Below are 72,089 nucleotides of genomic sequence, written 5' to 3'. Positions count from 1 at the left end.
AGCTTGGTGAAGGAAGTTCCAAGACCCTAGGAGATGAAGCATCTTCAAGCAATCCCGCCAACATCGAGAACCTTACCAAGGAGCTCAACACTCTTCATCGAGCTCATGCCAAAGATCAAAGAGGAGCTGGTAGAAATGCAAAGGGGCATCACCATGACCATGGAGCCATAGAATGAAGCCTAGACACGAGAGGATGTGGCCAATGAACGCGTCCATGAGTTGGAGTTCTATGTAGAAGACCTGGAGATGGACAATGCCATTCTTCATGAGAATGTCCACATGCTGTATGCTCAACTTCATCCTCCTCATGGGGATGGTGAAGTTACAGATGAAGAAATGATTGTAGATCCAAGAGAAGTCGAGAATGAAGAAGAGGAGGAGGATCCTAAGGAGTTAGTGTACTTCTCAGATGAAGATGAGGTTTCGTCCAGTATGGACATGGACGCCGATGACTGAGAGCTTGGAGTAGTAATAGTTCCTTTACTGCTTACCTAGTAAACTAGGGTTGTCTTGTGGGATACAAGACATGTAATTTAAATAAGTGACCCTTTGTAGCATGAAACCTTTTAACTGCTTTCAATAAATAAGAATGTAAATAAACATGTCTCTCTAACAGATGCCTCATCCTATCACCCGAGCTGGTGCAAGTGGCTCGCATGACAATGATGATACCCCAAATCCTCCACCAATGCCTCCGACTATGGCAGATGCCATAGCCGCACTCGTCAATGCAACAACAGAGAATGCTAGGTTGTTAAGGGAATTGGCTCAGAACCAAAAGACACCACACCCTAATCATGGCCACCGTAATAATGGAAATGACGAGTCAACCTATGTTGATTTTACTGACACATGTCCACCTGTGTTTTCTAAGGCAGAAGAGCCTTGAGAAGCTGACGATTGGCTTAGGACAATAGAGCAAAAGTTTAAGCTAATTCACTGTACCGAGATTCAGAAACCAAGGTTTGCGGCACAGCAACTCCGAGGAGCTGTTGGTGCCTGGTGGGCAAATTTGGTAGCTGTACAGCCCGCTGGTCACCAAATCACCTAGATGGAGTTTAAGGATGCCTTCAGGGCACACTATATTCCAGATGGTGTGATGACCATGAAGTTAGAAGAGTTTTTGGCTCTTAAGCAAGGGGAGCACTGGTGATGCACTATGTTGGGCGCTTCAATCACCTGTCACAGTATGCTATAGAGTATGTGAATACTGACAGGAAGAAGAAGAATCATTTCCTAAGAGGTCTGAACACTAAACTTCAGACAATGATGGTAACTTGCGGCAACTCAACTTATCATGAGACAGTCAATATTGCTATCGCTTCAGAGGAGAATTACCGCCGACACAAGGAGGTGAAGAAAAAGAGAATATCTGCTTCCGGATCGTCGAGTGGAAAGTGTCAAAAGATAGTCTACCATCCTCAGAATCATGGCTGTACGCCATTCCACTCACAACAAAGCCAAAGCAGGCAGCAAATCTTTATTCGCCCTGCAACTAATACGCCTTATCCTCATCAAGCACCGCAGCAGCAAAATAATACAAATAATGCAAACCACACTGCTACTCCCCATAATCACAATTATCCATGTTATAATTGTGGTAAACCCGGACACTTTTCCCAAGAATGTCCATATCCCAGGAAGAATAATCCTGATGCACCTAAAGCCCCTGTTACTCAAGATTAGAATCAGTACAAGGGCAATGCTCAGAATAGTCAGAAGGGTCAGGCTGAGAAGAAAACTAGAAGGGTCTTCTATACTCAGGTGGAATCTATTCCAGAAGGAGAACCAGTAATGATGGGTATGTTTCCCATTGCTAAACATCCTGCAATTACCTTATTTGATTCTGGTGCATCCCATACATTCATCAATCATACATTTGTTGTGAAGCATGGGATAACTATTGGGGAAACGAAAGAACCATATCATATACAGTCGCCCGGGGGATGAATCTGTACAAGGGAGGTAGTTCAGCATGTACCTATTGATTTGGGAGGATATGAGTTCCCTACCAATATACTGATATTAAAGGATCAAGATATAGATGTGATCCTTGGTATGAACTGGTTAACCCAACATAGGGCTATCATAGATGTCCTGCGTAGAACCATAAGGATAAATGCACCTGACAGCAAAACCCAACTTCTCATCCAACTTCCCTTTCCTAAGAGTACAGTTGAAATAGTCTGTGCAACTACTGTTGAAGAAGCCGAGAAAATTTCAGTGGTATGTGAATTTACGGATGTCTTTCTCGATGATCTGCAAGGTCTGCCACCAGACCGAGATGTAGAGTTTAGAATTGATCTAAAACTAGGAACGACACCTGTGTCCAGAAGAGCATATAGGATGCCACCCAAAGAACTAGCAGAATTAAAGATCCAACTACTAGAGTTGTTAGACAAGGGTTTTATTCAACCCAGTTCATCACCTTGGGGATGTCCTGCTATCTTTGTGAAGAAAAAGGACCAAACCTTAAGGTTATGTATTGACTATCGGCCATTAAATGAAGTCACCATAAAGAACAAATACCCCTTACCTCGAATTGATTTGCTTTTTGACCAACTTGCGGGAGCTAAGGTGTTCTCGAAGATAGACTTGAGATCAAGCTATCACTAGATTAAGAACAGACAAGAAGATGTGCCAAAGATAGCGTTTACTACCCGATATGGTCTATATGAGTATCTAGTCATGTCTTTTGGGCTGACCAATGCTCCAGCTCATTTCATGTACCTGATGAACTCAGTTTTTATGTCCGAGTTAGATAAGTTTGTAGTGGTGTTCATTCATGACATTCTTATCTATTCTAAGAGCAAAGAGGAACATGCGGAACATCTCCGCATTGTTCTACAACGATTAAGAGACCACCAATTATATGCCAAATTCAGTAAATGTGCATTCTGGTTAGAGGAGGTACAATTTCTAGGTCATGTGTTATTTGCTGAAGGTATAGCTATTGATCCGAGCAAGGTAGAAGAAGTCCTTAATTGGAAAGCACCTACCACTGTTCATCAAGTTCATAGTTTTCTGGGGTTGGCAGGGTATTATCGTCGGTTCATCCCTGACTTCTCTAGAATTGCAAAGCCGATTATTGGACTGCTAAAAAATCAAACTAAGTTTGTATGGTCGACAAAATGTGAGAAGGCCTTTCAAACATTAAAGAAGTTGCTGACAACTGCACCAGTATTAGCACAACCTGATATCGAGAGGCCGTTTGATATCTATTGTGATGCATCTAGAATTGGTATTGGCTGTGTTCTTATGCAAGAAGGCAGAGTCATAGCATATGCTTCCAGACAACTCAAGAAGCATGAAGAACATTATCCCACCCATGATCTTGAATTAGCCACTGTTGTTCATGCACTCAAGGTTTGGCGACATTATTTATTAGGCAATATCTGTCATATCTATACGAATCACAAAAGTTTGAAATATATCTTTACTCAGTCAGAGTTGAATATGAGGCAAAGAAGATGGTTAGAACTTATCAAAGATTATGACTTAGAAGTATATTATCATCCGAGCAAGGCTAATGTGGTTGCTGATGCCCTGAGTCGCAAGAGTCATTGCCATTGTCTGACTGTGAAACCTATGCAATGAACATTGTGTCAAGAGATGGAGCATCTGAATTTACAAATCATAGAACAAGGTTCCCTGTCCAATATTGCAGTTGAATCCACTATCAAAGATCAGATCATTGCTGCTCAACAGAAAAGTAAGGGTATAGCCCATATCAAAGATAAAGTCAGATCTGGAAACCCAACATGTTTTAGTATTGATGAATCCGATGTCGTATGGCTCAAAGATAGATTGGTAGTACCCAAAAGTCCGAAGCTGCAAAAGCAGATTCTTGATGAAGCTCATTCTACAAGATATTCCATTCATCCGGGTAGCAACAAAATATATCATGATCTGAGAAAGAGATATTGATGGACCAAAATGAAAATAGAAATAGCTCAATATGTGGCCAAATGTGATACTTGTCAGAGAGTCAAAGCAGTTCACATGAAGACTGCAGGTCCACTACATTCATTATCAGTTCCATCTTGGAAGTGGGAAGATATATGTATGGACTTCATCGTGGGATTGCCTAGGACATCTGTAGGCCACAATTCAATATGGGTTATTATTGATCGCCTAACCAAGATAGCTCATTTCTTACCAGTCAGAGATAAATATCGAGCGGAACAGTATGCAAAGCTTTATCTTGATAGAATCTTCAGTCTGCATGGGGCACCCAAGACCATTGTCTCTGACAGAGGGTCATTGTTTGTATCCAAGTTTTGGAAAAGTCTACATGAGTCTTTGGGAACCAAACTTATCCATAGTTCTACTTATCATCCGCAAACAGATGGACAGACTAAAAGGGTAAATCAAATTCTTAAAGATATGTTAAGAGCATGTGTTCTTTCCTATGGTGCTAAATGGGATGAATGCCTTCCCTTAGTTGAATTCTCATATAACAATAGCCATCAAGAGAGCATTAAAATGGCACCATTTGAAGCATTGTTTGGCCGTAGATGCCAGACACCTTTAAATTGGTCAGAAGCTGGAGAACATTGGTTCTTTAGACCAGATGTGGTCAAGGAAGCCGAAGAGAAAGTTAAACTCATACAAGCTAATATGAAGGTAGCTCAATCCCGACAGAAAAGCTATGCTGATAAGAGGAGACGACCGCTAGAATTCAAAGTGGGGGATCATGTCTACCTCAAGGTATTGCCGATGAAAGGAGTTCATCATTTTGGGATTTGGGGAAAGTTGGCGCCCCGTTATGTCAGTCCTTTTCAAATCCAACACGATGTGGACCGGTCGCCTATCGCGCCAAGCTACCAGATCACATGTCAGCTGTGCATGATATCTTCCATGTATCCCAGTTAAAGAAGTGTCTTCAAGTACCTAACCAAGTGATAGACTTAGGTGATGTAGAACTAGAATCTGATTTGACTTATACTGAGTACCCCATTAGAGTCTTAGATCAGAAAGATCGAGTCACTCGAAGATGTACAATCAAGTTCTACAAAGTACAATGGAATCAACATACTGAAGATGAAGCTACTTGGGAGTCTGAGGATTACTTAGAAGAAAACTTTCCTAACTTCTTTGCTTCTATCTAGTTGCAATACCTAGTCTATGTTGTAACTTGTCTCTTTTGTTAAAAGAATGGAAAACCCCTCACTAGCTTTTTGAATAAAGTTATGATGTGTTAGTTTGACACATTTCCTTTTCCAGTACTTAGCCTTAGGTTTTAAATCTCGGGACGAGATTTCTTTAAGGGGGAAGGGTTGTAACACCTCTGGTGTTTGACCTAGTACTAAAACTTGACATGTCATCATATGCATTGCAAAGCATTCATAAAGTAGAAAATTTTGAATGCATTCACTAAATAAGATTTATTTCATAAGTTGTTATTTTATGTGATGTGATTCAAAACTCTAAATAAAGATCATGACCACAAGGGTCAAATTTCATGTGATCATGTGAGACCATGTGTCAATTGACTCAAATAACCCTAATGGGCCATGTTACTGGTCAAAAATCAAAGTTAAGTAAAAAGGTAAACAAATCAAATTTGAATTCAAATTCAAACCATAAAAGTCCTTTTTGCCCCTTTTGTCTAATTCAAAATCCATTTAGAATTTGGGGGTGTGACAAAAACCAAAGTTGAAGCTTATTTTATAAGGACCAACTTTGGTATTCAAAGTTTTTAAAGTTTACATATAAAATTTGGAGTAATTTTGAAATGATTCAAATGCTCAAATGCACCCCAAATTCAAATTTCAAAATGGAGGCAGCATTTGAAAATGTTCATTAAAGCAAAGTTGTAGAGTTTGAAAAGTTGAGCAACTTTCATTTTTGGAGATTTTCAACTTCTTTAGAAAAATTGTGAGTAATTTTCAAAATAAACGCAGTGGCAATTCTATAAATAATTCAAAAATTAAAACAAAGCCGAGCGCCACCTCCCTGCTTGTCACCGGTGCCACGCAGCCGCTTGCCGCCGATCGTTTTTCACCGCTTTCTCACGCGGAGACACGCTGCCGTCTCCGTGGCGACCTCATTCGGGAGCTGTCGAAGCCAGACGTGTCCTTCTCCTCTATAAATAGGAGCATCGCCGACGTCGTTTTCCTTTCTGCCCGTCTGCTCGCCGTCGGTGACCTTGCCGCGCTCGCAAAATTCGTCCTCGTCGTAGCACCTCGTGCCAATTGCGTTTGCCAGCAGCTCTGCCTTGCCCTGCCGCTCCTTCCAGGCCTGCTCGCCTCGCCTCTAGTAGTCCAGTTCCCACCCACGGCGTCTTCTTCTTCGGAGCTGACCGGAGCACCACCACCATCGACCTCACCATGGCCACGCCATTCCAGCCCGTCTCTGCCTTCACCAAGCACACCGTCGTGTTTGTGGTGAGCTCCTGAGCATGATGCTTGCTTCGCTTTAGCCTCTACTGCATCATAGCCGTAGTTACGTCATGCGCCGTCGTGCCCACACTGCCATGGCCGGCGTGGAGCTCTCTTCGGTGCGCCTGCTGCCTTTTTGAGGGCTGGGATAGATTCACGGGGTAGTATTGGTCATGCAGTGCGGTCTGCCTCGCCGGAGCCTCAGCGCCGGCATGTTTTGGGCAACCGGTGATGGCAGCGCCGCCGTTCCTCTGTTTGTGTCACTGACGAACGGGCCCAAGCTGTCAGTGAGAGAAGAGGGAGAGAACAGTGAGTTTTGATATTTTCTAAATTTTGAATAGTGCTGAAACTTTGGAAATTTATAGGAAAATATTTATAGCTCCAACAATCCTAAAAATTTGTGTGTAGCTTCTGTACATGTTCTATTATGGTTTAAAATTATGAAACTTGAAATTTGAATAAATTTTTAATGTTCAAAAATTTAGTCAATTAATTGATAAATGCAATTTTCATGATTTTTGTAGGCCACTGTATAATTCCAAAAATTATGAAATTTGTTTTGGTACACTAATTTGTCATGAGGAAGCTTACATAAAATTTTGAGGTCATTTGGAATAAGTTCATTTTTGGGCTTATTTCCAAATTAATTCAAAAATGAATAAAAGTAAACCCTAAGTGTTAGGTTAGAGTTTGATCTTGTTTTGGTCATGTTTTGTGATCAATAGGGTTTCAAGATCAATTTGGTCAAGTCACTTGTGTGGTCCTTGATGGTAGAATTGCAAGTTGGTTTTGTTGGCTTGCAACTGTACCGTGAAGGAAAGTTGTATTCAAGGTGTTATTACATTTCATGCACCATGAAAGCATCATGTTTACATTATCATCATGTTGAAGCATATGTTATTATTTCGTGTAGAATCTGAGAGTGAAACGATTCTAGTTGAGCAAGTTATGGAAGAATCATCGATTGTCACGGGATTTGATAATTGTGGTACTGATCCGGAACCCAAGATCGTCAACAAAGGCAAGCCCCGATTTATGCATTAAACCATTACCTTATTTACTTTGAAAAGCTTATCACCTATGTTACCTATTGCATTAAGTTGATTTATTCAAATGTTACCTACTTGATGCATTGCCTACCTTGTTAATTGTTTACCATCCTTGAAGATGATTTCATTTACAAAGGCGTAGTATGCTTAGTATGCTTTATGGTAGGCTTTTAAAGTAAAAGTTTCAATACAATCAAAGATGGCATACTGGCCAAAGAAAGAAAGAAGGTAGAATGAACTAGAGACTAGTCGTGTGACTTATCTTGAATGTTGGGTAATGTTGCCGACTATGTCGCTTAAAGGCCACTCATTGTGGATCTTCTGAACGAGACACTTTGTAGTACTGGTCACATACCCCGGTAAGCCTACTTCGGCTAATCCGATACTAAGATGAATGCCCACACACTGGGAGTGGAGAGATGGTGGGAGTAGCGTGTACCCTCATGGCTGGAATGTGGCCGGATTTGAGGTGTGCTGTGCTCTCGGGTGGCGTGGAGACGGCTTAGTATAGGAGGAACCGGTAGCGAGGTTGATATATGCAAGATTAAGTTCTACATATGTCGTGTGATAAGGAATCCCTAGCTAGGACTTGAATCAATTTGAATTGTCGATGCTCCATGGATATGGAGACTCATTTCATTACAGAAGCAATGTAGGACTGGTGAATTACTAAAACTTGAGAAAAGGAATGGGATGAGAAGGAATGGAACATGGGATATGAACATTTAGCTTGAGATAATGAACTAAGAAGACTTAGGGGTAAAACTTGAAAATAGGATCAAGAATAGTAAGCTTTTGGCAAAGAACTTTTGAATCTTGCTACATCCTTACCTTGCCCCAACACCTGCATCTTTAAAGTCTTTCACCCCCTGTTACATCGGGTCAGTCTTGTTGAGTACTTTTGTACTCAGGGTTTGTTAACCCTTGTTGTAGGTGAGTCACATGCGCAGGCTTATTTTGGTCCCTGCTGCATGTCTGTGTTTGAAGTCGATGACGATGAGGCATGATGAATGGCCTTTGGACAAGGCACTAGTTTGTATATTAAATAATGTTAATGTAATATTATCCTGCTACTATGGTTGTATGACACTTATGGTATTGTAAGTTTGAAACAACTAGTTTGTGAACTATGTTATCGTAAGACTTTCGCTATCTTTTACTCTAAAGTATATATTTGAATAAACTATTGTAATCTGCAATGACTGTGATTAGGATCCTGTTCGAAAAAGATTCATGGATGATTCGGGTTTCCTGAGGACATCCGACAGACCTATTAAGTTGTTGTGAACTTGTGTATGCTATCAGAGGTCTATTGAGACAACGATAGATGCATGTGGGCCTGATTTCTTAGGAGGTTCTGCCACAGGAGGAGCTCTCAGTGCCCCTCTCCTGGTTGCCTTGCCCTCAGTGCAGAGCGGAGGCAGATGGAATGGAATGAAGTGTCTAGTGATCGAACCAGGATCCTCCCCCCTCTAGGTCCAACCTTATCCCTTATATAATGAGATAGGTCGGGTACAAGGTGGTTTGGGGTTTCTAGTCTATGGTCTATGTGCACCAGAGTCTAGAAGGGGCTTGCAGCGGTGCGCCATGGACCGTCAAGGTGCCTTGGAGCCAAAGAAACCTAGGCATCATCCAGCTGCTCTGTTCTGACACTCTATGTATCAGGGTGTGTCGGCTTGGACCGGCCTCCCCGAGTCAGACCTTCTAGAGTCTTCTTGGTGGTGAAGGAGGTTGGCTCTAGGGGCTGACGTGCGAGCTTAGAAGCCCTTGAGCCCTTGAAGGTTGTAGGAAGCTTTGTCTTCTTATGTCATGCCCTAGACGTGACCCTATCGGAGGAGCTATTGGCAGGGACACACCTAGGGAGCGACATCGGGGAGCCCCAGGCATCGATAGCCTGGGGCTTGTCTTCTTATGCCCAGGCCTTGGTAGGCATCGTTAGTCGGGCAGGAGCAAATGGCTGAGCCTAGAGGTGCTGTATATCTAGAGCCTAGGCTCAAGGAAGCCTTGAGCCCTAGGCGGAAGCAGCAATTGAACTAGGCTTGGCCAGGTCTCTTTGCTAAAGGGTGTGCGCGAGCATGCCCGATGGGCATAGCCCCTGAGCCCCCAAGTGATCCTAAAGGGGTTGGTTTGGGGGTCTTCTTCATTTGTGAAAGTGCATTTGCCCCCTATGTGGGTTTTGGTGTATTGATGACATCCAAATTAGGGATTAATGTGATCTAAATGAGATATGTCACAGCTATTAGTCCCGTGAAAGAATCAAAGAGTTGATAAAGATGAAATGGTATCCCTCAATTCTTGAAGTTGTAAGGGCGGAAGAACTCAAAATGATCTCCAAAGGTTTTAATTTTGATTTTGAGTTTAGGATCCACCGCACTATAAAGAGGGATGCAAATTTAGCTGGTTTGAGGAAGATAGAGTGCTAAAGCATAATAATTAAATAAAAATTGGGACACTCAAGCACTTCACGAACACATAGAATAATTTTTCTATGTCTGTGGACATCGGAAGTCCCAACGTATGTCGGAACTCCCGATGGTCGGAAGTCCCAACCTATGCCGGGAGTCCTGGCACCCTTGCTTCTGACTGGCTAGCTGTCTGTGCTCGTCGAGAGTCCCTACGATCGTTGGAAGTCCCGACCATCGGAAGTCCCGACATTTGTTGGGAGTTCCAACACTGACTTGACCCAAGCCGGGAGTCCCAGCATCAGTGGTGCTGACTGCTAGTTCAACTGTGCATGTCGGAAGTCCCGATGTTTGCTGAGAGTTCCGACACTGACTTGTACCCGTGGACTTCTGACCCATTGTGAACAGTGTTCTCTGTTAACGTTAGAAGTCCCGGGATCTGCGTCGGGACTCCCGACGTAGATCTGAACGGTTGAATTTTCACTTGGAGTATAAATACTCCTCTCTTCACTTCTAACCGTTATGGACTTATTTCACAGTTGACTCACTTCGTGCTAAACAGCTCCCAAGCAACTAAAGCTCCCCTCTCCTTCCCCCTTAGCTCCAATCTTCGATTCCCTTAGGGTTTGGAGTGAAAGGAGAGTGGATTAAGTGAGAGCATCACTTTAGAAAGCTTGAGCACTTGATTTCTTCGTCAAGCCGGTTGATTTTGCGTCTATTACTCTTGGGGCTTTGCCCCAAGCTGGCTAGGCATTGCCCAAGAGCTTCCATCTTGTGGAAGAGCCTTGGGAAGTTTGTATCACCCTTCAATTTCTTAGTGGAAAGCTCAAGTGACCTTTGTGGTCGCTTTGAGAGAGGCAAGGAGGTGGAAAAGACTCCGACCTTAGTGGTCACCTCAACAACGAGGACGTAGGAGCTCCTTTGTGGGGTTGCCAAACCTTGGGATAAATCCTTTTGTCCCACGTGCTTGTTGTTGTTGTGATTGCTTGAGATTACTTGTATGTGGTTGTCTCTTTGTCTCCAAAATCTCCATTTTAGGGTTTGGACTCGATCTATGGTTTGGAGGCATTACGACGTCAAGGGAGTGACCCAACATCTTCACCAAACCACTAGGAAGTGAGGTTGTAAGATTATTTATCCACAAAGTTAAATTTGGCACTGATTTTGTAGTTCACGTAGGTGTCGGAACTGCTGACGTTTGCATTGGAACTTCTGACAACGTCGGGAGTTCCAACCCAAACGTCAGGACTTCCAATAGTGGCTGACAGATTTGAACTTAGCATTTGCAGTAAATTTTTAGATACGCCTATTCACCCCCCCTCTAGGCATTGTTAGATCCTTTCAATTGGTATCAAAGCAAGGTCTTCTCTTTGTGTTTCACCATGTGAGAAGAAACAATGTCGGAGACCTACAAGATGCAAGCCGTTGCTATCGAAATGGCCAAGAAAATAGCTAAAGAGTTGATGAGTGCTCAAGCCAAGCTCTTTCAAGATGAAATGAAAAGGATGCAAGAAGAGATGAGCAAGTTGAAGGACGAATTGAGCAAGAAGGTTGATGATGCAATAAGTGGCAAGAATGATACTAGTGACAAGAATGAAGCAAACAAAGATGCCGCTAGTGATATTGGAGCCAGTGAGCATGCTCATGGAAAAAGAATATATTCACACATGAGTTTTTACTATAGACAAATCATGAAAGGTTCAACACTACATACTCCGTCCATCAATACTTTGATGGAACAAGATACACCGATTGGTCTTACAAGATGAAGATGCATCTAATAGCCACAAGACTTTGGGAAGTTGTGGATGTTGGTGTGATGATTCCTACCGATGAAGATAGAGAGATAACTCTAGAAGAAGTGCACAACCTCCATCAAAATGCACAAGCCATAGCATTGCTTGTGTCAAGCCTAGCTCCGGATGAGTTTAGAAAAGTAAATGGAATGGAAAGTGCAAAACAAATTTGGGATAATTTGAAAGTATCATTTGAAGGAGATAAAAGTGTGAGAAAAGGTAATATAGAGTTACTTCATGGTGAATTGGAAAGATTTGTATTCTTGCAAAATGAAACAACACAATCCATGTTTGATAGGCTCATGGCATTGGTCAACCGCATAAGAGCTCTTGGTAGCAACGAATGGGATGACAACAAAGTTGCTAGAAAGATGTTGAGAACCTATAGAGCCAAGAACAACATGCTAGCGTCCGTGATCATGGAAAGGCTCGGTTATGATGAGATGACACCTCAAGAAGTTCTCTCAAAGCTCAAGCATCATGAGTGTCTAGATGAAGATGCAATCAATGCTCACAATCAAAATCCTAATGCAATGGGATTCAACAAGAGTGCCACCCTTAAAGCAACTCAACAACATGAAGGTTCAAGTCAAGAAAAGAAGAAGAAAGTGAAGGATGATTCCTCAAGTGGTGAAGAAGATTCTGATGCGAAGGTTGCATTTGTGATTAGAAATCTTTGAAAGTTTATGAAGAAGAAAAGCAACCGCAAGACCTATGGTGATGGTAAGAGAAGGTTCAAAAAGAGATTTTGCTATAGATGTGGTCAAATCGGTCACTTCATAGCCGATTGTCCTAATGAGAAAAAGAAGCACAAGCATGACAAGGATGATGACAAGAAGAACAAAGGCAAGAAGAGAGGTGAAGCTCATCTTGGCTACAATAGGTATGATGGAAAGGCAAATGGAAGGAACATGATCAATGGTGTGCCTTGTCTAAAGTTCAACAAGGGCGTTGCTCTTGATGAGCTAATATGCAAGTCCAACAATAAGGTCTACATTCCAAAGATCCAGCCTACAAATACCAAGACAATCAAGACAAAGCAATCCGATGTCCTCAAGCCACAAGCACCACTTCCACGGTGCTATGCTAGTGACTATATGTGTTGTTGGGGCAAGGATGGCAGGATTGTGGTTAAGTATGTTGGTGCCCAAAAGAGAAGGGAAATTATGAGGAGTGTTTGGGTGCCCAAGTTTTATGTGACTAACCCCCTAGGACCCAAATCTTTTTGGGTACCTAAAACAAAAGCTTAATTTGTTTTTGTAGGAATATTCCTCCAGTGGAACAAGTTGGGTGTTGGATAGTGGATGCACCAATCATATGACCGGAGAGAAGGACATGTTCACATCATTCCAACCAAGTCATGATCAAAGTGGAAATATTGTGTTTGGTGACAATGGAAAAGGTGAAGTACTCGGTTTGGGTAAAATTGCAATATCAAATGATAATTCCATTTCCAATGTCTTACTTGTGAATTCATTGAGATACAATTTGTTGTCCGTTTCACAACTTTGTGAGATGGGTTACAATTGTCTCTTTACGGATAAGGGTGTGGAAGTCTATAGAAGGGAGGATTCCTCTATTGCATTTATAGGTCATTTAAAGGGGAAACTCTATCTAGTTGATTTCACATCAAATAGAGTAAATCCCAAGACTTGTTTAATGGCAAAATCTAGCATGGGTTGGTTATGGCATCGCCGACTTGCCCATGTTGGGATGAGGAACTTGGCCAAACTTCAAAAAGGCGAACACATCCTTGGACTAACAAATGTTTCTTTTGAGAAAGATAGGATTTGTAGCGCATGCCAAGCGGGAAAATAAGTTGGAGCTAAATATCCCATCAAGAATGTTGTGACAACCGAAAGTCCATTGAAGTTGCTTCACATGGACATATTTGGACCCGTCGCTTATATAAGCATTGGTGGTAACAAATATGGTTTTGTAATTGTTGATGATTATTCTCGTTTCACTTGGGTATTCTTTTTGCATGAAAAGAGTGAAGTCCAAGGAATCTTCAAGAAGTTTGCAAAAAGAGCCCAAAATGAGTTTGATGTCAAAATCAAGAGAGTTAGAAGTGACAATAGGACGGAGTTCAAGAACACCAACATTGAAGAGTTTCTTGATGAAGGAATCAAGCATGAGTTTTTGGTTCCATACACTCCACAACAAAATGGTGTTGTGGAGAGGAAGAACCGAACGCTCATAGAAGCTACAAGAGCAATGTTGGATGAGTACAAGACTCCAACCAACTATTGGGCGGAAGCGGTCAACACGGCATGTCATGCCATCAACCGCTTATATCTTTACAAGAAAAGAGAAAAGACCGCCTATGAACTTCTAACCGGTAAAAAGCCTAAGGTGCACTACTTTAGAGTTTTTGGATCCAAGTGTTTCATACTTAACAAGAAATCCAAAAGTTCTAAGTTTGCACCAAAGGTTGATGAAGGTTTCATGCTTGGTTATGGTACTAACGAACATGGATATCGTGTTTTCAATAAAACCACCGGTTTGATTGAAATCGCGGTAGACGTGACTTTTGATGAAACCGACGGCTCTCAAAAAGAGCAAGTCAATGTTGAGAATGTAGGTAATGAGGAAGCCCCACATGAAGCAATCAAGAAGCTTGCTATTGGTGAAGTAAAGCCCATTAAAGACGAAGATGAAGACCATGTTGTGCATGATGATCTTGATCCAACCATTCATCATGTTTCATCAAATGAACATGGTGAAGCTTCCGCAACAAGAGATAGTCAAGATGGGAGATCAAAAGAAGCACAAGGTCATTCTCATGAAGATGGTGTCAACAATGAGCGAGCTCAACCACAACTCAACAATGAAGAAAGTAGTGAGGTCAACCCTCCACAAGCTCATGATTGTGATCTTCCAATCGATCATGACCATGATGATGATGATGATGATGGCCCTATCCAAAGATCAACTCAAGTGCCGCATCCTAGAGTGCATCAATCCATTCAACGGGATCATCCCGTTGATAACATATTGGGGAGCATTCGACGAGGGGTAACTACACGTTCCCGTTTAGCAAGTTTTTGTGAATATTACTCGTTTGTTTCTCCTTTGGAACCTCGTAGGGTGGAAGAGGCACTTGATGATCCGGATTGGATGATAGCCATGCAAGAGGAGTTGAATAACTTCACTCGGAATGAAGTCTGGTCCTTGGTGGAAAGACCCAAGCAAAATGTGATTGAAACCAATTGGGTTTTCCGCAACAAGCAAGATGAGCATGGTGTGGTAACAAGGAACAAGGCAAGGTTGGTGGCTCAAGGATTCACTCAAATTGAAGGCTTGGATTTTGGGGAGACCTATGCACCGGTGGCTAGGCTAGAATCAATTCACATTCTACTTGCCTATGCCACCCATCATGATTTCAAGTTATATCAAATGGACGTGAAGAGTGCATTTCTCAATGGCCCCCTATCCGAGTTGGTGTATGTAGAGCAACCATCGGGCTTTGAAGACCCCAAGTATCCAAACCACGTCTACAAGCTCGACAAGGTGCTCTATGGGCTCAAACAAGCCCCTAGAGCTTGGTATGATTGTTTAAAGGATTTCCTACTCAAACAAGGTTTTGAGATAGGAAAGGCTGATGCTACTTTGTTTACTCGCAAAGTCAATAATGATATCTTTGTTTGCCAAATATATGTCGATGACATAATATTTGGTAGTACTAATGTGGCTTTTTGTGAGGAATTTAGTAGGATAATGACAAATAGATTCGAGATGTCCATGATAGGAGAGTTGAAGTTTTTCCTTGGATTTCAAATCAAGCAACTCAAGGATGGTACGTTCATAAGTCAAACCAAGTACACCAACGACATGTTGAACAAGTTTAACTTGGACAAGGCCAAGCCCATCAAGACACCCATGCCAACCAATGGGCATCTTGATCTTGATCAAGGAGGAAAGGACGTCGATCAAAAGGTATATCGCTCCATGATAGGATCACTACTTTACCTTTGTGCATCTAGGCCTAATATTATGCTTAGTGTGTGCATGTGTGCAAGATTTCAAGCTAATCCGAAAGAATGTCATTTGATGGCCGTTAAGAGAATTTTTCGGTATTTAGTGCACACTCCTAATCTTGGCTTGTGGTATCCTAAGGGCTCCACTTTTGAGTTACTTGGCTATTCCGATTTGGATTATGCCGGTTGCAAAGTAACTTGAAAGAGTACTACAGAACTTGACAATTTATTGGTCGTTCCTTGGTGTTGTGGAGCTCTAAGAAGCAAAATTCCGTTGCTTTGTCCACCGCCAAAGCCGAGTATGTGGCGGTCGGCGCTTGTTGTGCCCAACTACTTTGGATGAAGCAAACACTAAAAGACTTTGGATGTGAGTTAACCAAGATTCCACTTTTGTGTGACAACAAGAGTGCCATTAAGATGGCAAACAACCCCGTAAACCACTCTCGAACCAAGCACATAGACATCCGGCATCATTTCTTGAGAGACCACGAAGCCAAAGGAGATATCGCCATTCATCATGTGAGCACCGAAAAACAATTAGCCGATATCTTCACAAACCCCTAGATGAGTCAAGATTTTGTGCTTTGAGGAGTGAACTAAATATCATTGATTCTCGTAACATGGCTTGATCCCTTGCACACACATTTTGTTTGATCTAGTTAGGAGAAAAGAATTTAGAAAACATTGTGTGCCACTTTCAAAATCTATTTTGTAATTTTTCATAAGTGACTATTGCTTTGTGTTGGTTGAATGAAATCTAGTCACCTATGAAAATACTAGTCTCCAACATATTTTTGCCCCACATGGTAGAGCGAGTGTAGGTTAAGGTGTTTTTCTATTTCCCTACATTGGAAGTCCTGACATTCATCGGAAGTCCCAATGGCCGAAAGTCCTAGCGTATGACGGGAGTTCCGACGCAGATCTGACTACGCCGCGTTCGTTGCTTGGCTCATTTATAACCGCCCAGGTCTATTTTTTTACATCAGTTATTTCTTCCTCCCTCCTCCCCTCCCGACACTGCCTTGGCTCCTCCTCGTGCCGCCCCATCGTGCCCTCCCCCTCCACCGCCACCCTACCTCATGCTCCGGCCTCCATTCTCCTTTCTTGCACCGCCGAAGGCCTTGTCGGTAGTGCCGACCGCCCTCCCCCCTTTCCACCGCCCGTGCCCTCGTTTTCTTCAGATCGTAGTGGCCTTGCGGTTGGTGTGGAGGAGATTCCATTGGTCGAGGAGATTGCGCTTGTGGATTGGTTCATCGACTACATTTCCATTCATCTTCGTCTCCTCCGTTCTCGATCCAAGGTACTACCGTGGCGTCGAACCCTAACTTCAATGTACCTTGTGTTTTGACTCCATTCTTCTTCTCTCTCTACTCCTCTATCTTCCTTACTTGAATGAGTGCTGGGATTTGAAGCCCCATGAATGGGATGGTCACCGTGTGCGTCGGAAGTCTCGGTGACCGTCGAGAGTTCCGACCATCGGGAGTTCTGACCGTCAGGAGTTCCGAACGTCGGAAGTCCCAACGTAAGCCGGAACTCCCGGCTGTCGAAAGTCCCGACTTTGGCTAGGACTACTGACCCTATGGTGACCACTCCATTCCTGTTTCTTCACTTCTCGATGTTCGTTCACCTCTCCTTGTATTGTTTCTTAGTTCCACTTTGTGTTCTTCGTAGTCATGGAAGGTGGTAGGAGTCCCTCGCACCATCGGGAAAAGTGTTCCAAGAAGACTCAAGATCATGCCGCTGTTCCCAAGCCACCTGGCCACACCAAGGCATCTTATTCGTGTGGTGGTGCTGGTGGTTCCCGTGCTGCCCGTGGCCATGGCGTCCAAGGGTCATCGGATGCCGTTCTGCCTCCTGCTCCGGCCTTTGTTGGGGATATGCTGATCGTAGATGAAGCAGAGGAAGCTCTTGATCATGTCAGACGCACCATTGCTACTCCACTACTTCACACTTCGACTCGTGGTCCAGCAGGTGTGTCTCAGCTCGTTCCATTCACTGGTGTGTCGCCGATCATGAGGGAGCCCACCATGGCTCCCAATCCTACTGGTGGTTGGACTCCTCCTCTTCTAGTGGATTATTGTCACCGGGTTAAGGACATCAGGTACAATTAGAATAGGGACCTTTATGCTGAGGATGAGAAGGACCTACGACTTGAGTATCATTTCTGGCATCCCTTCCATTATGACTTTTATGATTCCATTCTTTATTGGAAGTTCTTGAAGAAGAAGGAGCCACTAGTCCTACAGATGAAGTGCATTGATGCATACTCTCTTGGCAAGTACAAAGAACCCAAGTTGGAGCAGATGGTTCAGCATATCAACTCAATGGGGCTGTCTTACCTGTTAGAGTTTAGGAAGCATTGGAACAACGAGCTAATCTGTCAGTTTTATGCTTCTTATCATCATGAGAGAGACCCCACCGGTGTTGTTGACATTATTCATTGGACAACTGAAGGCAAGCATTATAAAGTGGACTTCATCACTTTCTCTCACCTTCTCAGTTTGAATCACAGTGACCGCATTGCTACTGAGTTGACTGAGTATGAGGATCTCGCTATGGAGGAGTACCAACACATGTATCTTGATGGACACAGGGCTGATAGACAGACAGTGTTTCTAAAGCCCTACTATTATGTTCTGGACAACATCTTGCGACAGATATTGTATCCGAAGGTCGGTGACTCCACCTACCTTCGTGATGATTCACAAAAGGTGCTTCAGCACTTTAGCGATGAATTTCAGAAGTTTTCCATCAGCCGCTATATTTGGAACAAGATACATGATGCTACTGAGGATCCGGTAAAGCATCTTCCCTATGCACCATACATTATGCATGTCATTGAGCAAGTATCTGGCATTTGTTTTCCCTATGACACTCAGCAAAAGCTCCTCAAGATATCCAACAAAACCTCCATCCTTGCTGCACGAGAACTAAAGGAAAAAGCTGAGGTAGCCACAGCAAGAGGGAAAGGTGTCTCAAGTTCTCGCTCTCGCCGTGGTGCTTCCACTGCTGCTGCTTGCTCTTCTAGTGCCGAGCCCCTCTCCTCGTCCTCCTTTGGAAATAAGTCCAACAAGTTCAAGTTCCTAATGACATACATGTTTGGATAGTGTTGTGCTAGTGCTCAACGTGAGCACGATATGCAAGAGAGGTTATATCGGTTGGAACAGCAAGCAGGCATTGTATCGTCTCCTCCGCCGCCGTTTGTGCCTCCCTGTGACCCGTTGGCTTTGTATGATGAGGCTTGTGCGGCGTACGAAGATGATGTGACTTCTCACCCGCATGGCAAAGGGAAGGCGACTGAGGACGATGAGGAATACATAGAAGAGGATGATGATGAAGACGACGGTGGGGGTGACGACGATGACCAAGATGAGGATGATGACTCCGATGATGAGTAGCTGCTTATTCACGCGGCCTACCCCTTTTGGCACTTGTTGACAAAGGGGGAGTGTTAGGCTTTGATTTCCCTTGTAATAAGTTAGTTGGTCTTATGGTTTCAGAACTTTAAAACCTTTAGCGTGTATGAACTATGTCATGTGGTGGCAACCGTGTGATGGACATCTATCTATTTATATATGTGTGATGGATGATTGTAGGATAAGTAATGTTTTAATCTATCTTATTTGCTTGTGCTTATCTCTACTTGTCATGATGAATGCTTTTTGTATGGCCATGTGTTGCTTCAAATTCCTTTTTGAAATCTTGGCCATCATATTCTCTTTCACTTGTTGTGTGAAATAACATGTCATATTGCATTTCTTTTCACGTCTATATACTTGTTCACACACACTTGTTGCACCCCATGGATTACAAAATTTAGAGGGAGCTTTTGTCTTGAGGTATGTAAATCATGTATAAGTGATTCTAGTTGATATTCAAATTCATGCATACATCAAGGGGGAGCTCTTCATAAATTTTGGGGTTCAAAAGCTTTAAATTCTTTCATTCTTATAAAAGCCTAAGTTGGTTGTCATCAATTACCAAAAAGGGGAGATTGAAAGTGCATTTGCCCCCTATGTGGGTTTTGGTGTATTGATGACATCCAAATTAGGGACTAATGTGATCTAAATGAGATATGTCGCAGCTATTAGTCCCGTGAAAGAATCAAAGAGTTGATAAAGATGAAATGGTATCCCTCAATTCTTGAAGTTGTAAGGGCGGAAGAACTCAAAATGATCTCCAAAGGTTTTAATTTTGATTTTGAGTTTAGGATTCGCCGCACTATAAAGAGGGATGCAAATTTAGCTGGTCTAAGGAAGATAGAGTGCTCAAGCATAATAATTAAATAAAAATTGGGACACTCTAGCACTTCACGAACACATAGAATAATTTTTCTGTGTCTATGGACGTCGAAAGTCCTGACGTATGTCAGAACTCCCGACGGTCGGAAGTCCTGACCTATGCTGGGAGTCCTGGCACCCTTGCTTCTGACTGGTTGGCTGTCTGTGCTCGTCGGGAGTCCCGATGATCATCAGAAGTCCCGACCGTCGGAAGTCCCGATGTTTGTCAGGAGTTCCGACACTGACTTGACCCAAGTCAGGAGTCTCGGCATCCGTGATGCTGACTGCTTGTTCAACTGTGCGCGTCGGAAGTCCCAACATTTGCCGAGAGTTCCGACACTAACTTGCACCCATGGACTTTTGACCCATTGTGAACAGTGTTCTCTGTTAACATCGGAAGTCCCAGGATCTACGTCGGGACTCCCGACATAGATCTGAACGGTTGAATTTTCACTTGGAGTATAAATACTCCTCTCTTCACTTCTAACCGTTACGGACTTATTTCACAGTTGACTCACTTCGTGCTAAACAGCTCCCAAGCAACTAAAGCTCCCCTCTCCTTCCCCCTTAGCTCCAATCTTCAATTCCCTTAGGGTTTGGAGTGAAAGGAGAGTGGATTAAGTAAGAGCATCACTTTGGAAAGCTTGAGCACTTGATTTCTTCATCAAGCTGGTTGATTTTGCATCTATTACTCTTAGGGCGCTGTCACAGAACCGACCAATTTATAAGAGCACAAGTACAAAAACAATCGCCGAAACGATCAAATTCTCGAACTTGAGCCCATATAAACCCGGTAGTCAACCGAAATCTTGAAGGATTTCAAACCAACTTGCATACAACCAAGATCACAGTAATCCAACATAACATATCGTACGTTACAACATTTCGCAGATGTTCGCAAATAGATTACATCATCACAGAGTCATTGTTATTACAAAACAAGTCTTGTAAAACATGCGGAAGCAAATAGTTTAACTCACACGCCGAGTTCAAATACACATACTGGTTGGTTGATCACAGACCACAAAAGCATTCAGATAAGAGAGAGGAGATCATGCCCATGATCTAGTCCTCATCACCCGCCGGGTGGAGACAGTACTTGCAGAATCCCTGATATAGAAGGTCATCTGCAACAAGAGGGAATAAACCCTGAGTACGGGAATGTACTCAGCTAGACTTACCCGTCGAAAACCAAACAATTGACACCAAGGATTATGCATAGCTTAATGTAGTGGAGCTGGCTGACCCTTTCTTTTTGCAGAAAAGCATAAGTAATAATGATCAACTCTTAACCTGAACTAGCAGTGACTTTTTAGCCATTAACCTGTCATCTATATTAGCACATGTACTAAGCAATCATTTTATTAGGGTGCAAACATTAATAACCATATCAGGTATTCATTGTGGCAACCTTATCATCATCCATTTAACCATATCGTTAAATTAATTGAATCTACGTTGCCGCTGCTCAGTCAAGTTCTCACTATCCGGGAGAGACAGCGATTCGAATCGATTCCTATCCAGCTGGAGGGGTATTCCTAAACACAAACCCTGCTTCCCCCGTCAGAGTCGCAAACAAGTCACCTTTGGTACGATTCAGGAGTCGCGAGTCCGAACAGATCTACATTCTCAGAGACCCACTCTGCCAAGGTTGTTCGGGACTCTAACCCGCCTTGGACTTATGCCAATGGCTCTCCGCACATCCTTACTACCTCCAGAATGTCGCCACTGCTCGCGTCCCCGGCCTGAGTCGAGCTACTAGGCTTCGCGGTCGGAACGACTTATCCGGCCAGCTAAGTGTTAGGCTGCGTTCAACATGACATGAGGACGTACAGCGTATCGGTCCTTAAACGACTCAGACGGAGTCACTATGTTCAAACCTACACAAGACCCCGCCCAGTCTTAATTCATTATTCACACGGTTCTTTTCCACGATAGCAAATATAGCCAACCATGATCCACCTCATCCTAAAGCTTGTAGGTGATAGGAAATCACCTGACTTCTACCGCACTAAGCATGGCTAAGCATTTAACCCGTCCTGAACTTAAATAGGATTCCAGTGCGATATCTGGACAAGGAAGGATATATAATGCAGCAATTGGTTCCAACCAATTCCTATACTTAATGCATCATCAACAATAAAAGATACTCAATGTATTTGTGAAAACATAGGAGGCTTAATATGCTCCGGGGCTTGCCTTTCAGGAATGAGGAAGGCTGGTGGTCAGGGCACTCGGGCAATTCCTCCGCGGCGACTGCTTCGTCGTCTTCCTGCACCTCGGGTTCCTCCTCCTGGTTGGCTCCCTCGAACTCTAGCAACGTCACTCCCTCCGGCACACCTATTGCATGAATGCGCAAGATAAATATCATGGATGCACATGTACGAATGTCGGGGATGCTCGGGGAATGCACATGTTCGCTGTAGTTTGCATATTCCAACTTAAGCCCTATTCAAATCACTTTACTTACCAAGTTTATACAACCTAATGTATAATTGCTCATCTTCAGTTAACGACCTAGCACCTACACCTAAGCATATTCTCAAGTTAGGCTAACCCCTAAACAATCAACGAGAACATTGCAACCACATACACTCAAGCAATTGTATTTCAGCAAAATGAATACTATGTAGCGGTGCAGTAAACTAGCTATAACTGGAGATTTATAAATCCAATTGATATGCAACAAGACAATCTGGAAAGCTTATAAAATTGTCTACAAAACATTTTCAGACCTCAAAGCATGATTCAAACCTTTACCAGGTCGAATTCATCAATCAACAGAAGTCTATCCTCACAAGGCAGAGAATCAGCAAAAACTGCAACCTAACTTTAAACAGCTGTAGTTTCTAAACTACTGGGCCAAATGCCCTCAAATTTTGACAGGAGCTAGCTACCTAATTTATCTACAACTCTTGTATTCAACTCATTCACAGAAAACCAAATTATCATGGGGAGCTTTCTAAAGTCCCCAGATCTGTCCAGAGGGACATGATGCAAACAATTAATTATTAACTTATGATATAAACACTTAATTGGACAAAACTAACTTTACTGATATATCAAACATATCACAAGAACACCAGAAAGTATGGGTTTCATCACCAAAACATTTCCTCTAATACCTTTCTTAATTTATTTAATTAATTAGAGAAAATAGTAAACACATGTGAAAGCTACACCATTAAATCTACAAAAATTACAGTAGACCCTACATGGTCCAAGTAGACTACCATAAAAATTTCACACCATTTTAGTAAGTACAACAGCCTACACAAAAATGGTAAGACAGAATGGCTTAAAATGGCATAATTAGGAAACCTTAGTGAAAAGTGTCAAGCAACAGATTTCATATTTTTCCTAGCATCTATAAGGTACCAAGATACTACCTACCAAGTTTCATGGCCATAGGATTCATAGATAATTTACAAAAATTCACACAAGTATCTACCAATGATCAAAGGAAAATCTATAACTTAAAAACTACACATGCAATGACTCTCAAATTTTAACCAGAGCTTCTACTATACAATACTAGCTTACCCACAAAATTTCAAAATTTTTGGATCACATAAACTCAAGATATGATTTAAACAAGTTTGCATGCATTCAAAAACACTTTTCAAGTTCCTATTTAATTCACCCAAAATTTCTACATAATATGCTCAAGATATATTTTTCTTAAATAGTAGACCTAACAGTGAGTCTAACAAAATTGGAAGTACTCAATTTGGATCTACAAAACAAGAGATACAAAAATATTAAATCAGCATTCAAAACTGCATTTTTGAACTAGCTTTTGGACTCCCTAGCCACTGACATGTGGGACCTGGGTGTCAGCTGACCCCACCGGTCAGTGACCGCGAAACAGAGGAGGTGGCGTTTGATGGCGCGGCGGTGGTCCTGCTCGCCGACGACGAGGACTCCGGCGACGCCAAGGCTACCTACGTGCTCTACGTGATTCGGTGAGTCGATTGGTGCAAGTGGCGCGACCTATGACCTAGCGTAAGGAGCTTGCCGCCGGTGATGGCGGCACGGCAAGGCTCCGACGTGGACTACCGGCGACGTCAAGCCACGGCTGGCTCAACCAAGCACGGCACGAGCAACAGGAGGTCGCCACGGTGCCATCCCAGCACAGAGAAGAGGCGGGGAGGGTTCCTAGCTACCCCGACCACGGCGGCCTCAGCTCCGGCGAGGGTGCGACGGCGCGGAAACGCCGATAGCGGCCTCACCTGAGGTCGATTGACCGCGTGGAGATGATGACAAGCAAGAGGAGATCTCGGCGGAGCTTCGGTGAAGGTGTAGTGCGTGTTTTTGCGGTGGCGAGTGCGCGGGAGCTCGACGGAGCTCTCAGCGGCAATGGAGGAGCGGTGGTGCGCTGTTGCTGCGAGCGGTTGAAGGCGAAGAAAGGAAAATTGGGCCGACGAGCTGGTCGGGCAGGCGCGTGGGTGGGTTCATGTAGTGGCCGGCCACGCCAGGGCGTCCGCGGCGCGTGGCAGCGCGCTCAGGCGACCGGCGACGCGTGGCGTACACGCGGCCGTCGAATTCTGATTCAGTTGATCACTGTAGCAGCGTTTCAGTGAACCCGAGCGAGCCTGACAGCGTTACTTCGTCGCGTTGGCACGGCTAACTCATGGCTCAAAAGTGAAATCCGTAAAGATGAAAGTTGTAGATCTATAGTAGGGCTACAAATTTGATTTAGAAATCAACAGCTAACTCTCGACGGATCACGAGTTAAATCAAGCCAAAGTCAGCTCCTTCAAACTGTAATTGTAATCAATACTTAGAAAAATTCTTAAGTGTAGAATCAGCCCTGATTTCTGGCTTGTGGGTCCAATTTGAACATGCTGTGCACATTTTCATGACTTGACTTCTAAACAAAGTTTGTTCCTTATTAAATTTGCTATAACTTTGTTTTAGGTTGCTCAAGCATGCATAGACTCTAAGTTGCACTTTTTAAACAGTCAAACACAGGAGCTCTAGGGGTCCAAATTGGTCAACCATGACTTGGAAACCTAATTAGCCAAAGTGATCAACATGAACAATGTTCCAAAAGACATTCTAGGTGTAACTAAGTTACTTAGGATGATTATTAGCCACACCACACATTGGTCACACATGAATCAAGCAAGGTATGTACTGAAACAATGAAAAACACCTGAAATGTTACAACTGTTTCATAGTCATGTTTCACATGTTTCATGATCTTGTTGCATAGGATTAACTAATCTTGTTTCACTAAGTGAGTGGCACATGTTGCACTTAAGTGTTGCACACTTTACATTTCATAACAACACACATGAAATATACAAAACGTTGCAGTGTTTTGCAATTATGTTTCATGTGCTATAAGTTCATGAAGGGATGCATGATGCTCATGTTCATGAAATGTAGTGCAAATGTGGAAGCTAAACACCAGGGGTGTTACAGCCCTCCCCCCTTATAAAAATCTCGTCCCGAGATTTGAAAAGCGTACCATTGTTGATAGAATTCCTTATAACCATCCCTCAAATAGTCTTCCCTTTCCCACGTTGTATCGCGTTCACTACCCTGATTGCTCCACATGACTTTATAGAACTTGACTACCTGACTCCGAGTCACTCGCTCACGAGTGTCAATCACTCGAACCGGCTTTTCTTCAAAGGTCAAATCCGATTTTAACTCGATATCCCCCAATGGAACTCTCTCTTCAGGGACGCGAAGACATTTCTTCAATTGGGATACATGAAAGACATTGAAGATAGCACTCATCTCAGGAGGTAATTGAATCTTGTACGCCACTTTACCACTTTGTCCAATGATTTCAAACAGACCAACATATCTCGGCGCAAGCTTTCGCTTCACACCAAAGCGTTGGACACTCTTCATAGGTGAGACTTTCAGATAAACGAAGTCTCCAACTTCGAATTCAATAGGTTTTCTACGTCGATCAGCATAACTTTTCTGCCTAGCTTGAGCTGCGGCCATGTGGGTTTGGATAGTACGGACTTGTTCTTCGGCTTCTTGAACAAAATCAATTCCATAATATCTCCTTTCACCGGCTTCTACCCAGTTCAACGGGGTTCTACACTTCCGGCCATACAAAGCTTCAAATGGTGCCATCTTTATGCTCTCTTGATAACTATTATTGTACGAGAATTCAGCTAGGGGTAACCATTTTTCCCATGAGCCCTTAGCCGATATGACACAAGCTCTCAACATATCTTCTAAGATTTGATTCACCCGTTCAGTTTGTCCATTGGTTTGCGGATGATAGGCAGAACTTCTTACGAGCTTAGTCCCTAATAATCCGTGTAAGTGCTCCCAAAAGCGAGCAGTGAACTGTGGTCCTCTATCTGAGACAATAGTACGAGGGACCCCATGAAGTCGGACTATCTGGTTGAAGTACAACTCCGCATAGTCAGTTGGACGAAAGTCTATGCGGACCGGAATGAAGTGTGCCGACTTGGTCAGTCGGTCCACAATTACCCAAATTGAGTTAAAATTCCTCTGAGTGGTAGGGAGTCCAACTATAAAATCCATACTTATCTCTTCCCATTTCCAACCAGGAATAGAGAGTGGCTGAAGTAATCCAGCTTTCATGTGTACCGCCTTGACCCGACAATAAGTGTCACACCTAGCCACATAAGCGGCTATCTCTTTCTTCATTTTGGTCCACCAAAATCGTGGTTTTAAATCATGATACATTTTACTACTACCAGGATGAATAGATAGTTTGGAGGAATGAGCTTTGGATATGATTTGGTTTCTGAGCTCTCTATCCTTCGGAACTACCAACCTATCCTTGAACCATAACACGCCTTCCTCATCGACTCGAAAATGTTTGGTTTCTTGCTCTTTCATCTTGCGCTTGATGTGAAACACACCTGCATCTGTCTTCTGTAGCTTGATAATTCGACTCTGTAGAGTACAACTGACAGTGATGTTGTGCAAGACTGCAGGATGAAGAAGCTTTGACAAATGGACATCACTCTCAATTAACGAGTGGCAATGAGACTTTCTGCTTAAGGCGTCCGCGACGATGTTTGCCTTGCCAGGGTGATAGTGCACTTGAAGGTTATAATCCTTGATCAACTCGAGCCATCTTCTCTGACGCATATTTAACTCTGGTTGAGTGAAGATGTACTTGAGACTTTTATGATCAGTGAAGATGTTGCACACATTGCCAAGTAGATAATGTCTCTAGGCCTTCAAAGCATGAACAACTGCAGCGAGCTCCAAGTCATGCGTTGGATAATTCACTTCATGCTTCCGAAGTTGGCGAGAGGTATAAGCGATGACTCTACCCTCTTGCATAAGAACACCTCCTAACCCAATACCTGATGCATCACAGAACACATCAAAAGGTTTCTCGATATCCGGTTGCGCCAAAACCGGAGCCGATGTTAGAAGAGTTCGTAGGGTATGGAAAGCCGCATCACACTCAGGAGTCCAGACAAACTTCATGTCTTTTTGCAGCAATCGAGTCATAGGCTTGGCTATTTTAGAGAAATCCGGGATGAAGCGACGATAATAGCCAGCCAACCCCAGAAAACTCCGAACCTCGTGCACCGAGATGGGAGCCTTCCAGTTCAATACTTCTTGCACCTTGGTGGGATCAACCATAATTCCACCATCGGACAACACGCGTCCAAGAAAAGGTACCTCACGAAGCCAAAATTCACATTTGCTGAACTTTGCATACAGCTGGTGTTCTCGCAATCTAGTAAGAACCACCCGCAAATGTTCAACATGATCGTCTTCATTCTCAGAATAGACCAGGATATCATCTATAAATACCACCACAAATTTGTCCAACTCGGGCATAAACACTGAATTCATCAGATACATAAAATGTGCGGGGGCATTGGTCAATCCAAAAGACATAACCAGGTACTCATATAGACCATATCTTATAGAGAATGCGGTTTTTGGAACATCCTCAGGCCAAATTTTGATTTGATGATACCCAGATCTCAAATCAATCTTGGAAAAGACTTTTGCCTTAGACAACTGATCAAATAAGATATCTATGCATGGCAGAGGGTACTTATTCTTGATTGTAACTGCATTCAAGGGTCTATAATCTACACACATGTGTAGAGATTGATCCTTCTTCTTCACAAAGATGGCTGGGCACCCCCACGGAGATGAACTAGGGCGGATAAGGCCTTTCTTTAGCAGTTCATTCAACTGGGTCTTAAGTTTAGCTAGTTCGTTGGGAGGCATTCTATATGGCCTTCTAGAGATGGGAGCTGTACCAGGAAGCAACTCTATCTTGAATTCTACTTCTCGATCCGGGGGCAATCCAGGCAAATCATCGGGGAAAACATCCGGAAAGTCACACACGACAGGGATATCTGCCAGAGACTTTGCTTGCACCGCATTGGTCGTGCAAGAAAGACTGATATCCTTGGGTAACTGTACTAGAAAACCCTTCTGATTGCTTGGATCTCTGAGCATAACTACCCTAGTGGATGTATCGATAAGCACTCCATGACGGCTCATCCAGTTCATTCCCAATATCACGTCGATACCTAGCCCCGGTAAAATTACCAGATCAACCTGATAACTTCGCCCTTCTATCACAAATTATACATTCCCAACTACCAGCTTGGTTGGAATAATACCACTAGCAGCCCTTATACAATAACCCTCACCCTCAACAGTATATGTTTTCTGCATAAACTTGGATGCAAATGATGGACTAATGAAGGAATGCGAAGCACCTGAATCAAATAGTACAACTACGGGGTGTTGGTCAATTAGAAACTTACCGGCAGTCACTACCTCTCCTGAAGGAATCTCAGTAATATTAGTGTGGTTCACTTGTCCCTGATGGCCACCCTGGTAATTATTCTTCTTAGGGTAAGGGCATTCCCTTGCCCAGTGGCCTGTCTTGTTGCAGTTCCAGCATGGCATGTTGCTTGGTGGAGCCCTGGAACTGCCCTGACTGGTAGTGCCCTTGGGAAGAGCAACTGTAAATGCCTTGCGAAACCCAGTCTTGACGGGATTCTTCTTCTACGGTGGGCGAAACTTGGCGGCTGACGCTGGAGGACGGAATGGAGTCCTTTGTGCAATGGGAGCCTTAGATTGTGAGGCAACCGCCTCATAGGCCCTCTTACGACTTTTTGAAGCCGCATATATAGCATTGTTGTTCTCTTGCGATAAAGCATCACTCACAAACTCATTAAAATGAGCGCACTTGCAATTTCCCATGGTCTTCATCAGTTTGGGGCTAAGTCCCCGCTTGAAGCTAGCAATCTTCTTAGCCTCGGTGTCCACAAACTCGGTGGCGTACCTTGCAAGGTTGTTGAAAGCTTGCAGGTATTCGTTCAGGCTCTTGTTTCCCTGAGTCAGCTTTATGAACTCTGTATGTTTGATCGCCATAAGACCAGGAGGAATGTAATTTCCCCTGAAAGCAGACTTAAACTGATCCCAAGTGATTTGGGCATTAGCAGGCATAGTGGACCGATGATGACTCCACCAGATGCCAGCAGGTCCATGAAGTTGGTGCGATGCGTATTCAGTTTTGAGCACCTCAGTCAAGCGGAGCAGACGGAACTTCTGCTCGAGAGTATTCAACCACTCATCAGCTTGTAGAGGCTCCTCAGCCTCCTTGAAGATTGGGGGTTTCGTGTCAAGGAAATCCTTGAAATCACTGTATTGATTTGGATCCGGTCCTTGGCGTGGACCACGGCCATCACGATTCGCAATCGCACGGAGGGCCTCGGCCATAGTGCGCTGTCCTTCCGCAAGCATTGCTATAAGTTCCGTTGGTGTGGGTGGTGGTGGCGGAAGATCATCATCATCACTCGCACCGGCGGAACGAGTACGAGGCATCTGCACAATGCGCAACCAGTAATTACTGATGATGTCAGCACATTGGAGAGGAACAATACAATCGTGCCAAACTGTATTTACTGACGAGAATGAAAACTTCATACAATAAACAGAGGCAATAATTCATTCTCCAATCACCACATCATCAAGTAGATTACTAGCGCCATACGCAGTGCATTCCAACAGGACAAGTTTTTAAACTTCACCAACGTTACGCATCCTGAAGGGAGCGAATTAAAGTACATTACCAGTATGACTGCAAAAGCTTAACTCGTGAGACTTGCTAACGAACTACTTGTCGAAGTGATTACTGCCCACATTGGAGACACCTTGGACTTCTTCTGGGTATTCCTCTCCTTCAAACTTCTTGCCGAGAGATTTCACTTTAAACTTGGGATAAGCAATTATAAGGGAGGGAGTAATGCAATATGAATGTCATGAGTGAATATGATGCATGCTCGTTCCGTACGTCTTCACAAACCTAAGAAATTTTAAGCTTTAGCGGACTATACGGTGGCATACATACGTTCTCTCAATTAGCGGTAACTAGTCGATCTACATGGTGCGTTGTTAGCGTACCTGCAGAAAAACTTCATTGCAGCCCAACCCAACAAGATATAATGCTAATTACACAAGTAGTACTAAGATACTCTCCATATATACATCCCCCGATATATATACTTCGGTATCCAAACTACCCGAGAAATGTACCCCCAATTAAGTACCTTCATATATACATGTATGCAACATGTAAATACTCCAGTAACCACAACTAACTCTCCCCTAGACCGACGGTTGGACGGTCATGCTCTCGCAACTCACACTTACCTTAGCGTAGAGGCAATTGATCCATACATTACCATTCAAATGAATGGCATCCATGCAATATCACGCCGCATGGACGACGAAATAGAAATAATCAATTCCCCCAGTTAGTAATTATATATAAGCCACCTAAAAGTCCTTAAGTGGGCTATAGGGGATGTGATCACCAGTATACCATAAAAATTTTTAGTTTTGAACACTTATATATAACTATAAGTTTGAAAACCATTTTAACAACAAAAGCTTTTTGTTTTAAATAGCCGTAAGACATGTTTAATGTTGAATCTAGCTCCGATACCAGCTGTCACAGAACCGACCAATTTATAAGAGCACAAGTGAAAAAACAATCGCCGAAACGATCAAATTCTCGAACTTGAGCCCATATAAACCCGGTAGTCAACCGAAATCTCGAAGGATTTCAAACCAACTTGCATACAACCAAGATCACAGTAATCCAACATAACATATCGTACGTTACAACATTTCACAGATGTTCGCAAATAGATTACATCATCACAGAGTCATTGTTATTACAAAACAAGTCTTGTAAAACATGCGGAAGCAAATAGTTTAACTCACACGCCGAGTTCAAATACACATACTGGTTCGTTGATCACAGACCGCAAAAGCATTCAGATAAGAGAGAGGAGATCATGCCCATGATCTAGTCCTCATCACCCGCCGGGTGGAGACAGTACTTGCAGAATCCCTGATATAGAAGGTCATCTGCAACAAGAGGGAATAAACCCTGAGTACGGGAATGTACTCAGCTAGACTTACCCGTCGAAAACCAAACAATTGACACCAAGGATTATGCATAGCTTAATGTAGTGGAGCTGGCTGACCCTTTCTTTTTGCAGAAAAGCATAAGTAATAATGATCAACTCTTAACCTGAACTAGCAGTGACTTTTTAGCCATTAACCTGTCATCTATATTAGCACCTGTACTAAGCAATCATTTTATTAGGGTGCAAACATTAATAACCATATCAGGTATTCATTGTGGCAACCTTATCATCATCCATTTAACCATATTGTTAAATTAATTGAATCTACGTTGCCGCTGCTCAGTCAAGTTCTCACTATCCGGGAGAGACGGCGATTCGAATCGATTCCTATCCACCTGGAGGGGTATTCCTAAACACAAACCCTGCTTCCCCCGTCAGGGTCACAAACAAGTCACCTTTGGTACGATTCAGGAGTCGCGAGTCCGAACAGATCGACATTCTCAGAGACCCACTCTGCCAAGGTTGTTCGGGACTCTAACCCGCCTTGGACTTATGCCAATGGCTCTCCGCACATCCTTACTACCTCCAGAATGTCGCCACTGCTCGCGTCCCCAGCCTGAGTCGAGCTACTAGGCTTCGCGGTTAGAACGACTTATCCGGCCAGCTAAGTGTTAGGCTGCGTTCAACATGACATGAGGACATACAGCGTATCGGTCCTTAAACGACTCAGACGGAGTCACTATGTTCAAACCTACACAAGACCCCACCCGGTCTTAATTCATTATTCACATGGTTCTTTTCCACGATAGCAAATATAGCCAACCATGATCCACCTCATCCTAAAGCTCGCATGTGATAGGAAATCACCTGACTTCTACCGCACTAAGCATGGCTAAGCATTTAACCCGTCCTGAACTTAAATAGGATTCCAGTGCGATATCTGGACAAGGAAGGATATATAATGCAGCAATTGGTTCCAACCAATTCCTATACTTAATGCATCATCAACAATAAAAGATACTCAATGTATTTGTGAAAACATAGGAGGCTTAATATGCTCCGGGGCTTGCCTTTCAGGAATGAGGAAGGCTGGTGGTCAGGGCACTCGGGCAATTCCTCCGCGGCGACTGCTTCGTCGGCTTCCTGCACCTCGGGTTCCTCCTCCTGGTTGGCTCCCTCGAACTCCAGCAACGTCACTCCCTCCGGCACACCTATTGCATGAATGCGCAAGATAAATATCATGGATGCACATGTACGAATGTCGGGGATGCTCGAGGAATGCACATGTTCGCTGTAGTTTGCATATTCCAACTTAAGCCCTATTCAAATCACTTTACTTACCAAGTTTATACAACCTAATGTATAATTGCTCATCTTCAGTTAACGACCTAGCACCTGCACCTAAGCATATTCTCAAGTTAGGCTAACCCCTAAACAATCAACGAGAATATTGCAACCACATACACTCAAGCAATTGTATTTCAGCAAAATGAATACTATGTAGCGGTGCAGTAAACTAGCTATAACTGGAGATTTATAAATCCAATTGATATGCAACAAGACAATCTGGAAAGCTTATAAAATTTTCTACAAAACATTTTCAGACCTCAAAGCATGATTCAAACCTTTACCAGGTCGAATTCATCAATCAACAGAAGTCTATCCTCACAAGGCAGAGAATCAGCAAAAACTGCAACCTAACTTTAAACAGCTGTAGTTTCTAAACTACTAGGCCAAATGCCCTCAAATTTTGACAAGAGCTAGCTACCTAATTTATCTACAACTCTTGTATTCAACTCATTCACAGAAAACCAAATTATCATGGGGAGCTTTCTAAAGTCCCCAGATCTGTCCAGAGGGACATGATGCAAACAATTAATTATTAACTTATGATATAAACACTTAATTGGACAAAACTAACTTTACTGATATATCACACATATCACAAGAACACCAGAAAGTAGGGGTTTCATCACCAAAACATTTCCTCTAATACCTTTCTTAATTTATTTAATTAATTAGAGAAAATAGTAAACACATGTGAAAGCTACACCATTAAATCTACAAAAATTACACTAGACCCTACATGGTCCAAGTAGACTACCATAAAAAGTTCACACCATTTTAGTAAGTACAACAGCCTACACAAAAATGGTAAGACAGAATGGCTTAAAATGGCATAATTAGGAAACCTTAGTGAAAAGTGTCAAGCAACATATTTCATATTTTTCCTAGCATCTATAAGGTACCAAGATACTACCTACCAAGTTTCATGGCCATAGGATTCATCGATAATTTACAAAAATTCACACAAGTATCTACCAATGATAAAAGGAAAATCTATAACTTAAAAACTACACATGCAATGACTCTCAAATTTTAACCAGAGCTTCTACTATACAATACTAGCTTACCCACAAAATTTCATAATTTTTGGATCACAGAAACTCAAGATATGATTTAAACAAGTTTGCATGCATTCAAAAACACTTTTCAAGTTCCTATTTAATTCACCCAAAATTTCTACATAATATGCTCAAGATATATTTTTCTTAAATAGTAGACCTAACAGTGAGTCTAACAAAATTAGAAGTACTCAATTTGGATCTACAAAACAGGAGATACAAAAATATCAAATCAACATTCAAAACTGCATTTTTGAACTAGCTTTTGGAGTCCCTAGCCACTGACATGTGGGACCTGGGTGTCAGCTGACCCCACCGGTCAGTGACCGCGAAACAGAGGAGGCGGCGTTTGATGGCGCGGCGGTGGTCCTGCTCGCCGATGGCGAGGACTCCGGCGACGCCAAGGCTACCTACGTGCTCTACGTGATTTGGTGAGTCGATTGGTGCTAGTGGCGCGACCTATGACCTAGCGTAAGGAGCTTGCCGCCGGTGATGGCAGCACGGCAAGGCTCCGGCGTGGACTGCCGGCGACGTCAAGCCACGGCTGGCTCAACCAAGCACGGCACGAGCAACAGGAGGTCGCCACGGTGCCATCCCAGCACAGAGAAGAGGCGGGGAGGGTTCCTAGCTACCCCGACCACGGCGGCCTCAGCTCCGGCGAGGGTGCGACGGCGTGGAAACGCCGACAGCGGCCTCACCTAAGGTCGATTGACCGCGTGGAGATGATGACGAGCAAGAGGAGATCTTGGCGGAGCTTCGGTGAAGGTGTAGTGCGTGTTTTTGCGGTGGCGAGTGCGCGGGAGCTCGACGGAGCTCTCGGCGGCAATGGAGGAGCGGTGGTGCGCTGTTGCTGCGAGCGGTTGAAGGCGAAGAAAGGAAAATTGGGCCGACGAGCTGGTCGGGCAGGCGCGTGGGTGGGTTCATGTAGTGGCCGGCCACGCCAGGGCGTCCGCGGCGCGTGGCAGCGCGCTCAGGCGACCGGCGACGCGCGGCGTACACGCGGCCGTCGAATTCTGATTCGATTGATCACTGTAGCAGCGTTTCAGTGAACCCGAGTGAGCCTGACAGCGTTACTTCGTCGCGTTGGCACGGCTAACTCATGGCTCAAAAGTGAAATCCGTAAAGATGAAAGTTGTAGATCTATAGTAGGGCTACAAATTTGATTTAGAAATCAACAGCTAACTCTCGACGGATCACGAGTTAAATCAAGCCAAAGTCAGCTCCTTCAAACTGTAATTGTAATCAATACTTAGAAAAATTCTTAAGTGTAGAATCAGCCCTGATTTCTGGCTTGTGGGTCCAATTTGAACATGCTGTGCACATTTTCATGACTTGACTTGTAAACAAAGTTTGTTCCTTATTAAATTTGCTACAACTTTGTTTTAGGTTGCTCAAGCATGCATAGACTCTAAGTTGCACTTTTTAAACAGTCAAACACAGGAGCTCTAGGGGTCCAAATTGGTCAACCATGACTTGGAAACCTAATTAGCCAAAGTGATCAACATGAACAATGTTCCAAAAGACATTCTAGGTGTAACTAAGTTACTTAGGATGATTATTAGCCACACCACACATTGGTCACACACGAATCAAGCAAGGTATGTACTGAAACAATGAAAAACACCTGAAATGTTACAACTGTTTCATAGTCATGTTTCACATGTTTCATGATCTTGTTGCATAGGATTAACTAATCTTGTTTCACTAAGTGAGTGGCACATGTTGCACTTAAGTGTTGCACACTTTACATTTCATAACAACACACATGAAATATACAAAACGTTGCAGTGTTTTGCAATTATGTTTCATGTGCTATAAGTTCACGAAGGGATGCATGATGCTCATGTTCATGAAATGTAGTGTAAATGTGGAAGCTAAACACCAGGGGTGTTACACTTTGCCCCTAGCCGGCTAGGCATTGCCCAAGAGCTTCCATCTTGTGGAAGAGCCTTGGGAAGTTTGTATCACCCTTTGATTTCTTAGTGGAAAGCTCAAGTGACCTTTGTGGTCGCTTTGAGAGAGGCAAAGAGGTGGAAAAGACTCCGACCTTAGTGGTCACCTCAACAACGAGGACGTAGGAGCTCCTTTGTGGGGTTGCCGAACCTCAGGATAAATCCTTTTGTCCCGCGTGCTTGTTGTTGTTGTGATTGCTTGAGATTACTTGTATGTGGTTGTCTCTTTGTCTCCAAAATCTCCATTTAGGGTTTGGACTCGATCTATGGTTTGGAGGCATTACGGCATCAAGGGAGTGACCCAACATCTTCACCAAACCACTACGAAGTGAGGTTGTAAGATTATTTATCCACAAAGTTAAATTTGGCACTGCTTTTGTAGTTCACGTAGGCGTCGGAACTGCTGACGTTTGTGTTGGAACTTCTGACAACGTCGGGAGTTCTGACCCAAACGTCAGGACTTTCGACAGTGGCTGACAGATTTAAACTTAGCATTTGTAGTAAATTTTTAGATACGCCTATTCACCCCCCCCCCCCTCTAGGCATTATTAGATCCTTTCAGTTCGGGGACCATTGGACCCAAGGCTTAACATACCTATATGTTAAGATCTCATCAAAAGCCCCTGAGCCCTTCGTGGCCTCACCTGGCATGATGGCGACGAAGGGATGAATTCAATCTTCTGGTGACCGAACCCTCCTTGGTGGGGATAGCTTCCGTTGGGGTGAGTGATGTGCCCTGCTTGGGGCCGTCTTCTCTAGTGTGATGGATGTTGCTCGGCTATCGAGGCTGAGCGAATAGGATGCTAATCCCTTTGCGGGTCCATGTCGCATGGGTCTTCGACTTGAGTGAGAGCACGACGGACTTGTCTAGGAGTTGCTGACTGTAGGCCTAGGGGCGCCCTCCTTTCTGACTAAAGCCTACCATGGGTCAGGTGATCAAAAGCATTGGGCTCTAGCTCATGGCCATCAGATCATCTAGAGCTCCACAACCTTCTGAGGGCTACGATAATAGGTCTAGATCCTCTCAAGCTGGCCTTCTTGGGCCGACCCTCTATAGCCATAGATTGGGGAAGTGGGAGCGCGCCGAGGCTTGGACAAAGGCCCTTGTTGGGCCCACTACTGAGCGGCTCCCGACCCAACTCTAGGGAGTTGGTTGGTTTTTGGGGGATGCGCCACCCGAGCGCCCGTTGATCGAGGGGTTGGACTGCTCTATCTGGGGAGCCAGCGTAGACCCTGAGGCCATTATGGGGCATTCTAGCTAGTGAAGGGGGTCGCTTCTAGGCGCGTCTCGTCCGCTGACGCCTTGCATAGGCGCTTGATGGAATCTGGGCCGTCGTGCCTGGTGGAGGAGTTTTGATGCATGTGCACCTCCACGCCATCCCGTCTCGTCTGAATGATAGGATGCCAGGGCCACGTGGAGCAGAGCTGGTGGAGAAGGAACCATGGCACTTCGTGCGTGTGGATCCAAGCCATCGATGATAGCTGGTGGGCCTAGGGGGAGGTGGATCCCCGTAAGTCCTACGAAGAGGCATGCATGGAGTGGGCGGCGTGCGCGGCTGAAAGTGGAGCGGGGACTTGACTCATTGCTAGTGGTTCCCTGACTCCACCTTTACTATGCGGCCATCATCATGCAACCACCTGGAGACATGCTGTGGGGATTGAAGGGACACCTAGCTAGTTCCTTAGGGTCCTTTGTAGCCGTTGATGGCTGATTGGAGGGCCCAAAGCCGCTCACAGCGCATCACCTTTGGCTATAAAGGGAGGCCCCTAGGGGATGCGGCGTCTTCAATCCCTTCCTCTGGTCCCCTCTATTCTTCTTCCTCAGATCCATCTTCTTCAGCGATGATGGCGGTGGCGATGAAGTGTGATGCTTCCCTTTGAGTGAGCTTGGTGTCATCCGCTGGGTGGTTGCTTCTTCAAGGGTGGAAGGACACTAGCGAGAGAGGGGTGACAACATGACGCTAGAGGCGTCTGCCATGTTGCCCCTCCCTAGAGGGCGTAAGGACTCTAGCAACATCGCTGGAGTTCTTGTACCCTCTAATGGGGGAGGGGGTTTGCGATGCGTCGGTCGCTACCCCTCCGTTCCAGCGACGATGAAGGAGGGCCCAGGCTCATTGGCGGTGCAACAGCCATCACTGCCTGCCCCCGAGCCCTAGGGAGGAGACCCAAGGTTGGCCTGCCTAGCCCGAGCCATGCACGCCATGGGGTCCTGACCTAGAGGTTAGGTGCGCCCCATGGTTTTTGTTGCCGTATAGGTGGCAGTAGATTGATGTTTTTGCCGCTATATATTGTAATCGGGTCATTCCCAATCAATGAAATGAAATTACATGTATGTGTAATCCCATTTTGCCCTTGAGTCATGCTCAAAGACTCGATCCCTCATTGGGCTAGGCTATTATGATGATGGCCTCATTGGTCAAGATTGTCGTGCTCGTGCTGCAAGCGGGTAAGTCCATGAGAACCCTAGATTTATGGTCGTTCTGTGCCCCGATCATGTCCCCTAGAGGGGATATCCTTGGCATCCTGACCAGCCACTCATATAGTTCTTGAGCCCATCTATTAGTACTCGGGGGCTCACTACCTCCCTCATTGGGTCACCACGAGCGGCTTAGGCCAGTACTCGAACATCATTCATAAAAATGGTCGAGGCACTCCTAGGCGCCCTGGCTACAGCCATGTGGGCTCGCCTCCCGAATGTCCCTCACACTTTTAGTTGCTTCAGGCGACCTTGAAGCCTAGTGGGCTAGCCTTGAACCCTTGGGGATGCCCCTTCTAGGGGGCCCCAGACTGGCATGCGGTGGGGTGGAACAAAACAATGAAGGATCGAGAGATAGGTAGAGATCTACAAAGAAAATGGAATTGACACAAGAGAGAGGAAAGAGGACATAGCTGGTAACACGATAGCTAAGGCCGCTCTATTAGCGCCTTGTTGATCTTTTGCCTACTCCTCCTGCTCCGTTCACCCCATCCTCGCCTCGCTCGGGGGCCTTCTACAGTGGTCCTCCTTTAGAAAAGTTTAGAGGGTGGTTAACTTAGTCGATCCTTCGGTGCGGCCGAGCCATCAGCGTGATGGCTCAAGTCAAGGAAGATAGCGAATAGGGTAGACAAAGGTAAGCGAAGCAAGAGGGTTGGGAGGATGAGACTTATCTTGGTTTTTGTTGTTGGAGAGGTAGGTCGGCGAGGGGAGTCGGTAGGCACTAGGCAGGCCTTGGCTTGGGAGGTGTCACTTCTGGGCGGATGGCTCGATGATGGCCTTCCCTCATAGGGAAAGGTCAGAACTCACCTCGATTAGGTCAGTGACTTCTAGGGAGCCAAGCGCCTAGATGGAGGGGCCACCTGAGCCACCGCTGCCGCCAGAGGTCTTAACCGCCTTGCCGAGGCTTGGTCGGTCGAGCACCATTGCCATCTTGGACGCTTCCTCCACCGGTGCTCTTCCTGTGTTGCAGCCGAGGCCATTGGGAGCATAGGGGGCGATGAGCATGGCCTCTTGGGTGATGCAGTCTTGCTTGTAGTAGTAGGCTTGCTCGAAGCTACTCTCGATGGTGATGACCCCCTTCGGTCTAGGCATCTTGAGCTTGAGGTAGGTGCAGTTGTTGATGGCCATGAACTTGGTGAAGTACCATCGACCGAAGAGGGCATGGTAGACACTGGGTAAGTCAACGACCTTGAAGGTGAGTGGCTCCTTGTGGAAGTTGTCTAGCTAGCCAAAGGTGATGTTGAGCTGAATGCGTCCAAGGGGTATGACTTCCTTCCCTGACATAATCCCATAGAACAGTGCCTTGCTAGGGCACATGCTGCTCCAAGGGATGCCCATCTTGTCAAAGGTGTTGGCATAGAGTATGTTGAGGCTGCTACCCCTATCCATCAGCACCTTGGTGAGGCACATGGTGCCCATGATTGGGCTATCCACGAGTGGGTAGCACCCTGCATGGGGGACACGATTGGGATGGTCTTTCTAGTAAAAGGTGATGGCCATCTAGGACCACTAAAGCCACGTTGTGGTGGAGAGGGTGTGGATAGCGTTCACCTCATGCTCGGTGATGCAGCACTGCCAGTGGGAATCATGCACCTAGGAGCCCTCGAAGATCATGAGGCAGCGCTCGACCTCGAGGAACTCATTGTCTTCCTCCTAGGCATCGTCCACCGGGTCACCAACCTTTGGGGTAGGCTTCTAGGCCCTACCCTATTGGCAGAGGGTGCTATAGATGTAGCCCTTCATGGTGGCACAGTCCTTGAGAAGATGCTTCGCCTAGAGCCTATGGAATGGGTAGGGGGACTCGAGCGCCTTCTTGAAGTGTTCCGGGCATGTAGAGGTCTGTCGGCACGGTCGGTCATGGTGACCATCTCCTCCCTATGGCGCTTTTGATCCTTGTTCCACCTGTCATGGTGTCACTAGGATGAGGTGGGATCATCAGTGCCATCACCACCACTGAGGTGGCTGACGGGCTTGGCTTTCCCACTGAAGTAGGCCTGGACAGCCTCCTCACCGGTGGCGTACTAGGTGGCGACGTGCAGGAGCTCCCACATCATGCATGGGGTCTCGTGACTGAGCACGTGGATGAGTGCCTCGTAGGTCATGCCGTAGATGAAGGCATTGATCAAGTCGGCGGCGGTGATGTTCGGGAGCTCATTGTGCTTCCTGGAGAAGCACTGAATGTACTACCAAAGGGTGTCATTGGCCCTCTACTTGTAGTTGTGGAGTTCCTAGGAGATCCCTAAGTAGGTGTAGGTTCCCTAGAAGTGGCCGATGAAGACCACATAGAGATCGCCCTAGCAGCGGATGCTACCGAGCTCGAGCTGCTTGAGCCAAGCTCTAGTTGAGCTTGATAGAAGCAGAGGAAGGTACTAGATGGTGAAGTCATCATCTGACCCCCTGGCCTTCATGGTGAGGTGGTAGTCCTCTAGCCAATGGTCCGGGTTGGTCTTGCCATCGTACTTGGAGATGTGCATCGGCGGCCAAAAATGCCTATGGTAGGGGGCTGCCCGGATGGCTACCCCAAACGCCAGGGGGCCGAAGTGATCAGGGATAGGGCCCCCACCTCATCGCTTAGGGGTACAGGACTGTGCCTGAGCATGGCACCTAGTCTTGATGGTGTCACTGATGTCATGGTCGTCATCAATCCGGTGCCATGTGGGGGGACATCGAGGAGAAAGTTCATGCCTTCGCTCTAGCCAAGGCTTGGTGCCCCGAGTCCGTGGTCGGTCAGAGTTGTTGCTAGAGGTGTCACCACTGCTCCCTGCCGCCTATGGGGTGTGAGCATCGGAGCACCCCCCCCCCATTAGCAGTGGACATCATCTAGGATGGCTAGGAGAGCATGGCGTGGCGCCGAGAGGCTGAACTCTTGGCCTGCTGCTCGAGGGCGATGTGGAGGAGTAGCTTTGCCATGTTTAGCATCTCATTGGTCTTTGGGTTCAGCGTGTCGGGGATGTCTTCCAGGCGGCCACCATATTGTATGCCATGTAGGGGAAGCAGAGGCTGCTAGGAGACCCTGTGCAGGCATCATCGTTGTCACTGAGAGGGTGTGCGGCTGGCTGTCGTACAAAGTCCTGCCTTTGGCACTCGAGCTCTGCCTTAGCGGCCTCCAAGTCCACCTGCCAAGCGTGCAAGCGGTCCATCTTCTCCTAAAGGTAAGCATGCAGCTGTAGGGACTCTAGTCTAGCGACATGAGCCCGGGCGCCCCATCAGCAAGATCATCGCCGTTGACATGGTAGCACATGCATGGCGGGGCGTCGTAGTCGATGTTGTCGGAGTCATACTCTGGTCCATTCCCTAAGAGGACCTCGAGGAAGGCACGGAGCGAGGGGACGTTATTCCTTGCTATGCCAGAGAGGATGAGCTCCACGGTGCAACATGACTGATGAGGTGATCTAGCTCTAGTTAGAAGGAAGCCACCACGTTTTGTATCCTAAAAGGCAGTCCGAGAGGTAGTACTAGAAGTGATCAGGAGGTGAGAGCACCTCACCAGTGGTGATCTGGTGTGGACATTAGCCACCATGTAGAACATCTAGCGACGGTTCGACACGGTGGGGTTCAGACCCAGACCGCACCAGATCTGATGGGCTAGGAACTCAAGATCTGCTCCTAAGAGTCCTGGCAGAGGAGGCAGCGCCGGGGGCTCATTGTCCACTGGTGCAACCTCGAGAAGTGGATGAAGCTCACCATAGCAGTCGGTGATGTAGGCCATGCTTTGAAAATTGAGGACCTAGCTCGGAGCGAAGGCGCCAGCCATGATGGAGAAATCATTGGGGAAGCGGACAATGCCATCTAGGGCAGCACTGCTTGCTCTGGTGATGAGGCAGGTGGCTCAGGCCACTATAGAGCTAGAATCGCACTTGACGCTGCCCCTACCTAGCGCACCAGCTATCATGGGGTCAAAACCATGGCAAGCATGTTGTTCAAGTTGGTGTTAGAGTTCGGGGTCTCTGGTGGCTCAGGTGGACTCAGGAACACAAGAATCATGTAGAGAAGACGCAAACAATTTATCCTGGTTTGGGCGAATTCGGTCCCTACGTCCAGTAGCTGATGATCCTTATACTCAAGAGCACCCAAAATCCATGGACCATCGAGGTGTCTTCGAGCCAAAGAAGCATGGGCGTCATCCGGCTGCTTTGTTCTAACACTCTGTGTGTCAAGGGGTGTCGACTTGGACCGGCCTCCCCCGAGTCAGACCTTCTGGATTCTTCTTGGTGGTGAAGAAGGTCAGCTCTAGGGGCTAACGTGTGGGACCAGAAGCCCCTGAGCCCTCGGAGGCCATAGAAAGCTTTGTCCTCTTGTGTCATGCCCTGTACGTGACCCTATCAGAGGAGCAGTTGGCAGGGGCATGCCTAGGGAGTAGCACCGGGGAGCCCCCGAGCATCGGTAGACTAGGGCTTGTCTTCTTGTGCCTGAGCTTTGGCTAGTATCATTAGTTGGGCAGGAGCCAAGGGTTGGGCCCAAGAAGTCAGGCTATAGATCGGGAGCCTAAGGCTCGAGAAGCCCCAAGCCCTAGGTGGAAGCTGCAGTCGAGTCAAGCTCGGCTGGGTCTCTTTGCTAGAGGGTGTGCGTCAGCGTGCCCAATGGGCATAGCCCCGAGCCCCCAGGTGATCCTGAAGGGGTTGGTCGGGGGGTCTTCTTCATTCAGGAACCATTGGACCCGATGCTTAACATACCTATATGTTAGGATCTCATCATCGTCTAAAGAGGTGGAAGCAGAGTCGAGGGGTTGTCCCGAATAGCCTTGACCTGCATGTAATAGATCATGAAGTTGTTGTTCTTTATGGAGGGGTCGTGACCCCTTAAGAACATAAAAAACTTAAAGTTGTAGCCACGTTGTGTGTCACCTTATCTATTTGATGTCCTTTCCCTTTTTCATGCTTTCATGGTGTTTTCGGACGGCGACGACCTTCTCCTGGTGACGCCAGGGTGGGGCGCGGTGCGGCGCTGGATGAGGGCGTGCTGTAACAACCTAGGTTTTCCAATAACCCAAAAATCTAAACTTAAAAAAATTCTAACAAACCCATGCATGATGAGTGTGCATACTAGGAAACCATCCATGTAGTTGCACAAGTAGAACCCAAGTTAGCTTGGTTGAGCATTGTTGCATTTCAATTCCACTTGTGAGTTGCTTCTTCATGATTTTATGTGATGCAGTAAAATCAATTAAACCTCTCAACAAATTATTGTGTGAGTGTTGCCAACCCTTGGCTTGGACCCTAAAGCCCTAGATGACATCTAGTGGACCCCACTAGGAAGTATATAAGTTGGCAACACATATATACATGCATAGGTACCCTAGGTGTAGTGGGAAAATAGAAATAGAAATAGAAAAAGAAAAAGAATTGAAAAAGGGAGGAAAATAGAAAAGGGAAAGAAGCCCAATAGCAGTAGCAGACGCACCAAGGCCCAAGCACCGCCACTGGCCCACTCTCGCACTGCACCGCGCCTGCCTGCTTCACTCGCGCCATAGCCCAGTACTACGACCGCGCGGCCCATGCCCACACATGGCTAAGCTGACCCAACAGTGGCCCGCCACCACACCACGCCCGTGCCCGCATCGCCCTTCCCCGCTGCCGCTGATCGGTGGGACCACCTTGTCATCACCTACCCTCTCCCTCCTCTGCTTTTGCGATGCCAAAGCATCGGCGCATGGAATCTCACGTGGTCCTCGTATGCCACAGCCATTCATGCCTAGGCCGTTGGGTACCAACGTGCTGATGCATGCCACATCCACGATCCATGGCTCACCCCACCAACCCCAGTTGGTGCCATGCTGCACTGACATCACTGCCCTAGCCTCACACAATGATGCCATGATGTCCTTCCTTTGACCGCCGGCGTCCAGTTTTGGGGGCGCCAAATCACCTATGCACCCACGATGAAGCCCAAACCCTACCCTAGGGTCTATATCTGCCCTCCATGTACCCCTTTCCCCTCCATCCATAGTCCCCTGCCCGCCATGGACGAGCTTGGGCTACAAAAACCCCAAGCCGATGCCCTAGCCTTCCCCTATCCACCCTACCACCACTGGTGGCTTCACCAACCACACGCCGAGACCATGAGTGAGGAAGGAGAAGGGAGGAAGGAAGGAGGAGGAAGCCAAGTTGCCACCATCAAGAAGCCGCTATCGGTGCTAGAGACGATCCCCCGACCTTCTACACCAGCATAGCAACTCGGCACGGCACTGCACCACCTCGACACTGCACCACCTCATCATCACGCCGCTAGCCTAGCACCACCACCACCACCGGTGAGCCCCAACGTCGCCTCTGCTAGCCACCATGGACACGCCCAGATGTGCCATCGTGTTCTCCCACTTGGGAGGGCCAAAGGCTGGCCTTTTCACCAATGTGATGCTCTGCACGCATGCACACATGCACATGAGCCAAGGCCTGGCCTTGCCGAGCCCCTGGTGCTCGAGAATGATGGCGCCCCACATGCACACCGAGCGTGCTCACCATGTCCAGAGCACGGCCAAGGCAGAGCCCTTCCACCGTCCCTGGGCCAATAGAGGTAGGAAGCCTACCTCGGCAAGCCTCGCCTCACCGAGGAACACATCACGCACTAGATGGGAGGAGAAGAGGAGCCCTAGGGACCGCTGGTCACCTTGCTACACCAGTGCGGCCGCAGGCTCATACCGCCACCATGCCGTGGCCATCCCGACCGACTTCGACTACCTCGTGAGATGAGACTAGGCCATCGAGTTTTGTCTTGATCCCACGCACCTCGCCATGTAGATGGATGAATAGAAAACCCCCGCCTTGTCCTAGTCCACCATAGTTGTGAGGTCATCAGAGTTCCATCGCGTGCCTTGTCACGGTGTGGACTCTGTCGAGCCTCTAGGTCACCGTCATCGAGTCTTGTGCCTTCCTCGTGATCCCAATCGAAGGAAAAGGCCACTTTTGGCCCCTATTGCTGCCGTAGTCACTTCATCGCCATCCGCCACTATCGCCATGCCACTGTCATCGTGGCCCGCCCAAGGTCAAGCCCTCGTCATTCCAATTGGAGCCGCTAACATGTTCACCAGAGCGTGGGGAAGCCAGCGAAGCTCGCTGGAGCCATTCCGATGCACCGTAGGACCCCACCATCATAACCATGCCGCCACTGCCTACCGTCGAGCCTACGCTGGGCACTAGAGCCACCAAGGCACCGCTTTTGGCCCACCAGTGAGCTCACCATGAGCTCACAAAGTTGTAGAGCCCCTTAGCAGCCTCATCGAGCCACCACGGCGTGAGAACGGCCAAGCTAATCACCGGCGATAGTGCCACCGCAAGACAGAGAGAGAGCAGGCGTGCCCCTTTGCTTGAACTCATGTGCACCTGGCACACCCGTGAACCAGAGAGAGGAGAGGAAGAAGTGGACGCGGTCCACCGTGACCGTGCCTGTGGTCCACGGACCTGCACGGCACCGTCCAGCATGGACCAGCTCCCATGGACCAAGCCCAATAGTGGCCCGCTCATGCCACGTGGCCGCCTGCGCGTCTGACACATGTTCGGGCTGGCCTGGCCTAGACCGGCCCAACCTGACCCATATCTAGCCCATGACCCGCCCCACTAAGCCAGTCAAGGCCTAGTCAACGTTGACCATTGATCGGTCAATGCTGTCCGTTGACCTAGCCCCACCTGTCAGCGATTGGATCCGCCTCACCTAATCGAAAGCCGCCACGTGTCACACAAGGATTTTCCATTTCTTTTCTTTTTCAAAAAATGATTTAAACTTAGAAAATTCATATGACCTCAGAAAAATATGAAACCATTGCCCAAATTTTTCTAAAAATGGGCTCTACGTCATAGGCTTGTGTTTGAGTGCATTTGGATCTTTTGAATTTCTGTTGCTTCTTTGTGAACATCTATAGGAGTCGCTTATCGTGGCTATATGTCTCGTTTGACAGACCTGGAGGAGCCACAGACTAAGGAGCACGACCCTGACTACACAAAGGAGCTTGGAGATGACTTGCCAGGTGCCACATCCCACTCAACCTCATAGAATCCTATTAGACATGCTACAATGTAGATGCTAGTGCTTCACTTTTATAGTTGTATGCAAACCTTGTCGCAACCTATACCCCTGCACACCTGCTGTTAGGTTAGACGATCGCTTACTTACTTGCTACTACTTCTACTATGCATTATATCTGTGATGCGATGCTTGGTGGAGGATTATATGTGAGTGGTTAAGGCACTAGGTGCTGGTAATGTAGTAACAACCAGGGAGATCTTGGCGTGCGTTTTGGGTGTGTGGTGACAATTGAGTCGATCGGGCAGGATCTTACAACGAATCATTGGACAAGTCTTGACAGGGGAGGTGTGACCTAGGCATCCCCTACAAGTGGTACCTGTGGTGGGTGCATGTGAGATGAGGAGATCCCGGGGTGAAGTGTCTTTGTGGGATAAAGCCCTAGGATGGAGGTGCCGTCGAGGCACGGGGTGTTGGTTATCCCCTTTGAGAAGATATCATGTTTGTTCCCCCTAAGAACTGGTATGTCGAGAGAACCAGATCATAGGACCCTACGTGCACTCCACTCATCCCTGAATGGGCGGGGGAACAGATGCTGACTAGCTAGGACGGTGTCACTACTACTAGGTTGGAAGTGGATAGTGTAGGGAGGTACAGGCGTAAGGCCCACACCCTCCTAGGACAGCGTAGTTACCTCAGGGGCCCGATACTATGTCTCATAGTCTCAGCATTTTGGTGGACTCTGGGGTGGCCCAGGGATGAGTGGTAGGGTGGCATCGCACCGGTTCGAAGGTAGCCTAGTATCAGCCTAGGCAGGGCACCGCCGATGATGGTGATCTTATGGTTCCAGGTGTACACGCTCTGTAGAGTTGAACGATCTATTCGTATAGCCATGTCCTCCTATATGGACATTCATATGACCTATGTTTCCCTTAATTAGTGAGTGGAGTCCTTTTTTCTCTCCCCCTGAGTTCTTGTGTTGGTTTTCGGCCTTCTCCGATGAGGCAAGGTACGAGCAGGAGTCGTTCTTGACGCCTAGAGAGTGTGAGAGTGGTGAGGTGTATGTGATAGGATGGGAGAACGTGTGGATGAGATGAGTTAAAACTTGATGAATTGTTATTAAAACTTGACATACTCGCATAGGAAACTACAGCCACAAATAGGTCTTTTGCTCTACCCTTGCATTCCACTACCACAAAGCAAACACAAAGCATAGGGGGGAGCCAATGGCCAGTACAAATCATACTGATAATTGTTTGACAGGTTCTGAGTCCGAGTACGACTACCAGGGACACGGTTGGGAGGATTAGAGGTCTCATTCTTGCACTCAAGTTTGGTTGAGAAGATGGAGTTGATGTCCGCTGCCTTTATACTTGATGTTGTTCCAGATACTGCATGCTCTGAGTGATTTCGCCAAGTGGCGATGTAATAATGAGTAAACCTTGCTATTTGTACTCTCTTTAAGACAGGTATTCGATGTATGATTGTGATATCGACTGTTATTTGATAATGTGATGGAATAATCACCTGGGACTATCACGTTATATTTCAAATCTGTGGATTTCCTTCGAGAAAATCAGGATCGTTTCACACGTGCAAGGCGGGGAATGGTCGTGGCAGTGAGTAAGGTGGCACTGCGCATGATAGGGCATGGCGGGGAATGGCCATGGCGGCGCGACGGAGTGGGATGGGCGGAGGGCCGCACGGCGTGGTGAAGGCGCGAGATTGAGTGGGGAGATATCTTTTTTAGAGAGAGATTTTTTGAGAAATTTTTAGAGAGAAATAGGGGAGACGTAGAGGTGAGCAGGCAGGCCTGTTGGGCTGATAGCACCCATGCCCGGGAAGGTGGCATCCTAACGGACAGACGCCCACACCATGACATTTCCGGAAGGAGAAATGCGTGCATCATGGATAAGGAAGGGAGAAGATGCGTTGGTCAAAAATAAATAAGAAAGAAGATAAAAAGTAAAATAAGTGTGGAAAAATAAATTGAAGAAAAAATAAAAGTGTATTATACACATTTCACTGTTTTCAACACTAAAGAGAAGCTATTTTACCAAAGTGTGAAATTCATCATAGGTCCCCAAAGTTAGCTACTGGTGTCATATAGGTCACCAAAGTCTAAAAATACATTTTTAGGTATCTAGAGTTAGTTCTGGTATCATCTAGGTCTAAACGGACGTTTACCTAACCCGATAGTTGATATGACATAGTGGTTATGTTCGCTTCTCTTATAATCCGTACTTTTCAGCTTGTTTTTTTAGTCAGAATAGTGTTTTTCTCTCGCAACAAATCAGCCGGAACAGTATTTTAACTTGTTTTTTTCAGTGAAGCTAACGAGGCCAGTGACTCACGCGGATGGTCTTATATAAAAATTATAGCCCTTGATGAGATCAGGGCCGTACCTACGATTTGGAAGACCCTAAACGAAACGCCTGATGTGGCCCTAAAGTTTATAAGATAATAGTATAACAAAAGCATACTTTTACTTCATTATAAAGCTTCAAATATACGTTGTTCTTACAGTACTAATCTCTGTTTGAGTTTGAGCTGCAGCTTCTAATCTATGTTTCTTCTTACGTTTTTTATGACCAGAATCAACAGCCTGTTCAGTTGACTGGTTTGTATCGTTGCTGGTTCGTGAAGAAGTACTGTTAATTGGTTTGTATGAGAGAAAAATACTGTAACGGCTAGAAATTTACGATCGTTTACGACAAGCCACAGCCAAACGAACATGCTGCAAACCTCCTATTTCGAGAAGACATGACGCAAATCTCCTCTTAAATTCCCTGATTATAATACAAATTTTTAGACTAATTTGCTTTTCAAGACACAACCTTAAACAATTGGGGATGAAAGCCGTATGCGTACCGAACTGCTGACGTCTTGGCTCTCGGCGGACGACGGCTTGGCGTCTTGGCGATGGTGGCGCGGTCGCCGCGGTGCTGAACGGCCAACGTCGGCAGCACTATTGCTCTAGCAGCGGCTAGATGATTTGGTTTGCGGCACACCAGCACAGGAAAATGAAACGTCAGGCGCTGGCCAATCTGTACGTGTGGGAAGCCAAGGACTCACCCAAGCAGGCTGGTCCGCTAATTGCTACTTAGTGTAATAATCTGTAAATTCGGAGGCCCTATAATTTTAGAGGCCGTGAATAGTCACACACTTTGCACCTGCTAATGTACGGGCCTGGATGAGATTATAATTTTCTAGTTTAAAGTTTTTTCATATGAGATTGTTAAGATGCTAAAAAATATTATAAATTTGCAGCAGTATATTAATCATGTACCAAACTTGCCCCTTAGAATAATCGTATCTTTCTTGTATGACGTTCGATAAAGGTATTTTCTATATAAAAATTATAGCTCTCGATGAGATTTACATATTCATAGTTTTGAATTTCATCATTTGAGGTCATGAAGATGGTCAACAAAAAATAAAGTTTCAGTAGCATATTAATCACTAACCAGGTTTTGACATCATAGAAAAATCATATCATTCTTGCACACGGTCGGATAAAAATGCTTTTTATATGAAAGTTATAAGATCTACAATTTTCAAGTCGATGAGATCACTTGTCGTTTAGCTATTGTTCAACCTAAACAGTCACTTAAACGAATAAAAAGGTCGTTTAAACAGGACAGAAACGATATACCACCGAGTAATAAAGGTATACCCAACCGTTTTATGTGAACAGTGCTACCAAGTACCGAGACTGTCTCCAACGATTGATACCTAAAACATAAGACCCATTTCACGTTTGGATAGCGCTATAGTTAAAGGGTTCAATGCCCATTTTTAGTCTTCTCCAACAACAAGATCCAAAAGAGAACCCTTTCTGTAAATGGGTCTCCAGAAAAGAAGATACTCAGATTTAGGTTATACCTCTCTTACCATCTAAAATGGATCTTCTATATAGATACTCTGTTGGAGGCTATAGGTATTATGTTGAAAACTCATTTTAAGTTTAGATCTCCTTATAGGTGTCCTGTTGGAGACAGCCTAACATCCATGCACCCCGGAACACTGGAGCCACGCATCAGCGTACCAGTAATTTGAGATACGCCGCATGGTCAATCTCGTATCCACAGAAGTTCCTCCAACAGAAGCCTTCGCCATCCACCAGCGTCTCGAGGTTAAGTGCATAGGTCCTGCTACCTCCGAGAGTGAAGAACACAATGCCGCTCTTCTCACAGAACCATCGCAACTTGATTGCTTCTGGTGACCATAATGGCATGCTCCTCAACTGCGGAAGCACAATATTTGGCGGACGCCACTCCCGGTCAACAACACCAGTGGAGGTGCTGTCGCCCTCGTTGCCACCCAAGAGGTACACCGTCACACAAGGAATGCCGTCGCCGGCACAGGGGCTCGTCGTGATTATACTTTTCCAAATGGCACTAACACGGTGGGTCGGTACGGGCACGGCACTAAAAAGCACGGCCTAGGCCCGGCCCGGCCCGGCCTGCTTCGTGCTCGTGCCTGGCATGGCCCGGCAGCAGTGCCGTGCTTGGGCTACCACCTCGGCCCGCTAGCACGGCCCAGGCACGGCATGGCTAACAGGCTGGCACGGCCTTGGCACGGATCCAGCAAAGGAGGGCCGTTGATCCCCTCCCCCAGATCCTTCATGACCGTTGGATCCGACCGTTGGATGGGTCGACTATATAAGCCAGTGCCCCCACGCCGCCCCGTATCAACGAAACCCTAGCTCATTTGTTTCCAGCTCCCTCTCTCTCCTGTCTCTCGCTCTAACCTCTACGAGCGGCTCTCTCCTCTCTTCGTCTCCCTCTCCGGTGGTGTCTCCTCTCTTCTTCTCGCCCTCCGGGGGCATCTAGAGCCACTGCTGGCTGGCACGGGCACACGACACGGCCTCGTCTTGATCTCGCCCCATTGATGTAGCCTTGTCGTCCACCTCGTTGTCTCATTCGTCACCGTCGTCGACCTCGCCAGGCCCCTGGCAACTCTGGTGCTCCGGATGTCGGTAAGTTGAGCTTTGCTCCCCTCCAGATCTGGCTCTTCCTCTCTTATCCCACCCTGGATCTCGATCTGATGTTCTCCCCTCCTGTAGGTGCCCTCTTGATTTGCATCCGTCGAGGAACCAGAGGGCCGGATCCCGCGTCGTCGACGTCGCCGGTGTTCCCGGTGCTCCGGGCGCCAAGGTACTGTAAACCCTAACCCTAACCCTAACCCTAACTAGATCTGCTACTGATTCTTTGTCTATGTGTGAAGTCGTTGAGGAACCGAGCGCCGGCGAGTGACGATGGCCCGCTCCTCCGACGAGACCGTTGAGGTCAGCGCCAACGATGAGAGGCAGATGTGCGGGCTAGCCGGAGATGACGACGAGGATGACCTGCGCGAGGACGCTGCGGAGCTATTTGGCCGTCGCGTTGAGGATCCCATTGAAGCTGATGGCGGCAGCAATGATGCAGTAGGGGGCGAAGAAGAAGAAGGAGAGAATGACAACGACAACAAGCGCTCACGTCCTTCTACCTCGACTGTGTGGCTCGATTTCAAGAAGTTGTTCAAAAAAGGTCCCAAAGGTAAGAATATCAGGTATGCCGCTCTCTGCATCCACTGCAATAAGTAGTACTCTGCTCTCTCTAGTGGTGGCACTGATCACCTCACTCGTCATAGGGACAAATGTGTTAAGAGGCGTGAGAAAACTCGCATGACTCAGTCTCAGATATCTTTTAATCCTGATGGTAGTATGCGTACTTAGGAGTACTGTCCTATTGTTGCTCGCACTAAACTAGTTCGATTGCTTTCTAGACTTGATGTGCCTATCTATATGGGTGAAACTGATGCTTTTTATGATTACATTAGAAATGCTCATAATCCAAAGTTTGTTCCTGTCTCTAGACAAAGCACCACTAGAGACATAGTCAAATACTTCACTAATAAAAAGACTAAGCTTGTTGAGACTCTTAGTTCATCTACTATAAATTGTGTTTGTCTTACCTCTGACATTTGGTCTGGTAATGCCAAAGAGGACTATCTTAGTGTGGTTGCTCATTACATAAATCCTGATTGGCAACTAGAGAAGAGGGTGCTTGGTCTTGTGCTTATTGATGTGTCCCACAGTGGATAAAACATTGCTGAAAGGGTTATATTTGTGCTTGCTGATTATGGTTTGACTGAAAAGGTCTTTGCTGTTACTTTGGACAATGCCTCATCTAATGTTTCTGCCATGCGTACACTTAGGCATGTACTGTCTAAATATCTTGGTATTGAAGTACCCCCTGATAATGATAGAAATGATAGAAATAAAACTGATAATGCATTTAGTACTTTGTTCATGCATCAGCGATGTGCATGTCATATCATAAATCTGATTGTTAAGGAGGCCCTTAATGCTCTTCAGCCTTTGATTGAAACATTTAGAACTGCAATATCATTTCTGAACTCATCTAACCAGAGAATTGTTGCATACAAAAGTTACTGTATTGCCACTGGTGTTAGACCTAGGAAATTTCAGCTGGACATGGAGGTAAGGTGGAATTCTACATATCTGATGCTCAAGCATTTGTTTCCTCACCAAACTCCTTTCACTACTTTCATGCATGCTCACTATTCTAGGGGTGAAGGTGGTCAGTTGCTTTTAACGGATGAACATTGGCCTGTTGGACAAAAAGTATTTAAATTTCTTGAACTGTTTTATGATGCTACTGTTGCTTTGTCTGGTGTGTACTATCCTACATCTCCACTTATGATTCATTATCTAGTTAAGATTGCTATACACCTAAAAAACTATGGTAATGACACTCACCTCAGACATGTGATTCAACCAATGATAGACAAATATAATAAATACTGGAGGGATATTCCTTTGCTATATTCTTTTGCATTCATCTTGGATCCTAGAGCTAAAATGAAAGGTTTCAGCAGAGTACTGAGGAGGTTGGGTAGCCTTACCAGTACATCCTATGAAACTTACCAGCTTACCACTAGAGCTCGACTAACTGATGTTTACAATAGGAGAAATTTGGATCTGTTAGGTTGAGGAGGACTATCCCTCCTAACCTGTCTGGTAAGAAAATGTCTGCTTGGGATGAGATTTATGATGATGATGAAGATGATTGTTCTGCAGGTGGTATCCATCCTCTATCTAGTACTCTTAATCTGTCTAGACATACCTCTGCAACTGCCCTGCTGCATGCTGCAAGTTCTTCTAATAATAATACTTCTGAACTGGTTTTCTACTGGGACTGTGACACTGTTAGCCAGTTAGATGATGATTTTAACCTGTTGAACTGATGGCATGAGCACAAACTCACTTATCCAGTTCTGTCAATTATGGCTAAAAATATTTTAACTGTTCCTATTTCTACCATATCTTCATAGTCCACTTTTAATATGACTGGCAGGATAATCGAGGAGCGGCAGAGGAGGCTGAAGGCTGAGATAGTGGAGATGCTCACCTGCATCAAAGACTGGGAGGCAGCAGAGGCAAGGATTCAACACAATGTGAAAGACCAGTAGCTTGAAGAAGCATTTGAAGAACTTTATCTTGATTAGTTGTCTCAGTTATTATTTATGTACTGGACTGTAATATGCTGGACTTATGAACTTTGATTTAAGGACAATGAACTTAAAAGGAGTTGGGCTGTACTCTTTTTTCCCTGTCTAGGGTTTCTCACAAGGGTGAGTTTTACCTAGACAAGTTTTTAATGAGGCGGCCATTGCACTAAAGCTCCAATAAAATTTTATTTTGTTCTCTCTGGTCTGTTTCTGTGTTTGTGATCTTTTGAAGTTTCTGTTAAAGTTTGAACTTGTATCTCTGCTGTCAAAGTGTGATCTTCTATAGTTTGATGTATTATACAAGTTTCTGTTAAAATTCTGAAGTTTCTGAGATGTTTGGCACTTTTAGTGCCAGTGCCGGCACGAGCACTACGGGCTGCCATGCCCAGTGGCACGGCACGGCACGCCTAAACCATGATAGTACCGTGCCTGGGCCGCTGAGTCGGCACGGCGGCACTATCAGGCACGGCACGGCTAACATGCCGTGCCGCGTAGTGCCGTGCCTGGCCATGTCCATGCCGGGCGGCCCGTTTTGCCATATATAGCCGTGATATAGCTCAGCCTACCCTCCGGCGACACGCCCAGCAAACGGGCGTCCGAGAAAGGGTCTGGTGCTGCTATTCGGTACACGAGCAGCCTCACGTCATGACCGTGCAGCTCCCCGCCGGTGAGACGGACGCCGAACGCCGCATGATTCAGTGACCAGTAAGCGACGCCACGGACGACGACGGCCGGACCAAGGCGGCGCAGCATCTCGCTGGCGATCATGCCACCGGTCTTCCTCGCCCGCCGGCCCCAGCAGCCGGTGTCGGAGGAGTAGCAGCGAAGCGCCGTGAAGCCGCGTCGGTTGTATGTACACGAGGAGCAGCCTGAAGAAGGCGGGCCGCACACACGGATGTCCGAGCTCGAGGTCCTCACCGGTGAGCAGTGCACAGGCGTAGTATCCCGTCGGCATGTCCTCGCCGGAAAGCGGCGGGAGCATGGTGGTGCCCCCCGTCATGAGGTTGCAGACGCACAGCTTGAGGCCATCCCCGTACGCCTCGCGCCGGAGCTCGAGGACCAGACGCCCGTTGCGAGAGGCGACGGGGCGGGAGTAGTCGAGGATCCCGGCGGCGGCGTGGCCACCAACGACCGAGCCGAGAAAGCACTGCTGGAGACCAAAGCGTCGACGGCCAGACGCCGTAGGGACGAAGGACAGCTCCGCCGTGGATGTGCGCTTCCTGGTGCGCGCAGTGGGCCCGTCGTTCTCCTGGTGGAAGAAGCCGATGGCAAGGTCGGGAAGACGGCGGCCATGAGGCAGCTGCAGAGTGCGGGAGATTGTAGCCGCGTCTCTGGCGATGACGCCTGCACGTGGCGGCGCAACGAACTACCGTGGCGGGCTCCAGTCCGGCGAATATACGCCCGAGGATGTCGTCAGGTAGGAACGTGCCGCTGCCCTCGCCTTCTTGGGAGGCAGCGTGGCGGCGCCGTACCTTCCGGCCGCACCGTGATGTTAGCCCCTGCCGATGTGAGGTCAACAAGAGGCGAGAGCGGCGGATTGGCAGCATTGATCGAGGAACTGGTGGAGAGAAACACAACTAGTAGGTTAGCGATATGAAGGGAAGGATGGATATATATGGTATATAAATATACATATATAATGACAGATTTACCTCTTGTTGGCATATGGCAGTCGCCTGAGATTATGTTTGTGCGTCAGCCGTCTCGGATCTGTTACACGGCTCCCTGTCCATCCACCGCGTACCACCCGGTCGGCATATAAATAAATATATACTGTATATATAAAGCCGAACCAAATACGGCTTCCTGTCGCGCTCCGCCGCCGCCTCGGCGCGCTGACGTCTCGATACCTACGCACGCCTCACCACTAATATCTCACCACTACTAAAGCCTTCTCGGCTTATCTCATATTCAGCTTATTCGACTTCTTTTTCTAGCCAGAACAGTGTTTTTCTCTCACAACAATTCAGCCGGAACAGTGTTTTCAGCCAGTTTCAGTCAAGTTTCAGATCAGCGAACGGGGCCTAAATGGACTCGACTAGAGAAACTAGAGTTTGGTGCCTATGCCTCTGGTAAGGCCTGTTTCGATCCACTCTAGCTAAGTTTAGCTAGGTTATTTGGATCCTCTAGCTAATGGGTGGAATATTGATCCTATTGCCCCCTTTCTTCCTCCCTCAATCCCTTAGTCACGTGTGCCGCCTCCAAGACATCCTCGTGCCTCCACACCACCGGTAGCTTCACAGGTCGAGGAGGAGGATGTTGTTCCCGATGACGGTGCAAGGAGGATGCTCCTGTTCCCGATGACGGCGTAGGTCAGGGCACGTCGGAGAAGGCCAAGAGAAGGGCGGGGAACTCAGCCATGGTAGGTAGGGGACGCGCATCTTCAGGATCTGGCCGAAGCGGCATTGTTGCGGTAGGGGGCGTGCAGGTAGAAGAGGTATTGGCTGTTGGAAATAATCATGACTTGATTTAGTTTGTGTCATGCAGGTCACGTTCTATTATTAGATTATGTGTGAGCCACGTATTTATGAGGTTGCATGGAGTTGAACGAGATGTGTTCTCGTGGAGAAACTAGATAGGCATTAGTTTATTAGCTGAGTCTAGGTGGTGGCCGAGCAATGAGGAGATGGCGTTGGAGGCATTGCACGGCGCATGCGTGAGCGCGGCTTGTGGTCAGTTCGAGCGACCCAGTCCTGCGGAGGAGCAACTTGCACTGGTGCCTGCAGCGGAGAGAAGTTTGGCCGGTTCATGTGGCTGGATCAGGTGCATCCGTTGCGCATGTGAGTTCATGTGGCTGGATTAGGTGCATCCATTGCGCATGTGAGTTCGTGGCTATGCATGAACTAAGGTTGTGCGTTCGTGCATGGCTTAGGCTGCAGGGCTATATATAGCCGATGTAATGCGTCTGCTCAAAGTGTTCCAAGTCATGCTTTGATTAATAGAGGCCAAGATATAGGCGTTTGTCGCCGGCAAATCTATATCTATTGTTCATCTTCTACCTGTGTCTATGGAGAGTTAGAGTGACTCACACGTACTCTAATAATAGAACGTGACCTGCATGACACAAACTAAGTCAAGTCATGATTATTTCCAACAAACTCCCCCTAATCTTGAGTTGTCGTTGCCGGAGTTGCTGCAGCTGCCATCGTCTTCATCGCCACGGCCGCCGCTACGGCCTCCCGACCTGACTTGGCCATCTTTGCATGCCCCATCTCCACGCGAACGCCACAGTCTTCTCCTCAACGACACACGCCGTTTCTCTGGCCAACAACACGCTAATACTCCGGCTCCACCTCACCAAGGCAACTGCAGTGCCCCGCACCTCCACAGATCGACGCACAACCCAGAGCTTCATCACATCATAGCTGCTAGCGAATGCCGGCCTCTACTGGTGTGTCCCGCCGAGGCGGCCACGCTGTTGGCCAACGCGTCGGAGGAGTGCATCGATAGGGGGCTCTGCTGGTCCCCACTGACGTCAGTGGCCACGCGGTGGCGGAGGAGCGCATCGCTGCCGCCGGTGAACCGGGGCGCGCCTAGGGGAGGGAGAGGTGGCGACAAAAGGCCAGGTATAGGAGCGCGAGCACAAGGAGGAAGAGGATGTACGTGCGGGAGACCACAGCGCTTACGGACTCCTGAGCGCGTGGTGACGGGAAAAATAAGCGAGGGCAATTTGGTCTTTAGCCACTTTTAGCTGTCATTAGCTGGGTTGCAACAGCTAATGGGATTAGCTAGGAGGCCTTTAGTTGGGTTTAGTTGTGGGCTGTTTGGATCCACCACAGCTAAATTTAGCTGGTGGATCCAAACAAGGCCTAATATATCGTTGATGAAGAACATACTTGCATTGTGCCTTTGTGTAGGAAGAATTAGCTCGAGCAATACCTAGCAGTTAATCACATAAAATGAATCTGATGGGTAGCACACAAGACACATGGATTATACTAGTTTGGGCAGCACGTTGTGCCGTACATCTAGATTGAAATACCTTTGCTCTGTATTCGTATGCTCAGTTACAAGAGCTGTTGCATGTACCTATGCGCTAGAATGTAGAAAATGAGATCCCGATCGGAAGGCCCCTACCCCTCCTTATATAGACTGGGGGTAGCATTATAGTATATCCGATCGGCTAATAGATGGATTTCCTAGTTTGTTACATGAAATGCGCAACAGAATGATTCTACCTTATCGCCAAGATACGATGGCGTCGGATATCCTCGAGATGTCTTGATCTCCAGCCGGTAGACAAACATAGATCAGGTATACGGGCAGTGAAGGTGTAACACCCTAGTGTTAAGCATTGCATTTGGCATTTGCATTTCATGAGCACAAGCATCATCCAAGCATTCATGAGCATGAGCATATGAAGTTTCATTTCATTTACCTTCTCTTTATCACATGTGATGTTGCTCATATACTTAATTATTTTGTGATCATATGTGACCAATGCATGATATGGTTGTGAGGTCACCAAAATACCTTATACACATCTAGAATGATATTTGGAACAATGTTTATATTTATGGTTTAAGCCAATTTTGCTTCTAACCATTGGTTTACTTTATAATGTCATTTTCATGATGCTAGTTTGACTAAAGTTGAACAGTAGCTTAGGCCCTGTTTGGTTGGGCTTTTGGCTTTGGCTTTTGGCCCCAAAAGCCAAAAGCCCAACCAAAGGGGCTGCTTTTGGAGGGTGCTTTTTCAGAAGCAGCTGCTTTTCCGTAGTTCATTTTTGAAAGCTGGTTTGACCCTGCTTTTGGCTTTTGGCTTTCTGCTTTTCGAAATTGGTGGAATAAAAAGCTCTTCCATAGTTGTTTCAAGATAGATAAAGATAAAAGGTATATTTTATACTTGTTTAACCAAACAGCTTTCAGCTTTTCTACAGCTCACAGCCCACAGCAGCTTTTCCACAGCTCACAGCCCACAGCAGCTTTTTCCCACAGCCACAGCTCAACCAAACAGGGCCTTAGAGTGTTTGGATGGCTGTGTGACCTAAATAAAAGTTGTAGGTCACATCATGGTTAATAAACTTTATTTAAGGGTCATAAGCTAATTCAGTGTCTAACATGGTCAAATAGAGCTCACAAGTTCTAACAAAATGTTGTTTTATGATAATTTTTCTAAGTGTAGAATGCTGATTTCAGTTTCAAAGTAACTCACCTTAGAGCTTTGTAGTTTGAAAACCATTGCGAATTAGAGAAAACTTTTTTAATCAATCGTGTAGCTTTCATGTAGCTCTACAATGTTTATTAGGAATTTTTTTGCTAAAGCACCATGGATTAGGAGTAGTAATTGCTTGAAGATGCTCCGTCAATTGGCCTGATGGTCGATTCAGAGCAGCGCCGCGCCGACCGTCGTGGCCGAACACGCACAGCGATGGCCCCACCGGTCAAGATGGAGCAAGCATAAGTGGACGCCGAGCCGCGTCGCGCTCGCTCACTCTCTCGTGCTCACTCTCTCTGCCTTGCCTTGCTCTCGCTCTCGCCACGTCCAAGCGAAGCCGAGCGCCGTGCCATCGCCGCCGCCGCCGCGCCATTGCTCGATTCCTCGTACCCACAGCTCCGTCGTACCTTGCTCCACCTCGTCGACTCACATTGCCACCTTTCGAGCCCAAGTATAGCCTCAGGTCGTGTCGCCGTCGCCGCGGCCATCGTCGGAGCACCGCTGAGCTCGCATTCACCGTGGTCGTGCTCCACCGTGCCATCTCGCTCGCTCGCTTCTCTCGTTAGGGTTAGCCTAGGGTCACATCTAACTCACCCTGCTGGCTGTTGAGCCAATGCTGGCATATTGGCGCCAGAACGTGGCTACTCACCGCTGTGCTCTTGCCGCTACCATGCCATGCACGCAGCCAAACCTCACCATCGCTCCACCGTCGCCCTAACCTAACCCTATGTCTTCACTAGCACTACTACACAAACTTTAATGGAGGCGGGCGTTTTTGATTTTCCGCGGCGGGCAAAGCTGTCCGCCACGGCCTAGAGGCCACGGTAAATCGTGGCTTAACCGCGGCGGGCGGCTTTGCCCGCCGTGGTTAACCTATTTACCATGGCGGTCACGTTGAACCGCCCGCCGCGGTAAATTATTTTACCGCGGCGGACACGGTACACCGCCCGCCGCGGTTATGTTCGTTAGCCGTGGCGGGCATTATTATTTGCCCGCCTCGGTAAATTATTTCCTGAATTAAAAAAATACAGCAGCATATAATTAAATTCAAATTCAAATCACATCCAGATTTCACAGATTAAACTTAAAAAGTATGCAGGCATTACACATGAGATAATATACATATATATACATTCACTTAGTCGTTCTTGTCATCGTTAATTCATTACATTTACATATTAAAGTCGTTATACATGCCCTAAGGAGTAATCTTGCGGACGCATCATCGTGGGCCATTTCCTCAGCCTCTCGTACTCCGATAAAATCGCTAGCTGGCTGTTCTCATTAAAGAACGTGCTCCCTTCAAGCACGCATTTGTCTAAGACAAATTTACATATGTCCGCCTTTGTCTGCTTGAAGGAGTGTTGGGTGCTCTGCACGTCTCTCCACCAGTTCAATCCATTCTTGAGCACCCTCCAACTGCTGCTGTACTGCTTGCACTCCCTCAGGTACTCACAGACGTAGAAGCCACAGGTTTGTGATCCTACCGGTTGTTTGGCACACTGCATGATTGATACACAAGCATTAGAATACAGGCATTAGAACGCTTATGAACAGAAAGCACAATTAAACCTTTCAAATACTTACCGGAAAGTTGCGTCTGATTTTGATGCGGTTCTTATGCTTAGCCTTAAAATTCTCTGTTCTTCGATCATATCATTCAGGATCCTTCACGTACTCCTTATAAGCGCTATACGAAATGTACTAGTATTAGGTAGGGCATTAGAACGCATATGAGAAGACAGTTCAGTCACTTACACTCTGAGGCAATCTTCAAAGGCCTTGTACCCTTTTAAGTTTGGCATTCTCAATGAATTAAATACGCAGGCCCTGCCATCCTGAGGATAGATGATAAATGCAACCCAGTGACCCTCGAGGCCTTGGCTGCATCATTGAAACAAAATACAGGTTACAATGAGAAATAATAATACTAGCTAGCTACCCACTTATCTCTACAGGCATGTCTTCGACTTACCCAAAGTGGTAGGCAGCTACGATACACCCATTTCTCCTGATCTTCTTCATTGCTCCTAGTATGTACCTTGAAATGTTCAACTTCTCATTGTCCATCAGTTTCTTCCTGTGCGCCTCTCTCTGTCGCTTGGTCAAGTCTTTCATGGTTGGATGATTGTCATCTAGGTGGTAACCAATGATGACTCTTTGAGCAATATGCATTGGAGATAGATAGATAACATCAAGTTTTAGTTCCTTGGATATATAGGCCATCAACCTGCAAGGACAAGCCATCATGGCATATATAAGTAGTCTTGACCGATTCAAAGGCAGGTGATATGTGAAACTCGCAATTCATCACTTACATAGAGAACAAGGTGACTTGGGCGATGTCAAGGTCTTGTTCCCATAGTAGTCTGTACATGTCGTGGAAGTCCACGGGGAGTTCTACATCGTTGCCGGGCAAGTGGAAGTACTCCGCCACAACCTTGACTAGAAAACCATGTAGGCCAGCTTTTGCCGCTTCCATGTACCAGAGATGAAACCTCCTTGTCTCCCACCTTTCCTCATCGACGAGCTGGGCCTTGGTTATCATGAACTTCCCATGCTCGTAATGGCCGGGGCAGTCATCCGATTCAGGAAATAGATGGAAAGGTGATCTCGGCCTGGGATAGAAATGTTAGTACCATATTATGGCAAAGAAAAGTTATTAGCAAATTATGCTCGCTGCTACCATACCTTTCGAACTCAAGTGAGTATGTGAGATGCCCTTGGTCGCCTTTAGTCTTCGCCGGCGGTGGAGGACAGTGGCTTGTGCTCGCAATGGCAGCAGGCGGTGTCTTTGCCCCCGGTTCCTCCGTGCCTCCCAGTCCTTTGCTTGTGCCCTTAGACAGACTATCGGGAGGTGGAGGTGGACTTGTTGTTGGAGGAGGAGAACGAGGGTGAGGGCTTGTGCCTCGGGGTGACTTCCTTCCCTTGTCATCCCCGCCATTGCTTTCGTCATCGCCGTCGCCGTGATCCGGATCATCGGGGGGACAAGATCCGGCAACGGATGGTTGTGATGCTGGTGTCACCATTGGTGTAGAAGTCGGCGTCGAGAGAATGATCTCTATGTCGTCCTTGTTCCACAGGACTTCGGAACCAATGGCAGCTCCAAGGATCGTTACCCCTTGTGCAGTTGGATATTCCATTTCAAATTCTTCGTATTGGGTCGCATACCATGTAAGTATCACGACAGCATAGTTGGCAGGGATCTGGTCTTGGTTGAAATCTTTGATATCTTCTTTGGGGTGCATGTAACCCTCACCCACGGTCAACTTTTTCGCCCTGCCGAACGGGATGTTGAGGTGGACGCGCATGGGTTGCTGGATGTCATCGACGGGGTGCCTTGGGCGATCCTCGATCATCGGCAGTGGCTGCCCTTGTGTCTGCCCTTGTGGAACTTGTGGCACGGCCACGCCAGCCTGGTGAAGCATCTGTGACCTCATCGACACCATATCTGGGTCATTGCTCATGAAGGCTTCTTTTATGGACCGACTGATCATTTCGGCCACGCCTTGATCATAGCCCTTCTGAAAGATGCCCTCCTTGTACCTCTGCCTTGACCGGTATGTGGCAACGTCGGATTGCCATGACTCCACTGAGTTCCAGCTCATCTTCGACGATATGCCACGGACGCGACCACGGTGCTCGGGGGTTCCCAGCGCCAGGGTCAGCAAGTCCTGGCCCCTGCGAACCTCGAAGCTGTCCTTGGATTTAGCGGCCTCGATGAGAGCCCTCTCCACCTCCTCGAACTTCTGCTCATTGAACTTGCTCGCGCCCTCCTTAAGCTTCTTCGGCTTGCGGGCATAAATGAAGTCCTTAGCCCTCAAGTCTACACCGTCGTACGGATTGGGAAGCCCGGCGGCAGCTCTAGCCCTTTCTTCCTCTCGCCACTGGGGCCTCTTACCAGCAAACCCAGTCATGCCCAAGTGGTGGGGGTGCAGGTTCTTCTTCGCGAGTGCGCTGAACTTGGCGCTCTTTGCCTTTGCTTCTTCTGTTGTTCTTTGTTTGCAGAACTCTTCCCAGTGATGTTCCTTCACCATAGTGTATTTGACACAGGGTGACTTGCCTAGCTTCAAATAGTACCTGGTCATCATGGACTTGAAGTTTCTAAAGGCTCTTCCTGCCACGTGCATGACCCACTCCCTGCACTTGTCCAGATCGGCGTCCTCGGGATAATGGAAGCTCCTCGTCACCTCACCCTAGATATGTGTCTTGTAGTCGACTGGGACATTGTTCCACTCCGCCCAAGTGATCTCCACCTTGTCCTTGACTATACATGCCACCTAGTTGCTGAACTTGGCAAGGACCGTGGGTGGCGACAACGGGTTTCCCTCTGGTCCCACCTCATGGATCACATGGACTTCGCCGTGGATTTCCCTCCGGTGCCTCCCGTGTTCCCCCCTTCTCAGCTTTGTCCTCTGACCACTAGACTTGCCTGAAGTGGTTGGAGATGGAGCGGGGGGTTCTTTGTCACTGACTTCTTCCTCCTCGAAATTCAATTCTCGAGGCACCACCGGCATCTGTTCAGGGTTTGGAGACCGCGCACTTTCAACTTCGTCGTCCCTCGGTTGGTAGGTCAGATCATCATCGTCCTCTGTACGATGTTTCTTTGTTGGCCTCGGGGTCACGGACACTTGGCTCTCGAGGCTAGTTGATGATGATGCACTAGGGGTAGGGTCGCGCCATTCGCTTATCGGTTCCTCCGCCATTGGAAAGCTACAATGAATACATATTTCAGTTGTATAGACACAGTTATAGAGTAGTAAAGTAGAGTAGTACTAGAGTAGTAAAGTAGTAGTAGTTGGCTCAGATTTGCCCCATTGTCATCACATCGCTTTTAAACTGGTTGCTTGTATCTGGTATACAAGCCATCCTAGTTTAGCGGGGGCCCTCGATCATCATCGCCGCTGCCTCATCATAAAAGGGTTCACATCATTGCATATGCCACTGCCTCAGCAATAAGTTTAAAAGTTCATCATTGCATATGCCAAAAAAGGAACCAGCCCCATTAAATAAAAACCTTTCACAAATCAAAAACAGGAGCAGCAGTAGTAGAATAGTAGTATAGGAGGGAGTAGAGGAGTAGAGGAGGAGGGAGTAGTAGTAGGCAGTAGTAGTAGTATACTAGTAGTAGTATACTACTAGAAAGTAGTAGGCAGTAGTAGTAGTATACTAGTAGTAGTACAGGAGGGAGTAGAGGTAGGCAGTAGTAGTAGTATACTAGTAGTAAAGGAGGGAGTGACCAATTCATCTCAAAATTCTCACAAATTATATCAAATTTGGCAAAATTGCAGCAGAGTGACCAATTCATCTCAAAATTCTCACAAATTTAGCTCAGAATTAGTTTAAAGGCAAGGTGCATCATAGGCCGTGGCATATGCTCAGAATTTTGTCATAAATTTCTTTGGCATCATAGGCAGCAAAAAGAATTGAATTCAAATGCTACGGTTCACCAAAAGCATCATAGATCAGTAGTATAGCAGTTCAAAATTCACCAAGTGTAGTATAGCAGTTCAGTTGAATTCAGAGTAGCAGCAGCAGTAGTAAGACAACAGTGGTAGAGAGAAATAGGTAATACAAGTACAATTTTGCATCAAGCAGTAGAGTACCAGTAAGGAGGGAGTAGAGGAGTAGAGGAGGAGGGAGTAGTAGTAGGCAGTAGTAGTAGTATACTAGTATAGGAGGGAGTAGAGGAGTAGAGGAGGAGGGAGTAGTAGTAGGCAGTATACTAGTAGTGTTCACAGGCAAAAGCTATAGCATCAACTGCATATAAGCCTTCATGTATCTCCTAAGCATGCAGATTGACAACAATGAAAACTTTCTCAGGTAACAGCTACAACATACATCTTCGACTATCAAAGCACATATCCAAGGAACTATCAAAGCACATATCAAAGCATGCAGTTCAGGTGATTATTTGACTGATCTCGAGGGGGCAAAGCAAAGAGACCAAAAGCAACAAAACTGACCCTAGACATACAGATCCAAATTCAATAAGCCCAGTTTAGGTGATTATTCAACTAAAAAGATTCTAGAGGGGCAAAGCAACAAAACTGATTTTTACTTGATACGATTCATATCTAGTACTGTAGTCACCTAGAAGATGGTCGTAGTTCCTAGATCATCATGTCATCAAGCAATTAACCCCCCACCCCAATATAATTCGCACAAAAGTGATAAAAGTCAGTGGAACCTAGATCATCATGAGCCATCCACGAACAGAAGCGATGAGGATCCCCACCATGGCACCGCCTAGGTCTTAACCATAGATCATGCCTAGGGAGGAGAATCGATCTACAAATCAGCAAAGGAGAGAGAGGATCACCGTGCGTAACTTGGGGCGGATCGGATTTTGCTGTGCGTGCTCCGAGCAACACGAAACGAGACTCCGAGAGGGGATTGAGCCCAGCACGGAGGAGCTCGGTGGCTAGAGCAATGGTTCTGGGGATGGGGCCCAGCGTGGAGGAGCTCGGCGGCCGGAGCAACAGTTCCGGGGATGGGGCCCAGCGTGGAGGAGCTTGGTGGCGGCGTGAGACTTCTCAGTGGCCGACGCTAGGGTTCCAGTGACGGGGCGCCGGAGGAGCACGGGGGTGGGGCGCGGGCAAGGGAGAGGAGGACGGGGGCGTGGATCGGGCACGGGGAGGAGAACGGGGCGGGGGTCGGTGCGCGGAGGAGCTCAATCGGCGGTGGAGATGGCGGCGGCGGCGTGAGATTTTGGCAGCCCTTCGGGGTAAAACTGAACCGCACGAAAGACTTAGAATGTTGAGGGTGGGGACGGCTTATATAGGTTGAGATTAACCGCGGCGGGCAACGTAATAGCCCGCCGCGGGAAATGTTTACCGCAGCGGGCGATTACGTTGCCCGCCGCGGTTAATCTATTAACCGCGGCGGGCTCTGTTATATGCCCGCCGCGGTAAAGATCATCAGTTCAGAATTCATTAGTTATTTTAAGTCTCATGAAGATGAAACTAGTCTATACTAACATAATTCATTAGCTAATTCATTAGCTATATTCATTAGTCTATACTAACATAATGCATTAGAATTCAAAATCGAATACAAATATAAAAATAAATATAATATCAATGATATCCCACCATATCCGATATATTTGCATCCCTAACAAGTAATAGGGACATTCGCACCAACACTCAACAACCACCTATCTATAAGCGCTGAGTGATAAAAAGAACCCTTGGCTTTTTATTACTTGACTTTTGTAGCACACTTAAGAATCTTATCCTCTTTTATAGAGTATGCATATAGAGTATCTGGGATTGTTACATATAGAGTCTCTAGGATACATTATTATATATATGTCTCTGGGATACGTATAGAGTCCACTACATTATTACATATATATATATATATATGTCTCTGGGATACATAAATCATTTTGGTGCAGGTGCTTTCACCGTCCTCTTCTCACCATCGGGGCGGGCCCACGGCATCATCCTAGACTTGTTGAATCGGTCCTCGACGGCCTTGATCTTCTTTGGATGATCGGTAAAAAGCTCGAGCTCTGCGTAGTTGTTGTATTGTTCGGGACTCTGCACCCCATCAGCTCCCACAATCCGCTGCTTTCCGGACACAACCACATGCCTTTTTGGGTCCTCTGCATATATATAGTAGGCCACTTGTGCGACATTGGTTGCTAGTACCCACGGGTCATCTTTGTAGCCGATACTTTTGAGGTCCACGGTGGTTAGCCCATAACTGTCCACTGCAACCGCATTCGGTTTGACCCACTGGCAATGGAAGACGGTTATGCGTAGGTTCTGGCCGTAGTCAAGTTCCCATATTTCTTCAACTTGCCCATAGTATTGCCTCCTCTGGCCCGTGTACTCTTCTTCGCCCTCGTATCGAACACCGCAGTTCTGTGCCGAGCTCTTCTTGTCCTTGTCTTTCATGTGGAACCTGTAGCCCTAGACGTCATACCCTTGCCACGTGGTGATTTGGCTGGATGGGCCTAACACAAGCCTCTTAACGGTCTCCGTATCTTCATCAGGGCATCCTTCAAGGGGTATGTGTTGCTCTTTGAGCCACTCTATGAAATTGCTCTTGTGATGGTTCTGGACCCATGCCTCCATGCGTTGTCCATCATTAGCGGCGCGGATCTCTTCCAGGTTCTTTTCAATATATTTCTCCATGCTCACTAACTGATGAAGGATGCTGTAATGAGCTTCTTGCACCATTCGGTTTGCCACATCGGTGCGCACTTTTTGGCCTGTGCACCCCATTCCTGAGGTTTTGCCTTCGTGGTGATGGACAGGCAACCCAATCACCCTCCCATCTCTTATGTACCTCATACACCAGTTCACGGCCTCCTCCGTTGTGTATGCCTCGATCATAGAGCCCTCCGGGTAAGCGCGGTTATGGACGTATCTGTTGAGGGTGGACATGAACCGCTCGTACGTCCACATCTGGTGTAGGTACACGGGGCCTAGTTGATGGATCTGATCGACCATATGCATCATTAGATGTGGCATAATATCAAAGTAAGATGGTGGAAAGCACATCTCGAGCTGGCAAAGGGTCTCTGCGATGAACTCCTTCAGGGCAGGCAGCTCAGCCTTATCAATGACCTTCTGAGTGATGCGATTAAAGAAGTATGACATCCATGTGATGACCATCTTCACGTACTCTGGACGGATAGCCCTAATCGCAATTGGTAGGAACACCGTCAGCATGACGTGGCAGTTGTGTGAGTTGTAGCCGGTCATTATGAGGTCTTTCATGGAGACCAGGCTCTTGATGTTGGAAGAGAAACCAGTTGGCACCTTGATACCCCTAAGCAACTTAAGAAAAGCCATCCTCTCGTCTTGCGTTAGGTTGTAGGCCACACCCGGGATATCGACTTTACCGTTCTGAGGCGGTCCCGGGTGAAGGTCTGGCCTGATGCCCAGATTGACAAGATCCGTCCGTGACTTAATACCATCCTTTGTCTTGCCCTTGATGTCCAGCAGGACACCGATCGTGCTTTCGAAGACATTTTTCTCCAGGTGCATGCAGTCGATGGCATGGGGTGTATTCAGTGTTTTCCAATACGATAGGTACTTGAAGAAAATTGACTTCTTCTTGAAAGGAACGGCGGAGGGGACTTCCTTCGTCTGGTCCCGCTTTCGCTTCCTTGTCTGCTTGCTCCCCTCTTCAGGCGGCTTCTTCTTCTTTCCAAACTCCACCTGATCCATGTCCTTGACCATCTCATACACCTTTGTCCCCCAACTAGTCTGTGTCGGTTGATCACGCTGCGGCTCGTCCTGATTGTCAAAGTATTTGTTCATAATACTTCTTCTATACCTGTGATTTTTTGCGAGGAACCGTCTGTGCCTCGTGTACACCATCTTATTGGATCCCTTAAGGTAAGTGTAGCAGGTCCCGTCGATGCAAATTACGCAGCCGGTCTTCCCTTTGATCTGCCCCGACAGTGAGAAGAGACCAGGGTAATCGGTGATGGTGACAAAGATGATTGCTTTTAGTGTGAACTTCTCCTTGCAAGATGCATCCACCATCTGGACCCCAACATCAAATAGTATCTTCATTTCCTCCATGAACGGCTCCAGGAACACATCTATATCGTTGTCGGGCTGCTTCGGTCCGGAGATAAGCATGGTCAGCATAAGGTACCTACGCTTCTGACATAGATGGGGAGGTAGGTTGTACATGGTGAGCACGACGGGCCAAGTGCTGTGCGAGCTGCTAAGCTCACCGAACGGGTTCATCCCGTCGGTACTTAGCGCGAACCTAACATGCCTGGGCTCCTTGCCAAACTCCGGGTAGGCCTCGTCGAAATCCTTCCACTGCTTGCCATCGGATGGGTGCCGTAGCTTGCCATCGTCATTCAGGAGGTCAGCAGATGCATGCCAGGACATGAGCTTGGCATCATCCGGGTTCCCGAATATTGCACGTAGGCGATCGGTCACGGGCAGGTACCACACCGACAGTGCTGGACTTTTCCTGTGCGTGTAACCCTCTTCTTCATCGTCCTGCTGAGCCGAGATCTGTTTGGCCACACTGCTCTTCTTTGCCCCCTTCTTGTTCTTCTTCCGACCACCCCGCAAGCCTCCCTTGTCTTCTGCATCCACGCGACAACCAGCATTTTTCTTGTACCGACTAAAGCCGCAGTGCAGACAACTCGTCAAATTCTCATACTCATTGCCCCGATACAGGATGCAGTGGTTAGGGCATGCATCAAACTTTCTAAGCTTCATCGCCACTGGCCGGATCAGCTTCTTGGCCTGATAAGTATTGGCGGGCACCTTGTTAGCCGTTGGGTACGTGGTGGCAAGGTAGCTTAACAACTCATTGAAGCTAGTGTTAGACCAACCATGACGAGCCTTCAACATCAACATATGGAGGTTAAAACGGAGCGCCGTGCAGTCCTTTGGACAATCACCGCCGTCCTTATAGAGAGGATCAACTGCCGCCTGTTTCAACTCTCTGAAATTCTCCAACCACTTTGGGCAACCCAACACAACGTCGTCTTCATCGAAGTGTTTGACTAGATCTTCAACAAGCTGCACATCCTCGGGTTGGCTCATAGTATCCTGACCATCACCACCATCGCCGGCTTCGTCGGCCATGTCTTGCATTACATCAACCACCGTGATGTAATCACGATAACTGTTGTCACTGTCGGCTGGCGCAGCTGCTGCGGAAGGATCTTTATTCACCGGTGGTGCTGTCGTCGTCGGCGTCGAAGAGGTAACTCCAGATGCAGCGCCACTCGCACCAACTCTTTCGCCGTGAAATGTCTAGACTGTGTAGCCCTCGATGAAACCATACATGATCAAATGAGTTTGCACCTCGCTGTCTCGGTGGGCTTTCAGGTTCTTGCAACGAGAACATGGACATATGGTTGTCATCCGCTTCAGTCTCTCACGGTGAGCTTTACCAGCCGCAATAAACTTCCTTAATTCAAAGAGGTACCGCGGATCATTCACTCTATCGATCCGGTACATCCATTCCGATCTATCCATCGTATCTGCGAACATTATCCATCACAATCAACATTAAATAAAGAAGAATTAGGAGAAATTGATGATTTTTACGTTCAAAATCATGAAAAAGAGAGGAAATGACGATGTGAAAGATGAAGCATGCATCTATGATGAATCTAAAGTTAAAGAAATACATGACATCATTTTTTCCATTAAAATTGATCTAGATCTAGATCTAGATCTAAAGAGAACTCTAGGTGATGGAAATAGAGAGAGAGGATGGAAGGAGAGAGGGAGAGCCTTTATGAACCTCTTATGATGTCCTCCTCCCTCAAATCCAAGCCCTTCAACTCAAATCAAAAGTTTCCTCAAATTTTAGGGCAAAGCCTCCCCCCATGAGTTTTGAGAGAGGAAGACCCGTGGAGAAGAAGGAGGGTCTGAGGTCTGTATTTGTACAGGTTTTACCGCGGCGGGCAACATAAAACGCCCGCCTCGGTAAATCAAGTCTTTACCGCGGCGGGCAGTTTAAAGAGCCCGCTATGGTAAACCGTATTAACCGCGGCGGGCTATTCATACCGCCCGCCGCGGTAAATAACGATTTCCTGCGGCGGGCAGGTAAGGTTGCCCGCCGCGGTAAACCAATTTCCCGCAGCGGGCGCCCCGGTGGCCGGCCTCGCTGGCCGGCCACCGGTTAACCGTGGCGGGCAAAAAAGGTGCCCGCCACGGAGCGTGTTTTGGCCACGCTGCGCAAATTGATTCCTGTAGTAGTGTAGGTAGCCTTGAAGCCATAGCAGTGCTCGCTCAGGCGTGCCGTCGCCGGAGACGACGAGCCCGCCGCAGCGCAGCACCGCCGTCCTCCATTAGCGCCGCCGCCATCGACAACCATCGTTAGAGGTTCGACCATCTAGCTTGCTGGATGCGGAATGAGATGGGGAACACGTCGGTGGTGACCTCACCGTCGGCGAGTTCGTCGTCGGTCAAGCCGGCGCTCTGCTCTGCCTCATTGACGTGTGGGTCTGGGTTGACTGCGGGACCCACATGTCAGCGCCTGGGTGTGTAGTGGACCGGGTGTACATAGCATTTAGGGTTTAGTTGTTTTTGTTTATTTTTCACGGATTTGAATACTAACTTGCAAAAATTATATCCAGAGCTAGGAGTATCCAAATGAGGTGAACCAAATTTTATTGGATTCATCATGAAGAGTAATACCTCTGGCAGTCGCAGTAATGGTGCCGAAGAAGACCTTGTCCAAGAAAACCAAGACGGTTAGTTCAATTCAATGAATGAAGAAGGTGCCGATGAAAAGAGCAGCAAGGGCGTCAAGTGCTCTGCCCCGAGTTCTCCGTGGGAGGTGTCTAATGCTGATATTGTAGAAGATTACAATGACTTCTTTCAAAAGTCTAATGTATCTTACATGGTTTGGCCATGCTTGAATTATAGTTAAAATGACCTTTTAAATGTCCTGTGTGAGAGATAAGCCACAAATAGTTACATTAATTTTTCCTTTATCATATCAACATATTTCTAAGCTTATGGCCCCGTTCGCTGGTCTAAAACTTGGCTGAAACTGACTGAAAAACATTGTTCCGGCTGAATTGTTGTGAGAGAAAAACACTGTTTCGGCTGAAAAAAGAAGCCGAACAAGCCAAACATGAGGTAAGCCGAACAGGGCCTATGTGTTATTGACTGTTTTTGCAGGGACTACTCATTACTAGGTGTAGTAGCGAAAGTGTGCCCTGTAAGGTTGTGTAGCTGGTCAATGATTCCATCATCAATCATGCAAACTTGGGAGAATACAAACAAGCTGAACTCATTTCTACTGAAGAAAGGGCATCTCATGGCATCGGATTGACCAAACATTTCATCAGAGATCCACCATTGCAGGTACACAATACCCTACACTGCTGATTCGTCACTATGTAGTTAGAACAGGAAATGGTCCAAAAAAAAGGCCTTTACATCTGTGCACTGCAGAGAAATTAATTGCTTAATATGGAGGAGGCTATACAAAACTAATAGCTCTGTTATAGCATCGGCAATGCAAGGATTCTATTTGGTTGCACATTCAGACTAACTGCACTATACTCTGCAGTAATGAAAAATTCAAAGCAGACTAATTGCTTGAGACTGCAAGTTACTACTCCGTGTGACAATGAGGTTGGCAGCAGCAGTATCTGGGTTCCATGAACTGGAATACTCGATGGCCTAGCATCCAACGCTGGCACACCATCTGTTTTTGTTTGCCAGCATTTAGCTACTTCTTTGCATGCGACATGTAGTAACTATTACTATCTGTATTTGGCATTCTAAACTTTAGTACTCCCCCCGTCCCAAATTATAAGTCATTCTAACTTTCTTGGAGAGTCAAAGCATCTCAAGTTTGACCAAAATTATAAAGAAAATTACAAAGATTAATAACATCA

At 46.6% G+C, this 72,089-nt stretch overlaps 1 protein-coding gene and 1 long non-coding RNA gene across 2 annotated transcripts; both read right to left on the bottom strand.

Moving 5' to 3' along the window:
• Positions 1-20,735: 20,735 nt before the first annotated feature.
• On the bottom strand, positions 20,736-29,060 carry LOC136463142 (uncharacterized). The gene is made up of 3 exons (XM_066462169.1): positions 28,647-29,060; positions 22,090-22,230; positions 20,736-21,017 (listed from the first exon to the last, which is right to left on the bottom strand). The coding sequence occupies exons 1-3, from the start codon at positions 28,789-28,791 to the stop codon at positions 20,956-20,958; spliced, it is 348 nt and encodes a 115-aa protein (XP_066318266.1). The 5' UTR covers positions 28,792-29,060; the 3' UTR covers positions 20,736-20,955.
• A 1,947-nt stretch (positions 29,061-31,007) lies between these two features.
• LOC136463141 (uncharacterized) lies at positions 31,008-32,638 on the bottom strand. The gene is made up of 3 exons (XR_010760922.1): positions 32,607-32,638; positions 32,336-32,476; positions 31,008-31,263 (listed from the first exon to the last, which is right to left on the bottom strand). It is a non-coding gene; the product is annotated as an uncharacterized lncRNA (long non-coding RNA).
• Between the last annotated feature and the right edge of the window lie 39,451 nt (positions 32,639-72,089).

This window comes from Miscanthus floridulus, chromosome 7, assembly GCF_019320115.1.
Source record: "Miscanthus floridulus cultivar M001 chromosome 7, ASM1932011v1, whole genome shotgun sequence".
NCBI classification, from domain to species: domain Eukaryota; kingdom Viridiplantae; phylum Streptophyta; class Magnoliopsida; order Poales; family Poaceae; genus Miscanthus; species Miscanthus floridulus.
The sequence above is the reverse complement of the archived record's forward strand: the minus strand, read 5'-3'. Positions and strand labels throughout refer to the sequence as shown.

Excerpts from the sequence above, each read along its gene's own strand:
- LOC136463142 (XM_066462169.1), bottom strand. The coding sequence starts at position 28,791 with ATGCCATGCTGGAACTGCAACAAGACAGGCCACTGGGCAAGGGAATGC. Across the intron at positions 22,231-28,646 it reads AGGAGAGGTAGTGACTGCCG|GTGTGCCGGAGGGAGTGACG; the intron begins GTAAGTTTCTAA and ends TTCATGCAATAG. Across the intron at positions 21,018-22,089 it reads GCCTTCCTCATTCCTGAAAG|ATGACCTTCTATATCAGGGA; the intron begins GCAAGCCCCGGA and ends CTCTTGTTGCAG.